At 35.9% G+C, this 72,089-nt stretch overlaps 1 protein-coding gene, 1 non-coding gene and 1 pseudogene across 4 annotated transcripts; 1 reads left to right on the top strand and 2 right to left on the bottom strand.

Moving 5' to 3' along the window:
* Nucleotides 1–15,470: 15,470 nt before the first annotated feature.
* Nucleotides 15,471–58,686, bottom strand: LOC132306575 (F-box protein At5g07610-like). 3 transcript variants are annotated; one of them, XM_059804009.1, is made up of 2 exons: nt 58,000–58,686; nt 15,471–17,125 (listed from the first exon to the last, which is right to left on the bottom strand). In XM_059804009.1, exons 1-2 carry the CDS (start codon nt 58,644–58,646, stop codon nt 15,943–15,945), a joined length of 1,830 nt encoding a protein of 609 aa, XP_059659992.1. In that variant the 5' UTR covers nt 58,647–58,686; the 3' UTR covers nt 15,471–15,942. The 3 variants fall into 3 exon arrangements, with proteins under 3 accessions (XP_059659992.1, XP_059659994.1, XP_059659993.1); XM_059804011.1 differs by lacking the exon at nt 58,000–58,686 and adding an exon at nt 17,373–18,051; XM_059804010.1 differs by lacking the exon at nt 15,471–17,125 and adding an exon at nt 56,481–57,787 and having other exon boundaries at nt 58,000–58,681.
* LOC132310666 (small nucleolar RNA R71) lies at nt 51,078–51,181 on the top strand. The gene has a single exon (XR_009482669.1). It is a non-coding gene; the product is annotated as a small nucleolar RNA R71 (small nucleolar RNA).
* Nucleotides 58,687–70,737: 12,051 nt separating the features above from the next.
* LOC132310859 (small nucleolar RNA R71) lies at nt 70,738–70,835 on the bottom strand (annotated as a pseudogene).
* Between the last annotated feature and the right edge of the window lie 1,254 nt (nt 70,836–72,089).

The raw sequence follows: 72,089 nt of genomic DNA, 5'->3' as shown, positions 1-72,089 counted from the left end.
AGATGAAACTCAATCCGAACTAAGGATGTTGTGAATCCTAGAAAAGTACCTCCTTACCTGAAAAACCCACAATCAACTAGGGGTGAGTAATTTAAAATTACTCGTAGGATGATGCTCATGCGTATAATCTAAAGTTTTAAAAGTCTTTACAAGTATAATATAAACGGCACAACATGTGGATCATGCTCCCTAACGTCTAATTTTAAGGGAAATCTAAGGGATCATCCTAAAGCTATCATGGAAACATGTTAAGCACAATCCGCAATACGTGAAGAACTTAAATAATAGCAGAACCTCAATGCCAAACAACAATTTACAACTACCTAGTATTGTCAACTTGAAATAGAATGCGAAAACAATAATGGGAAGCATATGTAGAAGAACAACTACCACAAGCTAATAGGATAACAAAGTGTACACCACTCCAAGAACTACAAAATAACTTGCACATAGACTCTACTATGATGCAACTCACACATGCGACTTTATGATGCAATGTAATGCATGCCAACATCGTACACTATGATAACAACGGTGCACTTCCACACCTGATTAGCCAATGTTATATGGGACCTTCCACCCACTAGACTCGATTTCCACTTTTTCAATGTTCGGATGGCGTCTATCCTTCAATCATGTTATGTATGCCGTACACACACAACTTATACTCAAATGCACTTTATGAACCAAATAATGACCACCATGCTCCTAAGGTCAAGGTGGCACACACCCAAACTATGATTTACTCACAAGTAAATATATCAAAGATGTCACAACACTAAAACAATATAAACAATTCAAGAGTCATTCAAAACTACAATGGCATTCGAAATTACAATTTCACAATGTAAATGAGAATTCACTAATACAATTTTGTTAATTAAAGGAATCCATTCATGCTAAGATAAAGTCAGTTTCAAACCCTTGATTGCACAAAAATATAGTATAAATTTTGATTTTATCAATCACAAGAGAGTATATCTCCTTATAATCAATACATGGTCTCTGTGAGAAAGTTTGAGCAACCAGTTGGTCTTTCAATCTTATAATTTCATTATTTTCATTTCATCTTTGTACAAATACCCAGTTGTACCTAACAGGCTTTACACCCTCAAGTGTCTGGACCACTGTGATACCCCTCAATTCTAGAGCCACGGGTGATCAAGTCCGATCACAGATCTAAGGGATACTAGACAATTAATATTTAAACAAGTAGGAAAACAAAGGGAATTTAAGAATAAAATAATAAAGCTGAAAAGAATTATAAATATTAAAAATCCTCAAAAGTTAAAACTAATAAAATCCAAACTTTCCAATATCCGTATAACTTGGGAATCCATCTAGTGGACCCCTAATCAAAACCCAATGGAAAGTAAAGTACGGAAACAAAATCCAAAACTAAAACATGAAAAGTAATCCTACGTAGTCGGTGTTGGAACCGATATATTAAAATGGTGAGTATCGAGGCTTAGAGGCGCGTAATCGCTTCTTGGAGACAAGTTGAAGCCTCTCCTACGTGCAACGGAAGATAAATGGTAGCACTACCTCTGGGATTCAACTAAGCCCAGATATCAAAACTTTGTGTCCATGAAGGTTGCACTTCTTCTTTATGACCCTGTGTATTTATCTCCGTCTGATCAACTGAAAGTATGAAACTCACATACTCAAAGTCAATAGTTTGAAAACACTTTTATAAAATCTATTTTTCTCTCTTACTTGTATTGAGAGTGTGTGTATTTCATAGGCTTCATATGCCATAGTATTTATAGTAATATATTTAAAAGACATTAACTAAGTATTTAATGTAACTTTAAACTTAACTCATAAATGACATATTAATATAGTGGATTAAATGCATCAGGTGAAAAACCTTTGAGTAAGAGTTTGTAAAAAAACTTTATGTCTTTGTAAGTAATGCCAAGAATTGAAATCTTCATAAATATAGAGTTACTAAAAATTATTTTGAAACATAACTCCAACAATCCCCTACTTATTTCAAATTCCTTTTTGTTGATCGGTACAGTCATGTGCATCAATAATGGTGTCTTTTGGACTTGAACCATTACCTAGTAGTGTAAGTACCCTTGATTTCATCTAGGAACTTGGTGAACGATGTCTTGAACCAAGAACCACGTTGGTGAATAGGAAATACTACACACACACTTTTGTTCGGAGATAAATTACTAAAGCTTGACATGTTTCGGCCATGTGTCCAGAATCCATACATCTGAGTGTCGTTAAGGATCAAGCTTGTCTGGATCCTATAGAAGCGACCCTACTTCCATACTCAGATCGGTGTGTCTATCAAGAGTGACCTTGCACACTCCAACCGAATACCGGTTATAGACTCATTAAGAGAATTTAATCTCATCCTCCTCATTGTAAGATAAATCGATGAATCTATCAAGAGTGATTGTGTACACCCCAATCAAAAATCCGATCTATAGAATTCATTAAGAGATACAAGTCTCAGCTTCCTCAAAGGTTAGTCGGTGAATCTATCAGAAGTGATCCAGTACACTCCAATCAAAAATTGATCTATAGATTTATTAAGAGATCTAAATCTGAACCTCCTCGGTTATAGGATTGAGCACCCATATCATATCATAGGGAAAGGAACATTGATGTGCTCACACAAGTTGTTATGTTACTTGTTTTTCCCATTGAACCAAAGAGAAATATCACTAGGCTGGGTTCCCATAACAATACAACTTATTCAATTACAGGCTTTAGTTTCATCCCTTTCGATGTCTTGGACACAAGGTCTCTTCACATGTCTTTCGACAGTACATATGCTAAATGAGATATGGCCTTGGACATTAGGTCCCTTCACATGTCTTTCGACAGTGGATATACCAAATTAGATTCGGCCTTGGACATTAGGTCCCTTCAACTGCTCATGTATGGACTTTTCATTATAACACTCGTTATGAGCTTGAAGCATCACAACCTTATTGTCATGAAAATATTTCAAAGGTGGTATAGGCTTACTTTGTATTGGAATACCCTCCAGTAAAATCCTTACCCAGCCAACTTCCTCTCCAGTAGAGAAAGTGCAATAAAACTCATATTCCATCGAGGAATGAGTTATACAAGTCCACCCTTTTGATTTCCAAGAAATCATAACTCCACCCATGGTGAAGATCCAAGTTGGTACGAACATTGAGCATCTATAGCAAAGAATAGCTAGGTATTTGCAATAATGCGACCCATGATCCATAGTACTCTACAAGTACCTCTATATTCTCATTAGAGAAATTCAATTATCTCTTCCCAGATTATTTTTGTACTTGATAACAAGTTATGTTTGACCTGGTGCAGTTCATCGCGTCTTAAAGACCACCAATAATTTAAGAATTCAACTTGATTCTCTGCACTGCCTTGATTGCAAACTGGCTCCGATCTGGGATCAATAAGAACAAAGACTGCAGCATCTGATAAGATTTTGAACCTTTCAAGATTAATTGATAAAATTGGATTGCGTGAGAGTAAATCCACATTGAGAGCCCACACTTTGATTTACACAATCACACCAGCCTCCCTAAGATCCATCATGTCAAAAGTTCAAATTAAGAACTTTATATGCAAATAATAATTGCCAGAATTTCCTTGGAATCTCTTTTTATCAATCTGAAATTCAGCTGCAATCATTGCTTTCTTAAACATTTATTCCTCTATTTAGGAGCTTTCAAAAATAAGCTTTCAATGATAAAAATTAGTATCATCAATAAAATGATAACATATCACTTTCCTTCATTAATATAATTAGCTCATTTCAAACATGTCAATATGGATCAAATTTCTAGTATTAGTGTCTTTTCAACACATTAATAAAAGCTTACATACTACATGTAATGCTTTGATCCACATGAACCTTACCATTGGTTGTCCTTTTGATTAATGAATTTAAACTTATGTAATCAAGTATATGACATGCCATAAATTAAGAAATTTATAGTAACCAAAAATCAGTTTTATAACTGGAAAGCATACCGTTAATGAAGTGGCTCATTTCGACAATCATACCAATTTTGGATGAAAATTTGATGAATTTAGAACTCACTTCGAAGCCATTATTTGCAAATCTGAAGACCTTTTTCAGATGCATCACTTACTAAAAATTATGCTTATGCATGTCACTGTAGAAGTTGAAGAGTTCTCCTCTTATATTGTCATCTGATCCCCCACTAGTCGTAGATCTTGCATGATTTTAACTAATTGTAATGTAGAGAGATGATCTAGTTTCAATTAACTGATGGCAAACGTCTCGAAAGACAATAAACTTATTTTGTGATCTTCTCATTCATCGTAGAATATGATTTAATCAGGCGAAAAGTAAGCTACTAGAGCTTTAAGCTTTTAAGAAATAAATATAAGTATATTCAAAATGAGTATGAATAATGTGATCGATGGAGATCAGTTCTATAGTACCATATTTCTGTCAACATATATGGAAGACCACTAAATTTTCATATTCTACCTATAATGCGTTGATCCATATAGGTTTTACCATAACCTTTTGATCAATCCCTGACAAATCCTTTGATAAAAGGATTCAGTTCATTGATTAAGTTTAAAATATGCTATTAATCAATAAACTTGATAACATAAACATAAAGTATTTATAAGTTCAGACATACCTTTAATGAAAAGATTATTTCAAGGAACATTCTAGAATCAAAGATAACCTTGAAGCCACATCAGAAGTGCAATTTCATTCAATTGCCCTTGTACCCACCAACATAGGATATTGAGTTACACTATTCCCCCACTAATTAATAGGTATGGAAGAATTTTGATTACCTTTATTGGGACGAGATGACAATTCAATCCACCTTGTGATCTTCTCATTGATTAAATTAAAACTTGATCAGATGATGTTTTATCCCAGAATAGCTGGACATGGCATAGTCCATAAGCGATTTTTCAATTGTCGAAGGAAAATAAAAATTTTTCTTTCCACCGTTAGTATTTTTTAACTATTAAAAGCCTCGATATTCGGTTGAGAACCGAATAAATAGCGTTGGACAACAACAAAAATGAATCCATTAGAGAGAAAACTATCTTCAAATTGTTGGAACCGATATATTAAAACGGTGAGTATCGAGGCTTAGAGGCGCGTAATCGCTTCTTGAAGATAGTTGAAGCCTCTCCTACGTGCAACGGAAGACAAATGGCAGCACTATCTCCAGGATTCAACTAAGCCCAGATATCAAAACTGTGTGTCTATGAAGGTTGCACTTCTTCTTCATGAACCTGTGTATTTATCTCCGTCCGATCAACTGAAAGTATGAAACTCACACACTAAAAGTCAATAGTTTGAAAACACTTTTATAAAATCTTTTTTTCTCTCTTACTTGTATTGAGAGTGTGTGTATTTCATAGGCTTCATATGCCATACTATTTATAGTAATATATTTAGAAGACATTAATTAAGTATTTAATATGACTTTAAACTTAACTCATAAATAACATATTAATATAGTGGATTAAATGCATCAGGTGAAAAACCTTTGAGTAAGAGTTTGTAAAAAACTTTATGTCTTCGTAAGTAATGCCAAGACTTGAAATCTTCATAAATATAGTTATTAAAAATTGATTTGAAACATAACTCCAACAGTCGGAGGAGTGAGTGACTGTATCTGCTCAGCACGATAAGCTATAAGCTTGGAACTAACGAACACCTGAAAAATAAGAGTGGGTCAGGCCCACTAGCAAGTTCTATCCTACTATAATTCACACAAAAACCCGATACGCAGATACATCCTAGATAGCTCTGCAATAACTAAAGTAGTCCATATATGTATAAGTACACACTATAGGATGCTCACTAGCCCACAGGTCTGTCTCAGCCTGAGTAGAAGGTAACATGCAAATTGCACATAACGTGGGCATGTATACCTAGACCTACTAGGGAATAGCAACGAGGTCCAGTTATCCATCCTAGGCAATATACGCACCCTAACCATGATCCTGAGACTCAAGCTCATATCACGATACCATAAGTATATATATAAATAATTTATCAAAAAATAAGGTATGTCATTTAACTGTTTATTGACCTGACATAAATATAAGAAGGGTTTAACTTTTATAGTTAATCTATCTTATTTCAAAATAGGTAGGACTTAGTATTTTGAACTAATCCATCCCCAGAATAGGTAGGTCTTAGTGTTTTGAACTAAGCCATCCCTAATATGCCACCGTCCCATACCGGTGCATATACATATATATAAGTAAGACTTAACTTTTATAGTTAATCCAACTTATTTCAGAATAGGTAGGACTTAGTATTTTGAACTAATCCGCCCCTAGTATGCCACCGTCCCATACCGGTGCATACAATTCACAAATCAAATAATTGACCAAACAAGAATAAGTTACTCATCAACCATACTCCATAATAAGCATTAACAAAATCTAATATGTATATGACCATATTATGCATCCAATACAAGATTTAAAAATCATGTTCCAGTCCTTTAAATTGCTAGATTAAGACTAAGCATTTAAATCCTCCAGATAGTCCAATAATTGATGCAATTTACAATAAATTAAAACATCAATTAATCCAATCTAAGCATAATTATTTTCAGATAATCAACTATACTTATAGCACTGCTAAAACATGATTAAATGTTATTAAATCATGTATAGAAGAATTGCTAAATTTCAGTATACAATTAAATCAACTAATCGATATTCAACATGTAAGCTCACTCTTTAACTTCATGTTGTTCCATTCCTTAACACATTAATGTAATAATGCTTTCAAGTATTTTTATATGTCTGAAACAATTATTCAGACCATTAGTCGAGATTTAAACAACTTCATAATACCCCCCAACGGCCAAACAGAACCTTAAAAACCAACTTCTGCACGTTCCAGCGCAAGAGCAGGCTTTCAACCTTTGAGAACCAGCTCTGTTTTCATGGGAGCCGGCTCTGTGACGGCCCAATTTTTGTAAACCCGGTGCGTCAGTGATGACCAAAAGATGATCCGATAATGGATCCGAAATATGGAAGCGAAAGGTGAAACAACGGTCTCTAGAGATATAATGCGTCTCTAAGACACCAATGTGACCCTCAATGAGGTCACGGAACCCAAAGGAAACAAATGCAGAAGTGTCGTTTCAAAAACGGACAAAAAGAACCTAGGGGCAAAATGGTTATTTTACAAAAAGTGGATTCAGGTGCTATCGAGCACACCGCTAGAAAGACAATGACAAATTAGCCAAGTTCAAAAAAATTTTTACTCAATTTGGAGTCCGGACGGGGAAGAAAGGTCAAAAACAAAAATGATGTCGTGGCGGCCCAACGAGGACAACCCACCACTGCTGCAATTGAGAGTAAAAACGGGCATCTAAACGGACATTTTTGGAAAAACTCAAAGAAGAAACCCCCCCCTAATATCAAGTTTCCTACCCCTATCGTGGACGGAAACAAAAAAAAAAATGCATTGTAAAATGCCCAGAATGCCCCCAAGGAAATCAGGTCAAAAGGAAAAAAAATAATCCAAACTACTGCCCAAGTTTTGGAAATAGGGCTTCGGGAGGTTTTTAAATTGCCTAAATTGAAAATGCAATCTTAAAATACACCCACAAAACCTCCGGAAGTTTCGGATCGGTCGTTAAGATTTTCAAAAAAAAGTCGATGAATAGTACCAACTACATTTGTCGTGAAGATTTTCGGATCGGAGAACTCATACCTCCCGCACTAAAGCCGAACTTTAGCCATATCACAGTAACAATGTCCCAAGACTCCAAAATAAATAAGTTAACAACTTATATACGTATTAAACAGTACACGAAACTACCTTCATGCACAAGTAGGTTGTAACCACACAACACATGCTCTAAATCCACAACTACTATAGGATGACAATGTCGAATCTTCAAAGCGCGATTCATTACGCACTATAATAACATCACATGTCGAATCTTCAGTGTGCAATTCGTTACACGCTATAACAATATAATTCAATATTGGAATATAAACTCATAATTCCATTATAAACCTAAAATCATGCCTTAAACATATTAGGAATGTCAATTACATGATTCAATAAACGGTGCAACACGGTAGAATTTAATTACATCATGATAATTAAATCTCTCAATTCTAAAACAACTCTAAATGGTCCCAAATTAACATATGCTAGTACATAAGTCATAGTTATCACAAATATCAAGCTAAACACTCAATTAGGCCAACGGAACCCTTAATTGGATTTTAATTAATCATTTTAATTAAAATCTCTAGATTTTCATACTTGTCCAAATGCTCTCAAATTAAAGTATGTTAAACAACATGCCAAAACCTAATTTAGAAGCATACTACAACTTAATTTCATGCAAGGTACGGCCATGCACTTTAATCTTTCACAAAAGATAAATATTAATTAAAAAGAGCAATTCTTATTTAATTAATCCTAATTTAATATATGTTAACAAATATATTAAAACTAGATTTTCTAGCATGCAACAATTTAAATCAAAGTTATATATCATCATAAATTTTAAATCTTATACAAAGAAATAAAAATTAATAACTTTCAAGATTTGATACAAGGCATATATATAAGTTGTATAATCATACTAAACACTCAATACAACACACATAAAAGCCTAAAACATTCCCTACCTCAATTTGAGATGAAAATCTCAAAAGCCATCAAAATGGAACGGCTCCGAATCCGACGAAACTACTAGGTTTTGTCGGGGACAACGCCGTGAACATAACACCCATGAAATCCCCATCAAAATCATAACTTGACCTCAAAACCAAACTCAAGAAATGGTCAAAACTGAATTCTAATAAGGGGGAAAGGTAGAGCACGGCGAGGGGAACAACAAACGTTAAGGCCGAAGACTTTCCATCAAGGAAAAGTGAACCAAAAGATGAGAGAGAAGATGGCAGCACCCCTTGGGCTGCCATGGAAGCTCCAGGTCGTGCATGAAGAGGGGAGAAGATGAAAAATGAAATATCTCACCCTCCTTTTATAGAAATCTCAAAAAGTGCCGCGAACGGACCCCACCGGGTCCGAAAAAGTAAAATTTGAGCAGACGCACTCAAATGGCAAAACTTTGTGAATGAAAAAGATTCAAAATGATAAAATATGAACAACGGAAGAAACAGCGTCAAAAACTGAGCCCCGAGCAAAAAGTTATACCCAAAACAAGTTCAGCGCAAAATGGGGCCTGAAACCCTGAAACTGGAAAACATCGACCAGGAGGAAATTCAAAGAGTACACAACTCGACGAAATGTGAAAATGAATCCCGTACGAGGATCCAGGCTCAAAACAAGACATTTTGTAATAACTTTCATTAATTGCACAATGGCCCCTCCGAAAAGTGAAAACTGCACTTCTGGCCCAGAATGAAAATATCTTCCAAAAATATTTTCTTAAAACCACTGAAATAAAATATCTTCAAAAGATATTTACGAAAAACACCCAAGAAAATAAAATAATTTTAAAAAACTTTGCATCCATGCCCCTATAGACACTAGGAGCAACCAGAGTACTTTCTTGCAAAAGTAAAGATATGTATTTCGTGGAAACCACTCAAGATGGAGATACATGAAGTCAAAAACCAACTCCGAACACAAGAACTGTGGTTACGCCAACAAAGTGTCAAATAGGGAAAAGACAAAATAGGGAAAAGGACGAAATAGGGAAAATGACGAAAAGTGAATAGTGTCGAAAAATGAAAAATGTGAAAACGACTCGGTCCTCAAAGGAAGTTGTCAATCCACATAAAAGAGTCTTAGAAATCACTCCAGAGCACTCGAGACGACTCTAAGCGAAGAGGAACTGAACTCATAAAGGAAAGACAACGGAAAAAAAATATCCGTGAAAATCCGGATCATTACAGGCTCCCTACATGTGGGAGCTGGCTCTGTAAGGCTGGGAGCCAGCTCCCTCCATGTGGGAGCCGGCTCTGTCCAGGAGGGAGCCGGCTCTCTCCCTCAAAGAGCTAGCTCTCTTTCCCTGAGAGCCGTATCCTTCCTCCTGTTCATCTTCTTCGCCTCCGGCGATGTTCAGAGCCCTCTATATTGATTTTATTAAAAATTTTAAGGTTCAAACTAAGTCCCAAAGGTTCCAGAAACTCATTGGATTCCAGTACAAATTTCTAATAAGAATTTAAACATAATCGGTAACAGTTTATGCAATAAGACAATTTCAGTTAAGCAAAACATAAAATAGTTTACAGTCTGAATTAATATGCATAACACATCCATTTTAAAGTCTGATTTAATTCCTGGAGACTATATAGCATGCACAGAACACAGGTCTAAGGGAAGGAGTTAGAATAGGAACTTGCCTTCGGTTTCAGTTTTGAAACCTTAAACCACCGTCTCTGAGTTTTCCGACAAATTCCTAGACTGCCGTTCACACCTCCGTTGCTCTTGGTTCAATTCAGAAGCAATCCCTTCCTTCCTCCTTAAGCCTCCCTGGTTTTCTCTCAAGTTTCTTTCTGTTTTTTTCTCAAGTCCTCTCTATTTTCCTCTTAAGTTTCAATGTACGTGAATAAGGTTTTCCAACCCTAGACAGACGTATACGGTTATATTTATAGGCTTAGGAAAACACAAACCCTAATATGAATTATATTGAGAGAAGGAGAAAGAAAACAACTAAGTCTATACCTAAGTCGGCTATACAAACCGTGACTACCTAAACGAAAACAAAACCCTAATTAAACACTTAATGAAAACAAACAATTAAATTTCAACATAAGCATACATTAATGAAAAACAAAATAATTAAAAACACGTAACTCAATTAAATATAACAATTAATCAAAGAATTTAATTAAATAAAAACAATTAACAAATAGGCAAATAAACAAATAAACAAAGAAAAATGCAATAAAATAATTAATTAAAATGTCGAAACTATCCTTTTAAAATTATGGGTATTACAACCACAGATCCAAAGACTTCTCGTCTAGCTAATACAATTAGCTCTGCTTGTATTTTTCTTTTCCATGATGGCCAATCATGTCTTCGTCGACTTTCTTCGACATTCTAAGCACAATTGTATAAAAGAATAGAGTGTCCATGGCAATTTCATTTATGTTCTATTTCTTTTCATAATTTACTGTAATCTCATTATTTTCAGATACCTTTGAAATATTATCATAGTTAGCTAACTTGACCTCGTCAAGTCCTTGGGCCTCGTCAGGTCCCTTGGGCCTCGTTAGGTCCCTTTGCCAGTTGGTCTTTTCAAGAGTACCCTTTTCATCATTCATCTTGCTCTTTGGCAGGTGGCTCATTTTATCATTTTTAGCTAACTGGGTCTCTACAGGAGCACCCATTTCATCATGCTCCTTTACATGTACCACATTAAGTGCCTCTGCCTCATCAAGGGCTACTTTATCATTGTTAGCTAATTGGGCCTTATCAGGAGTGCCCATGTTATTATGCACTTATTCTAGTGCTTACATCTTTCATGGAACATAATTTTTTGCACCGACTGGTCTGTCACGCATGAAACGTGCTTTAGATGCATTTGCAACACTAACAAACTATCCCATCGGGATGTCAACTCATGGTGACATTGTTTTTTCAATTGGCACATATAATATTATTACTTTCTTTGTGTCATTGAATGCATCTGATAATTGATTTGCGATAATTTGCAAATGAATGATCCTTTGATCTTCTTATTCATATTTTCCTTTAAACTTTTTGCGTATATAGATAATATCAAAGCATTCTAGTAATATCATTTTGCATTTCTGATCTTACCTTTTCTCCTCCTCAAAATGGGATTACACTCTTATTCAAATGATAATCAGCACATCGTGCTATAAAGACATCGCATATCAGGAGTTCAACTTATTTCATAAACAAATAGGAGAATAATTTTAGCAAATGAAATACTGTGAGTATAAAATAAGAAAACATGCTTTTGGCGGTATAATAATACTCATAAGATAATAAAATTTTTCTAGTATATATTTATTATATTAGGTAATGGAAGTGAGATAGGTATATTCCATATAACCTTCATCTTGTTGGAGAAAATAATTTCGATAGCGAAGGATTGCGTATGATGGTCTTACTATTCACAAGACATATATCCTTACCTTAAGCTATAGTTTAGGTCCCTGCCTACTTAAATATGCAAACTTCATATTTTGATAACTTAAAATAAACTTTGACATATAAAATAAAACATGCTTAATAACAAAGATGAGAAAAGGAAGTATAAATAAGATGTGTGTATATTACTAATTAATATATTAGTTTACATCTTAAAAATTGAAATATTCACAAGAATCATATAAAATTCATTTCTATCTTTGTCTCCTTTTATTGGATTGTGACTTGGTAAAGATCAGTTAAATGCTTTGAAACATACGGTAAGAATTAGATAAATGGTTAGAAGCATATTATACAACCTTTTTATCTTCGATGTTACATTGATAATAAGTAATTTCATATTAATCAAATTTATCATTGATACACTGATCAATTTCGCATCAATAACAAGTAACATGTGCCATAGGGGTTGAAGCAAATTCTCCCATTTGCTTGTTCATTTTATTTTGGTTCTACCTTTAGGGATACAATGTGAAATTCAAATTATAACCTCCATGGTGTTGGTAGTTAATTCTGCCATGATTATACCCACAACCACATCTATGACTGCGAAATGAGTCCATATTCGCTTTAGAGATCGTTTTCGATCTGATTAGACTGAAAATTTCACAATAAAAGCTATTTATGTTGTTCTGACATAAGCAGGCATGATATCAATTTTAAATATTTCATAAATCTACACACTTAACGTGATTAGTAGAGTATCACTTGTTCAATATATATTTTTTTACATAAAAGATTTCATCAATCTACGCCCTTAACGTGAAAAGTGAAGTATCTCTTTATTAATATATACCCTTCAATAATATTTTTCTCCACATCAAATATTTCATAAATATACACACTCGACGTGATAAGTAAATGATGTTCTTTTCAACATATATTCATGAGTAATTATTTATTCACATTATCTTAATATAGCTAATTATAAACAAGGCCGAATTATATTCGCTAATAATTGCATAATCTTGCAACCGTAGTTGCATTTCTTATATATTGCACTTTTGGGATGATCACGATACATTAGATGATCGTATCTCTTCTTCAAATTTTGGCACAAAATAAGTAGGTTTCTTACCGTGAGGTATTCAATTTCAATTTCTCATTGATATAGTGGCAAAGGAAAATCATTACTTTTGTATGGTCCTTCAGGGACACTTGATTTTCTCTTTTTATATTTTCAAAAATTGATCTGTTCAAGAATCAATGACAAATAATTCTTCAATGACAACAAATTCAAGTTTTGTATAGTTCGACAAAAACATATAGAGTAATTAAATAAACATATATTCATTGTCGAATTTAGTAATACATAAAACGCAATCACTATGAAATTATTGTAGCACCACAATCATTAAATTATAAAGGCGGTAAACCAAACTATAAATAATAAAGATGGTAAATTTAAGAATTCATTAAATAATAAAGGCGGTAAAACCGACTATAGTTAATAAATAATAAAGGCGATAAAACCGTCCATAGTTAATAAATCATTAAATAATAATAGATCATTAAATAATAAAGGCGGTAGAACTGATCATAGTTAGTAGATCATTAAATAATAAAGGCAGTAGAACCGACCATAGTTTGAGCACATATATCATTTAAGTGGACAAATTAATTTCATGAACAATAATCAATAATTAAAATTTTTTTCAGTAAATCAAGCAAATCCAACAATCTATCAAAATTAATATCACAAGAGAGATATAGAATTGAGATAGAAAGAGGGATAACATCTTATGAATATATATATATATATATATATATATATATATATATATATATATTAAGAGAGAGAAAGTAAAAGAGCTTTCAACATATTAAGAGAGAAAAAGTATAAAAGGGAGAAAGTAATAGAGCTTTTTATTGATTTGCTTTTCACAAGTGTATATTAAAGCAATAGTTAAATACATATATACTCCCTCTGTCCCACAATACATGTTCTGCATGGAGAATCCAATTTTTTATAATAGCGGTGGGGAATCCAACTTTTTATAATAGTTGAGTTTTAATAGTTTTTTATTGTATTGATAAGAATGAAGTTTTAAATATGTCTTTATTAAAAGACAAAATAATGCTCTGTAATTAGTGCAATGCAGTTATTTAGTTAAAATGATAATTTAAAAATATTATAAAAAATAGTACATTTAATTTTAAAATGAGACATTTTTTGAGACATTCCAAAATAGAAAGATGAATAACTAGGACGGAGGGAGGAGAGAGTATATATATAAACATAGGCATAAAAGAGGCTTTCAATGTAAGCCATTAATGGACTTTCTCCCCACGCCAAGTATATATCTTTGAAGTCTTTGTATGTGGATCTCACTTAATATAACACAAAAACTTTTTTCCCTGAATTGTTTTTTGTAATTTATTTTTGTACTGGCAATGTTTAACACTATACTAATTATTCTTATGCTATAATATAAGATTAACCGGCTTATAATTTTTTTTTTTTTATATATATATATATATAAACTGCTAAATAATGAAGCTTCTTAGAAGCTTGATCCTTTATGTCATAATATTGAGTCTTGCCTTTTAAATTTTCATAGTTAGTGAGCAGTGTTGTTTTCGAACGATTGGGGCACAAGGCAATTGATTCCCAACTTTATTGTGAATTCCGTTTCATGATAATAAAATGTCCTCTGTTAATTTCAATATTTACTTTGAGTTATGCATGCATTATACAAAATTTGAACACAAGTCACAATAAAAAGTAAATAGTAGAACAGATTATTAATGTAAAATAAATAGATTTCGAGATTGAAGTTAGGCTATGTTTGGTGTGAGTGAATGAAATCAAATGAAGGTAAAATAGAATGCATTTGTTTTCATTCTGTTGTTTGGTGTGTCACATTAAAAGTGAAATTGCCATTCCTAGGGAATGCACATTCCATCAAAAAGGTAAAATGCCCATTCTTATTCTTTTTCTTGAGAGGTGAAATGACCATTCCACTCCTACAAAAAATTAATAAAGTAATAAAATAATTTAAAGAGATAATTCACGCATACACACACACTATATATATATATATATATATATACCGTTTGTTTTCTCTCTCCGATTTACACAAACAAGGATGAAACAAAAATAGTGTAATTGAACTTTTATGAACTTTTGTGCTTTGTTATGCAATTTTCTCATTCATTATCTAGCCCTTTTTCTTTTTTCTCGCCGAAAAAGATGATCGAAAAATTATCTTTCATTTTTTTTTTTACAGTCTGTCAAAAAACCGTCTGTTTCTCTCTATCTCGTCTATTTTCTCTCTCTATTATCTATTTCCCTCCCTCTGTTTCTCTCTATCTCGTCTATTTTCTCTCTCTATTATCTATTTCCCTTTTACTTTTGCAAATTAAGTTTTTTAATTAATTTTTTTTACTAATAATAAAATATAATTTAAAGAAACAATATAAATTCATTCTATTCCAACTTTTTTACCAAACATAAGAAGTGAGAATGAGATTATATTTTTACACCTTCCATGTTTGCAATCAAACGGTATAATGAAAATCATTATTCCCATTTCATTCTCATTCCATTCCCCCCTTCGTTCTCATTCCATTCCAATTCATTCCACCACACATATAAATTCATTCTATTCCAACTTTTTTACCAAAAATAAGAAGTGAGAATGAGATTATATTTTTACACCTTCCATGTTTGCAATCAAACGGTATAATGAAAATCATTATTCCCATTTCATTCTCATTCCATTCCCCCCTTCGTTCTCATTCCATTCCAATTCATTCCACCACACCAAACATGCCCTTAAAGTTACAAAACACTGAAACAAACACCCAATCAAAGTAAAATGTACTGTTGGTCAAACTGAGAGGACTGTCTCAATGTATCGATAGACCCTGCAGCTTTTGAACTGCCTAAGCTGCTGCGAAGAAGAACCAGGATGGTGTACTACATCATGAAACTTCTTAAATGTGTCATCCTTAATGTTATAGGAGATGATCATATTCGTGCCCACAAATAACACCAAAAACACATCTGGTTCATCTTTTCCATGAATTAAGCCAAGCACAGACATTGTTCGCAGTGCGATCATCTCCTGTGATACAAAATTAAGCATCATGTTAAAGTTAAGTCGATACTTCAATGACCACTTGGAGTAATCTCTTTCCATCTCTAAGACTTCAATATCAAATATGGTGCCAAAAACACTGCGCCCAGTAAGATACAAATGACCTCTGGACTCCCCGAAATGCCAGAATCCATCAATTTCCGGAAATGGTGAAGATGGCATTGGAAACACTCTTTCTTGTTCAACATCAAAGTATTTGGAAGGTTCATCTGTCCAGAAGGAAATCCAATGTATTGAACCATTGCAATAGACTCCATTATCCAAGTCCACTGAGGAGAAAGAATAATGATCACCAGAGGGTCTACGCCATGCATTGGTTTCTGACGAATAAACATGAATTTGATACAAACGATGGCCCTTGTGTAATTTCTTGAGCAAAACAACTTTGTAATGAATTGATTTGGAAGGATCAAAGGCCAAATATAGAGGGTCAGCAGGATATGTAGCAAGGGAAAAGGGCCAGGGAAGTGTTTGGGATTGCTTGGTGGTAGGATTGTAAACTTGGTAAGATCGGGACAGGGAAGTGTTTGGATTTAAACACAAGAGTAGAAAACCATTGCAGGAGTGTATGATTCTAATATCCACAGTATACATATTGGGAAAGCGAGCTAAAGACTTGCTTTTTCCAACATCATCTGTGTCTTTGAGAGGAATGTATTTGATTTGCTTTCGGGATACAGAGGTGAAGAAAAGACCGGAGATTTTGGGATCATGGGAATGTCGTTGACGCTGTTGCCAGAGGAGAGGGAAAGTAGGACCGGAGATTAGAGAGAACCATGCTTTCGAGACGGACTTGAATCGAACCACAGATTTCAGCGGCAGAAGCACAAGGATCTCCACCACCAGGTCCTCGTTACTGCCAATGATTTCAGCAGCGGCAGACCGTCTCTGTGCATTCCGGCACCTTTTAATCCTAAAACCCATCAACAAAGTTAAATCACTCCAGACTTGTTCCTCTCTTTGGATGGTTCTAATTAAACACTTATATAGGCAAAATAACAAATCCTAATACAATTCGGTAAAGTGTGAAATCCTAATAGAACACTGACAACCTAAAAATAAAAATAAAAATAAAAATAAATTTATTTAAACTATAACACAATAAATAATTATTTGTATTTGAATAACAAAGACAAGATTTAGCCTATTAGAATGCAAACCTCATCAAACAGAGACACCGACTGCCAAGACGATCGGAAGCAGATCTGATCAGAACACCAGGCAGGTAGAAAGCTGTCGTCTTTGCTCGCGTCTGGGGAGAAACGGAGACACCGCCGGCGAATCTGATCGGAATAGACAATCGGTATGTATAAAAAACCGGCACCGGCAGATCTGATCAGAACATATTTGAAACGGCGAGACAGGTAGAACACAATTGAAACGGCGAGACAGATAGAAAGTTGTGATCTTTGCTCTCGAGTCTGTGGAGAAACAGAGAGAACCCCGGCGAAGCTGATCGGAATGAACAATCGGTAAGTATAAAACCGGCAGATCTGTTCAGAACAGCGAACGGCGAGAAAGGTAGAAAGTTGTGGTCTTTGCTCGTGTCTGTGGAGAAACAGAGAGAACGCCAGCGAAGATGATCGGAACAGACAATACAGCAACCGGCAGATCTGACCAGAACAGAAGAGCGTGGGGTCGGTGGTGGCTGAGATATTGTCAAGGATTACAATTTGAAAACCTATATGAATTGGTACTTATTGATATGGAATATATATTATACACATCAGTTGCGAATCAAAGGGATACACCAGTTGCGAATCACAAGGGAGGGAGCCACTGGATTCGATCCAACGGCCCAAAAACAAAACCATCTCAAATTAATTAGATTCCAGTTTTGGCAAGTACAAAACACAACTGTCCTCAGTCTCAATTTAATTAGGCAAAAATATAAAGAAAATTCCGAGCTATTTTAAAATTATAGTAAACCCCCTTGGATTATTGCTTATTACATATCACACCCTAAACTATCATAAAGTTACAATGTGACCCATTTGGTGACCGGACGTCAATTTGTGGTTATCATATAGTCAAAATTACTTATTTATCCTCACCAATTTATTTATTGTAAAAGTTATAAGATATCATAATTGTAAAACACCAATAATGTACTTCGGGAGGGCGTCTTGCAATTAACCTATAATTTATATTATTTATTTTTTAAACTTTTGCCTAATAATAATTGTTGGAGAAAAAATTCACGCGGCCCGATACGACACCGTTTTCTTACAAAGAAGAAAGTAAAAGATCGATGAATCTTGATGGTACCGGTGTAGTGCCTACCAAGAGCTCTCCGACGATCAAGTCAGTCACCGGAGGTCTAAAAGAAAGGCAGAAATTTAATAATCGTTTTTTGTTATACCTGATTGACTGGTAGGATCCCATTCTTATAGCCGCTCTCCCTCAATTCGTTTGTGAGATCAGAGAAGATTCGTTTGTTGCCAGATTTGTTAGGGATATGATCTACCCCTTTGAACTTTAAATTGTGCCAATGTTATCCTTACCCTGTTGAACCACATCATTTTATCTCTTGTTTAAATTCTTTTTATCAGTTGCCCCTCATTCCCAAGCTTGCTCGTCTGGCTTTGGGAATGTAAAATTTATTTATTTATTTATTTACCTTCGAGTACTGTTCCCGCGGGTATATTTTATTATTTTTTTAATTTTTTTTTTTACCCTTGGGCACTCTTCCCTTGGGTAATGTTCCCTTGGGTACTTTTCCCGCGAGTAAGATTTTATTTTTATTTCTATTTTTATTTTTTTGTACCTATACACACAAATTTTGTAAGTCTGCAAATACGAAACAAAATAGGGGCAAATATAATATTTTATTAATTGATAATGATGGAGTAAAATCCTTTGTAATATTCTTTACAAAAAGAAAGGTCATTTGATTCGATCTCCTTTTTGATTGGTTTGATCCAAGGGCTGCACGAACTTGATTTTGAATTACCGTGGAATTTGGATGAAGAACGACACGTCTTTTGATGTGTTTGATGTTCTTCACTTTTGGGTTTGGATTATGAATTTGTGTCTCTGACTTCTTAGTCTCTGGATTTCTGGACTTCTGAATTCTAAATTTGTGTACCTCTTTCTTTTTCCTCCATACCTCTATTTATAGGTTTCTTGGATTAATAGGATGATGACACGTGTCATCTCCTGATAAAGATAAAATCATAACTGGACCGGGCCGGTTATATTATGATAATTATCCTTAAAAATAATTATTCCAAATATATTTTATTAGGAATAATTATCTTTCCATTTAATCATTTGGGCTGAGCTAATTAAATAATTTAAGTGGACCAAGCTTGGACTAATTAAATAATTTAATTAAACATTAGGCCCATATTTAATAGGTCCATTTGTCAAAACCAAAGCCCATTAAAATTTTAGTATCTATATGCCCTAAGTTTGACAGGACTTGTTTCTTTTTTCAAGTGGGACTTGAAGTATCCAACTTTCTTTTATTGTTTCCTTTCCTCTCCAACTTTGGATTGTAAGATTTCTTCTTTTCCTTTTTTATCCAACTTTGGATTGGAATTTTCACTTTCCTATTTGAACTAAATTATACAAATCCTAATACAAATAGGATGTATTTTGATGTCTATATATACCCCCAATATTATAGGGTTTGACATCAATTCCAATAATCTCTTAAGACTTGTCAGATTATAAATTCTGAAGACTGTGTTGGATTGCGGCCTCTGCTTGAACACACACAAATAATTGGGATGTCATTTTTTTTTTTTTTTTTTTTTTTTTTAGGGCTTGATTGGGTGGCCAACTGGAGCAGAAATTGAAATCTTCTTTCTAGACAACACCAATCGAGCTTCAAAATTTGTTTGTTGTTCCATCATGGTGGTATTCAAGTGTTTTATGAAGCAAAAGATGACTATCTTAGAGAGTTAAAATAGTTAACGAGTCTAAGGAACGACATTAAGTGTATATAACTCAGTTCTTGGTCGCAAATGCCATTCAAGTGCCTGATCCTGACAACAAATATTGTTCACCTCATTGGACATGCATGGCCACATGTGAACTCACTAACTTTGGTCTTGATCAGATTAATAAAAAATCTATTGTCTCTGAAGCCTTGATATTAAATTCTTCACTTCATGAGAGAGTTGTTGAGGAAAACCGATTTTCACTCTTGGGTCTCAACGTTCAGACGAAGGAAATATCATGGAGTATTCCCTGTAAACTTTCTGTTGAATTACAATACACCGAACTATATTAGGAGTGGTTAGAAGATATCTTGGCGCATTTCCACGACTTTCTATCAAAACAACAACTATATGGTGCTCTATTCGCCTCCCTATTTTCCTATGATCGCCATGAAGATGTATTCAAAGCATTCCTTGAATGTTGGTGCCCAGCCACTAATACTCTTCATTGTTCTATTGGCGAGCTATCAATTTTCCTTCGAGATCTATATATGCTAGGTAGTCTCCCTCATCAAGGAACAATTTATGATGAAGTTATTCCTTACGCAGACGAACTCTCAAGAGCTAGCAACAACAAAAATTCTCTCCCCTTGAGTTGTCAATACCTATTTTTGGCCTTCCACAGACTTTCCAAGAAGTATAAAAAAGATCAGAATGTGAAGATATCTGACTGGATTAATTTCTGGTTTCAAGGTACATCAAGACATGTCAAACCTTCAAAGAGATCAACAAAAAATAAAATTCAATGTCCTATGAGGACTTAAAACCCGTCTGGTGTGATCCCTCCTCTCCAGCCGATGTCCACCAAAGAAAAGGAAGTATTTATCAACCTTGGTGTAGATGAAGCATTGAGAGGCACCACTTATCTAGCTGTTTTTTTAGCATGTTGGCTCTGCAAATTTACCTTGCCTGCACACCCTAGCAACATGATTCATCCCGGGACTTTCAAGGTTGCAAGCATGTTAGCAGATGGATGGAACATTTATCTTTCCATCTCGGTTTTGGCCAGTATTTACAGAGGCTTGAACAAGATTGTTTCCTCACCAAATTCTGGAAGCTGCTCTGCGATATTTCCTATACACTATGTATTCGGATGGTTGAGTGAATATTTTAGAACTAATTTCACCGTTCCTAATATCAACTATTGGCCTAGAATGACATTATATGCAGGCAAAGGAGGAGTAAGATACTTTAACGATTTTGCAGCACAAAATTTATTCAGATCATGTAAAGGAATAAATTTAACTCATATGGCTAAATGATCTGCAAAACAGCGACTCATTGTGGATAATGGCAATATGATAAAGGCCGACTCTGACACCCTAAAGGTGGATAACAAACCCTTTTCATTGAGTAGCCAAGATTTTAGCCTTATTAAGCACTGAATTTCTCGCGCCGAAAGGTGGAGGGCCCAAACTCTAAGTTAATAATTGAACTTGCTTACAAAAAAAAAAAAAAAAAAAAAGTTGCAAAAGCAAAAAAAAAAAAAAAAAAGTGAGGACTTCTCCCAAAAGGTGAGAAGTGGGAAATGATTAGATGGATGTTGTTTTGATTTGTACCCCAGTTGATTTGAGCTTGTAAGTCCTTAGGGGTGTTTTAACACCTAATGCCCTAAAGCCGTCTAGTTTGAGAGTCATTGACCTAACGCTCGACCTCATGGATCGCTAGAAAGCTTAATAGATCAACACATTGCACTATGCTTCCATCTTTGATTCTTAGGGATAAAAAAAAGAAAAAAGAAAAAAAAAAAAAAAAAAAAAACACCAAATGAAAAGAATAAGCACACCTAGAACAATAAAGCTTTAATAAAAGGTCCACTCTTTGTCTTGATAATCGGTACTAGATTTGTGTGTTAGTTTGAGGGTAAGGATGTGATTATTTCTCTAGTTGGCTTAGATAGCAACATATTTGATACCGATCCACTCAAAAAGGATTCTAGAGTTGTTTTGATTTGCATAATCATTTTCTTGATGTGTGGAGGACCATGCTTGCTTGATGTTGAAATTTTGGGAGATTGCTTGGAAATGGTTGAAAAATTGCATACTTGAGGTAGTTTTCTCCCAATACTTGTTTGCAATATTGGTACCTCTTTTATGAGAATGAGCTTAATGTTTATGGGTATCATTTCTGGAAACCCTCACGAGACTTCACTCGTCCATTAGGGGTAACCTAGGGGTTTAAAAAGCTTATTGCATCGCTAAATGTAATAGTGTTCCCTACGAAAGTGGTATTATCCATTTATTGTTTTCTAATTCATAGTTGTATAGTTGTTCATTTCATTCCTTTACTTTGTAGTTCATTGCTAAGGACTAGCAATATTTAAGTTTGGGGGTGTGATAAGCGCTGAAAAATGTGCATTTAAACCCCTTAAACTCAGGTATTCTAAGACCTTTATTTATTTTACTTTCCCGTTTTAGACTAATTTCGTGTTATTGCCTTTTTTAGGTGCTTATCTCCAAAATAAGCTAATTCAGCCAAATAAGAGCTTAAAAGAAGCTAACTCAAGCTAGATTGAAGAAAGGAGTAAAGTGGAAGCAAATTGAAGCAAAGTATGGAATTCAGCAGGTTCGATCGATCACAAGTATATTTCGATCGATCGAAAGTTCATCGATCTAGACATTTCAAGATGGATCTAAGCTCTTTTGTCCTTATCCAAAGATCCCACAAAGTTCGATCGATCCAACAATTCTTAGATCGATCGAAAAGATTCCATCTTATCTTGTTATACCACCCCACCTACCACTTTTGTCTCTTTCCCCAAAATATCTCAAATTTGGCCTTATCTAAAAAGGCGCCACCATGGGAGGATCGATCCAGCCAAAGTTTGATAGATCTCAGCTATATTCGATCGATCACAGCATAAGTTCGATCGATCGAATCCTTTCAAATCTGAAAAAAATATATTTCCAGCTCATTAAAAGTTGTCTCAGTGTGCAATCATTGGAGGAGCCCTTGTGTACGAGCCTAGACCATTGGGTATGACATTTGAGCTATCTATATAAGGAATATGAGCCACTTTTACACATATGCTTAGACACATGCTTTTAGGTAGATAGTTTTGAGAGACAATTCTTAGAGAGGAAGAAAAGAGAAGAAGAGGCTAGAGACATTCTTAAGAGGTTTTCCATCTACTTTGAGAAGATGAGCATTTCTACCATGGAGATAGTCCTTGAGGGTTGGAGGACACCATCCATGAGTGGCTAGACATTCTCTTGGGGCTAGAGTTATCCCTAAGCATGCTTTCTTTATCTTGATTCATGTATTTTTTAGGGAATTTGTGTTGTAATACATGTTTTGACATATTTATATACATAGATCTTATTTATTCAATGATTTGTGTAGTTTAATTCTTCCAAGTGACCATTTTATTCTATCCATATGTCTATGTATGCTAGAATAGATGTTCATGTGTTTATCTTTATTTCTTGTGTTGTTGATGCATGTCTATGTGTATTAATGATATAGATCTAGAGATTGTCAAGACATAGTGCTTAATAAAATACTCTTGTAGTTTATTTGATGGTTCATACTCATTACTTGATGGATTGTGCCTTTCTCTTAGTTTAATTAGTTTAATTTTCATGTCATTAGCTTAGATGTAGTGTAGTACCTTAGTTGTTAAATGGGAGGACAATCCATGCTTGTTGTTTGATGTTCCATACTTATGAATGTAAGTAGTATATTTCTCTAATTTTGTAATATGTTTGGATTGTGAGCTTAAAGAAGGATTAATGGCTTGCTTTGATATATTGTGCTATTCATTGTGTTGTCTAGACAATATACACTTAATTGGTCATCCATGCTTGTTGAAACAACCACACACACTCACTCTTGTTGCAACATATGTCTTCCCCTCATTAATCGTGAATTGAGTGTAGAGAAAAGTGATGCTTAGTGGTGATGTCTAAGTTCCAAGACCTTTCTCTCTTGTTTTCTCTATCCTTTAATTACTTACTTGATATTGATCTTGTTTAGTTTTAATTGTAGTTTAATCAACCAAACAACCTACCTTTGATCACTCGACCTACTAACCCTAAGTCTTGTTTCCACTACTAGTGCACCCTTAATCCCTTGGAACGATCCCTACTCACCCTTGCTATATTTTTAGTTAGTGGTAGTAGTGACATTTATAAATGTAAAACTTGGCCACACTATTTTGCACAAATTTGGTTGCACACCACGACGGTCACACCAAACATATTATGGAAATGAGAGATATAGCTGCCCAAATGAACTCATTGGAGTTCACTTTTTCAGAGACATTCCTTGTCCAATTTATACTCAACTCCCTGTCTGCTGAATATGGGCCTTTTAAGATTTCTTATAACACACATAAGAAAAAATGGTCAGTTGATGAATTGCTTACCATGTGTGTTCAAGCGAAGGGGAGATTGAATCAGGAGAAGCTAGAAAGTGCTCACCTAGCGACTCATGGAAAAAGGGACATATTAAAAAGGGTGTGCAATTTAAGAAGAAGGGGAATGCATCAACTAGCAAAGTTGACGATAAGGGTACCATCAAGTGCTTCTTCTGCAAAAAGAAAGGGCACATGAAAAAGGAATGCCCTAAGTATAAGGCTTGGTTGCTTAAAAAGGGTAATCTCTTTTCCTTTGTGTGTTATGAATCAAATGTAGTTAATACATTTAATGATGCTTGGTGGATTGATTCTGGTTCTACAATTCACATTGCCAATACCATGCAAGGTTTAATCAACCTAAGGAGACCGACGAAAAGTGAACGTTTCATTTATTCGGGAAATAAGATGAGTTCACATGTGAAGTCGATTGGAACCTACAGACTCACCTTACCATGTGGCTCTACATTAGAACTTGAAAGAACATTTTATATTCCAATTTTTTCTAAAAATTTGATTTCTATTTCGAAACTTGTTGGATTTGGTTTTAGTTTTAATTTCTTTAATACTTCTTTAGGTATTGTAAAAGATTCTGTTGTTATTAGTAATGGTATTTTGGTTGATGGTTTATATAAATTAGATTTAAACCCTGATATTAATCATAACCACTTAACCTTGCATGGAAATATTGGCATCAAGCGTAAGGCTAAAACAGAGAAATCTTCTTCATTATGGTACAGGAGATTATGACATATCTCCTTACAAAGAATTAAAAGATTAGTTTATATGGAGTACTTGATATTCTTGATTTTTCTGATTTTGGTATTTGTGTGGACTGCATAAAGGGTAAGCAAACTAACAAAACCAATAAATGTGCCAGAAGGAGTTCTCAAGTTTTAGAGATCATACACACTAATATATGTGGACCTTTTCAAATTTCATGTTTCAATGGTCAAAAATATTTTGTCACTTTTATTAACGATTGCGCACGTTTTATGTATCTTTACCTTCTAAATGATAAAACTGAAGTACTTGATGCTTTTAAATCATATAAGGTGGAGGTAGAGAAACAAAGGGAAAAACAAATCAAGATAGTGCGATCAGATAGAGGAGGAGAATATTATGGTAGATATACAGAATAAGGACAAAGACCAGGTCCATTTGCAAAATTCCTTATGGAAAATGACATTATAGCGCAATATTCGATGCTAGGTACACCAGAACAAAATGGTGTGGCAGAAAGAAGGAATCAAACGCTAATGGACATGGTAAGAAGTATGATTAGTAATTCTTCTCTCCCTTTATCTCTATGGAGTGAGGCCTTAAAAACCGCTGTGTATATCTTAAACAGGGTTCCAACCAAATCGGTTCCAAAAACACCCTTTGAGTTATAGAATGGTTGGAAACTAAGTTTAGGACACTTACACATATAGGGTTGTCCAGTTGAGGTCAGGGTGTACAATCCTATAGAGAAAAAGTTGGACTTAAAGACAATAAGTGGATTTTTTATTGGCTATACAGAAAAATCCAAGGGGTCCAAGTTTTATTGTCCTTCGCATAAACCCACTATTATTGAGGCGAGAAATGCTATGTTTCTTCAGGATGTTGACATTAGTGGGAGTGAACAATCTCAAAATTTAATTTTTGAGGAAACACGGGTTTTGGTTGTTAGACCTGTGACTAAAGAACCTTTACCTATACTTCAAGACATTTCTCAAGATGTTATTATGGAAGAATAGGTAAATCAAGAAGTTCCTACCTAGGAGAATCCTATTGTCAATGAACCTGTTCTAAATGAACAAATAGAGTTAAGAAGGTCCTCAAGAGTAAGAAAACCTACAATCCCTTCTGATTATGTTGTATATCTATAAGAAATTGACCATGATATTGGAATTGATAAAGACCCAATTACGTTTTCACAAGCCATGAGTGGAGAAAATTCAAAGTTATGGTATGATGTCATGTTAGAGGAACTAGACTCTATGGCTAAAAATCAAGTTTGGGATTTGGTTCAATTGCCAGAAGGGGCTAATGCAGTTGGCTATAAATGGGTTTATAAGACTAAAAGAGACCCAAAAGGCAAAATTGAATGATATAAGACCAGACTTGTAGCCAAAAGGCATACCCAAAGGGTAGGCATTGATTACCATGACACATTTTCTCCCGTTTCTACAAAGGATTCCCTTCGTATTATCATGGCATTAGTAACTCATTTTGATTTAGAGTTACATCAAATGGATGTGAAAACGACCTTTCTTAATGGGGACTTGAATGAGGAGGTATACATGAAACAACTTGAAGGTTTTCATTCAGATAAAGAGAACAAATTGGTTTGCAAACTCAAGAAATCTATATATGGGTTGAAACAAGCCTCATGTCAGTGGTATTACAAATTTCATGATGTTATATCTTCTTTTGGGTTTAAAGAGAACATCGTTGATCAATGTATATACCTTAAGGTTAGTGGGAGTAAGTTAATTCTTTTGATCCTATACGTGGATGATATTTTGCTTGCTAGTAGTGACATAGGGTTGCTACATGAAGTTAAAGAGTTTCTCTCTAGAAATTTTGATATGAAAGATATGGGTGAAGCATCCTATGCCATTGGCATATAAATTTATAGGGATAGATCACAAGATTGATTGGATTATCCCAAAAGGCCTATATCAATAAAGTTTTAGAGAGATTTCGAATGTTGGGTTGTGCTTCAAATGTTGCTCCTGTTGTCAGGGGTAACAAATTCAGTCTAAATCAGTACCCAAGAAAAAATTTGGAAAGGGAAGAGATGGAAGTCATTCCTTATGCATCTGTAGTAGGATGTCTAATGTATGTACAAGTATGCACAAGACCAGACATTGCATTTGCAGTAGGAATGTTAGGTAGATACCAAAGTAATCCAGGAATGGATCATTGGCGAGCTGCAAAGAAAGTGATGCGATATCTACAAGGGACAAAAGATTACATGCTGACATACAAAAGATTAAATCTTTTAGAAGTGGTTGGATATTCTGATTATGACTTTGGAGGATGCATTGACTCTAGAAAGTCAACATCAAGATATGTATTCCTCTTTGTAGGAGGAGCTATCTCGTGGAAAAGCTTAAAACAGAAATCAATCATTTCCTCTACTATGGAGGCGGAGTACGTAGCATGTCATGAGGCTACAGGAGATGCCTTATGGTTACGGAATTTTATCACAAATCTTAAAGTTGTGGATTCCATCTCTAGGCCATTGAGAATCTATTGTGATAATTCCGCCGCGGTTCGTTTCTGTAACAACAATGCAAATGGGAGTTCAAATAGGTGGATTGACATAAAGTTCCTTGTTATTAAATAAAAAGTTCAGAATCATCAAGTGTTAGTAGATTACATAGGAACAAGGTCAATGGTCGCAGATCCTATGACAAAGGGTTTGCCACCCAAATTGTATAAGGAACATGTAGGACATATGTGACTTATTGATATGTTTTGTGTTTAATTTACTGAGACGCTTTAAAGTTTGCAATTGCATTTATGTTCTGATGATTCTTAGTTTTTTATTTGTCATTTTTAAGGAAGTATACATAAATTTTATAAATGACAAATTATCCTTTTGGATAATAAAGTAGGACCTTAGAATGGGCTTATCGGAGCTTATTCATACAGATAGTCCATTGGGACAATAAAGTTGACTTTCTTGAATAATTTTTGAAATAACTATTTATAAAGTACTACCACATAAAGATGTTTATCTAAAGAAAGACAGTGATATAATGATATATGGAAGGTAGTACTAATTTATGTAGTGTAATTTCCGCCATGATTTTATACACTGAAATTCAATAAATAATTTTTTTTTAGTTCTCAAACCCATAAGGGTAATGAATGTGTTAATATTGGCCAAGTGGGAGAATGTTGGACACGTTTATTCATTAAACGTGGTGTGGCCTATATTCTCACACTATTCTAACCACTTACATTGACATAACGTTATTGGGAAGTTATAACTACGTGGTTTTTGGGAAGTTATGGTGGTTTAATAATAACTGCCATTTTGAATCAAAATAGAAAAGAGGGCTTGTATGATGGATTACTTGCTTCTCGATTTTATTTTTTATAGAATCCTATAGAGGTTCCATGCTAACAAGTACAGTCTGTGTTGTCTCCATCAAGTACACACATCAAGACTTGTATAGGCATGAACATTATTAGGATTTCTCACTTTGTTTTGCAGGCATTAATCAATCTGATTTCAAGGCTGGAGGTAATACGATCTCTTTGGACTTGATGGTTTCTTTCATGTTATTGCTTATCGGTTTGTTAATATATGTTTACTTACCCAAAAAAAAAAAATACATGATACCATCTTATGGATATTTCTTGGAAAATATTTCTTCCAATTTTTATTTTGTTAAACATTGAGAAGAGCTCATTAGGTTACCTATGTTGGAGGAACATTTTTCTAGCCAATTTTTATTCCCAATGGAATCTTTAGTCTAATATATAAAGATGTTGGCTGAATATTTTAAAGTGAAAGCATTCGCGCAAACTAATTATTTGCATAACTTTATTCAGTCAACATTCAATGCTCTCTCAGTCGACAAAGTCAGAGGTAAGAATGATGTTTCTTTTCTTTTCTTTCTTTTTTTATTATTATCATTTTTTTTTTTTTGGTCATTATGTGGCTTTCCTAAATGTTTGAAAAGACACTAGTTTTACATGGTATGCAATGAATGAGTTCAAGGTGTAGTTAAAGTATTTGATTCAAAGTAAAAAATTATACAATTTCCTACTTAAATAAAAATAATAATAATAATAATAAAGAAAAGGTTATTCAAGTTGCTTTAAAACTATTATTCCTTAAACAATGTGTATCATGTGTTATCATTGCTTCTCATTGGATAACTGCCTTTTCATCAATGCAGGTTCCACACTAGTTGTTTCTAGTGACGATCACAAGTTCTCAAAGGATGCCATCCAAGTACCTTATATAGTACTCCTCCCCCCTCTTAATTGGGAGTATTATAGTTTTGTCTTGTTATATGCTTTCCTAAATTACAAATATGATTTTTTTATGCTCTTACATGAATCACTCCTAATGTGATACTCCCTCTATTCCACTTTAGATGTTTATTTTTTAAATTCCAACTTTATAAAAGAATGACTTTTAAGAATTTTTGCTTGCACTTTGAGTGAACATTCCCGAAATCATGTGACTAAGGCTTTCTGGCGGTTAAAAATATGGGTCTCTATTACAAAATGTCCTCAAGCTCCTATCTGAAGTTGCAACTCCAAAGGATGTTACAAAAATCCCTCCCATGTTGAAAGAGGAATAGTAGTAGCATCTATTCAAAGCAATTGCAGGTTCAACTTATATAAATAGAACTTTAAGAAATTACAGGTTTTATACAGAACACGGATTTCATATAGAGAAAGTGGAATTTTTTCGCGTTGACCATGTTTGACTTTTCTCTCTTCTCTCTCTACTTTTGTTGACGTCGAAGTCTTTCACTCCAGCGTCTGTCGTCTATGTTAGTGTTTTTCGCTGTTGGATTTTTGACTTTTTGGCAGGGATTTGTGATATGCATCGATCATATCTCAGTGTCGCGACCTTACCATGCCTCAACTTTCATAGAGAAATCGAAAGTTGTACTATAGGCAATGATCTGATTTTTAGGGTTGATCATGAAAGCATTAAGGAATGAGAATCTACCTTGCGATCATGTCTGGTAGGCCGCTTTGATCAAGAAGTGGGGCATATTGAAGGGATTGAGGCGTGGGCGACAAAAGCTTGGAAGGTTTCAAGTGGGGTGAAAGTTTCTCCCCTACCCAACGAATTATTCCTGTTTAGGTTTCCATTGGAGATTGAGGCTTTAAGGGTTTTGGAAGAAAGGCAGAAGAGATGGGGCAATGCCTTATTGTCCATCGACAGTTGGTACTTCGCTGTTGGCTATTCTGCAGTGAAAAATCGAGAAATACGAAGAGTAATGTTGTTTGGTTTGCCTCTCCATCTATGGTGCCAAAAGTTATTTGAAGAAGTTGGAAACTTATGTGGTGGTTTCCGAGGTGTCGAGGCAGACGTTTTGGTGAGTGGGGAGATAATTCTCCTTTATGTATCTGCAAGAAAAGTGATGTCGGAGTATATTTTCGTGGAGGATCAAAGAGTGGCCTTCAAAGTCAATTTGATAGAGGAAATCACACCCCGCATTCTTCTGAAGTCATATTATGGCGTTGGGGAGAGTCCTCACTTTCCATTTGCTGCAATGATCATGGAAGGAAGTCGCCGGAGTTTACAGACCCATCAGGGCTTCAAAGGAAAAAGACGATTGCCTGCCTACGCGCTATAAGCGAGTGGAGAATGCAGATCTAAGAGCCGTGTCAATCACGCCCTCAATCAATGCCCATCTTCATCTCGTTTTGACCGCTTCAATGGTTACCAACCACGTAGCCGAGATAGTGGCATCAAATGAGCCATTTATGCAATGTCCTCTACTGGGCTAAAGCGTGGGCCTAAAGCGCGCTCTGGGTCTTTTAAAACAATTGGGTTGTTAGATCATCACGGCCCACGGGAGTTTAAAAGGGCTGTTAAGTGGGGGCCTGACAACCAATTATCAGTTTCTTTCCCAAATGAGAAGTCCAGCCCACATACTTTGCCCAAGCCCAACAATGAAGTTGACAAGTTAGGATTCGGGCCACAAGTGAGCAATCCAAAGAGAGAGGTTATACGAGGGCCTACTAACAAGATTTCAGTCTCTTTTCTTAATTATAAGCCCAGCCCACCTATCTCTACAGAGTGTAACAACTCACAGAGTCATAGTCTCAATGGCATCTTTGTAAATTTTTGGAACTCTCCGGAGAAGAAGAGATGGATGGATCTTTCTGCTGCTGCGGCAGGTATAAAACCTGTTAAGAATGAGTTTCGCCACTCTCAGTGCTGTGTCAGCATTTCATCTTCATCCTTTTCTGATACTATATAGCAAAAGGGACGAACTTCCAGACTTGCGTCTTGGGACTCTCACAAAAATCGTCATGGAGTTAGATGGTCCAGAAAAGAAAAGCAGAAGTGGACACTTTCTAATACTCTAGGTATGTCCTCAGTTTCACACTCTCAGAGCCTTTCTGCTCCATCCTCTTCTTCCATCCCTTCTTGTGAGGTGTTGAGGAGTGTTACTGTTGTGACGAAAATAGAGAGGATGTCTGGGCTGTCAATTTAGAATTCTGGGTATGAAATGATGCATGGGTTGTTTACGGAAGGAAAGGAAGTTTGTGAGCCTGTTTCTTCTGGGTAGATAGATCTCGCTGGTTATGCAGTTAAGGATTTGTCTGAAAGGATTACGGTCTGTGTGGGGAGAGACCTGTATTTTCAGTTATCCAATGATGAAGCAGTGGCTTTGTTCAAAGAGCTTCGTTTAAGTGTAGCATTGAAAGCCCTCAACTGCTTTCCTTTTATAGGGAATGAGGAGAATGAGTCTGGTAGTTTCGTTGGGTTGGGCTAATTTGCTACAAAATCAGACTCCACATATGAAAATGAAAGAGAGTTTGTTGAGGAGACGGTTGATGAATTGGGGTCTATCCAATAGGTTTGCTCTAATGAGCTTGCACCTTGGTTGGAGGATGATTCTGACATTTTAGTAGAGGACCACTGACTGTGGTGCGACATGGTGAAGAGGTTGTTAATTTAGGGAAAGATTGGGTAGTTGACAATATTGGAGCCACTAGTGAGTTGTTGGGAGTCTCATCAGAGGGTAATGACGATCAAACATTATTTATCCTTCAAGCAATTGTGGAAGGAAGATAGGTCATAGTGTCCAATGAAGTCATGAATACGAGATCCTTATCGTCCTGGAAAAGGGCACAGGAGATTAAGAATCTCATCTCTGATGTTAATTACGAAGGGAAGCGGGGGGTGGTAAAGGAACGGAGGAGGACCAAGAGTAGGAGCTTAAGGAAGGGAGGAGGGGAGATAATTTTATCTGGTTTTTAATGAAGCTATGAATCATTACATAGAATGTTCATGGTCTCAACGATCCGAACAAGAGAATGGTGGTAAAGGTAGCTTTAAAGAAGTAGGGGGCCCATGTTGTTTGCTTGCAAGAAACAAAGCTGGCATCCATTTCTGACGGGGTGGTAAAGAGTTTATGGGGAGGTACATTTGTGGAATGGGAAGCCTTGAATGCAATAGGCATTTCGGGTGGGATAATAGTCATGTAGGATAGTAGACGGATGTCTAGAATGGACGTGTGGATGGGGAGATTTTCCGTGTCTTGTGTATTTAAGATAGAAGAGGACAATTTTAGATGGGTTTTTTTTTGTGTCTAAGGACCGGTTGTTGATAATGAGCGACCTATTTTTTGGGAGGAGCTATGCCATGCCAAAGGATTGTGGTGTCTCCCTTGGTGTTTGAGTGGGGATTTCAATTCTGTTAAGTCCCCGTCAGAGAGGTCTACAGGGGGAAGGAGATCTTTAGATATGGATCAATTTTCTGATTTTATTGATGAGCATATTCTTGCTGATCTATCGATGGAAGGTGCAACCTATACGCGGTCAAATGGTAGGGATCCCATCACTCTTTCAAGACTGGATATATATTTAATTTCTGGGGAGTGGGAAGAGAAATTCCCGGATGTCATCCAGGCGGTGTTAGCAAGGGTCACTTCTGATTATGTTCCCTTGGTATTGGATTATGGGGGTTTGTGTTCTCGAAGATCCTCGTTTAGATTTGAGAATATATGGTTGCGAGCGGAAGATTTCCAAGGGAAAGTTAGATCTTGGTGGGAGGGGGCAATTGTTTCAGGTTCGCCTAGTTTCATGATAACAAAGAAGTTAAGAGCTCTCAAATATGCTCTTAAGCAATGGAACAAGGATGTTTTCAGGAATCTGGAATGGAGGAAGAACAAAGTCATTGCTGAATTTTCAGAGATTGATTATCTTGAGGAGACATGAAGGGATGTGGAGTCTCTACATTGTAGGAGAGCTTCCTGTTAGGCTGTTCTTGCTGAGATTACTAGCATGGAGGAGATTTCGTGGTGACAAAATTCCCAGGCTCTTTAGCTAAAAGAAGGAAACCGTAAGACAAAGTTCTTTCACAGATTAGCTAATGCTCACAGAAGGAGTAATCATATATGACTAATCTGGGTGGAAGGTGTGGAGTTGTGGAAGGAGGAAGAGGTGCGTAATGGGATTGCTTCTCTTTTATCAGATGCTTTATACCGAGCCTTTAGCTTGGAGGCCCAAACTTGGCGGTCACCCTTTTGAGGCTATTTCTGAGTTGGATAGAGATAGGCTTGAGAGTCCTTTTACTGAAGATGAAGTTCTAAAGGCCTAATCAAGTTGTAATGGGGACAAAGCTCTTGGGCCTAATGGGTTTACTATGTGTTTCCTAGTGGAAATTTGGGCGGTAGTAAGAAATGAGGTAATGGGTACTTTTCAGGAGTTCTATTTTACTAGCATCTTTAAGAAGTCGTTAAATGCTTCATTTATTGCCCTTATCCCTAAGAAGTGAGGCACTTCTAACATTAAGGATTTCCGTCCAAATAGCTTGGTGGGCTGTATTTACAAACTTATAGCTAAGGTGCTTGCTCTAAGGATGAGGGAAGTAATGGATGGGATTATCTTGGATTCCCTTAATGCTTTTGTTGGAGGACAACAAATTCTTGATTCTGTTTTTATTGCAGGCGAATGTGTGCACTCCAATTGCGGAGTGGTTTTCCTGGAGTTTTATGCAAACTTGATATTGAGAAAGTGTATGATCATGTGAACTGGAATTTCTTACTGTATTTACTACAAAGAATGGGGTTTAGAGGTAGATGGCGGAAGTGGATTAAGACATGTCTTTCGTTTGTCAAGTTTTCAATTCTTGTGAATGGCTCTCCCTTTCTTTGGCTGCACTCAGGGTATAAGACAAAGTGATCCTTTGTCATCTTTCCTTTCTTTTTTTTTTTTTATTGTTATGGAGGGCTTAAGCAAACTTATGCGCAGGGTAGAGGATCGTGGTCTTGTTAAGGGTTTCAGGGTGTGTAGAGATCTAGCTCATCAGATGGAAATCTCTCACTTATTTTTTGCAGATGATACCATGGTTTTCTGTGATGCTGATGTGTCTTAACTTCGATATTTGAGGTGTATCCTGGCTTGTTTTCAGGCAATTTTCGGACTAAAGGTAAACGTGGCTAAGAGTGTGCTTGTCCCAATAGGAAATGTTCAGGATATTTCTTCTTTAGCTGTAGTTCTTGAATACAGGGTGAGTTCTTTTCCTATCCTTTATTTGGGTTTGCCCTTAGGGGTCTCTTCAAGAATAGTGGGGAGTTGGGATCTAGTGATTGACAGGTATGCGAAATGATTAGCAGGATGGAAGAAGCAATATTTGTCTAAGGGGGGTAAAGTTACTCTTATTAAGAGTACATTATCGAGCCACCCTACTTATTTTCTATCTATGTTCCAAATCCCGTGCTCCGTTGCGGATAGGATTGAAAAAATTCAAAAGGACTTCCTATGAGGAGAAAGGGGTGATGAGTTTAAGTATCACCATGTTAGATCGGAGCAAGTTTGCAAGCCTATGAAGTTGGGTGGTCTTGGCATTAGATGATTAGTTCCTTTTAATCAAGCTCTCCTGGGTAAATGGTTATGGAGATATGGGAGGGAAAGACATCGTCCTTGGCTCAAGTTAGTCTCTTGTCGATTTAGGGAAGAGGTTGGTGGCTGGTCTACACGTCTGGTTTCTCTTATGGGAGGAGTTGGGATGTGGAAATCCATTTGGAAGGGATGGAATGCCTTTTATGCTCATATCAGACTCAAAGTTCGTGATGGAAGTCGTGTTTGTTTTTGGGAAGATCTTTGGTGTGGTGATCGGCCATTATCTCGTACTTTTCCTAGATTATTTAGTATTGCAGTTGATAAATACGCCTATATAGCTGACTGCTATCGGCTTGATAGTAGTGGGATTACGTGGGATGTGCACTTTCGGCGTTATTTTCAGGACTGGAAATTGGACGAGGTATGTGTTTTTTTGGATCATTTGTATCGGTAGGAGGGAGTTGGCAGAGGTCACGATGATTTGACATAGGTTCCTTCTTCCCACAGTCATTTTGAGTCAAGTCTTTGTTCTTATGTCTATCTAATTTTGATAATCGTGAATTCCCATGGAAGACCATATGGCGATCCATTCTTTGTCTGGATCACTAGTTGGGGTAAAATCCTGACAATTGATAATCTGAGGAAAAGGAGCAATTGTTTTGTTAATTGGTGTTGCCTATGCAAGAAGGATGGGGAGTCAATTGATCACCTCCTTATGCATTGCCCTGTGGCGCACGACTGTTGGAATCTTATTTTTGGGTTGTTTGGCATGCATTGGGTAATGCCACGATCTACTAAGGATTTGATTCATGTTTGAAGAAGATGTCGTGTGAGAAGGGAAGTACGAGATTTTTGGAGAATTGTCCCACATTGCGTATGGTGGTGCATCTAGAAGAGAGAAATAGTAAAATTTTTGAAAGGAATGAGTCGTCTACAGCAATGTTGAAACTTTACATTCTTCGTTCCTTTTCCAATTACATGAAGAGGAGTTCTTGCTCCTCTTCTGATGATTTTATTATTTTCTTGGATTCTTTGGGGCCTTAACCTTGGTCCCACTTTTTGTATAAGGGACGAATTCCCCTCTTGAACGCCTTTTTATTTTATTATTACTTATCAAAAAAAAAAAAAAAAAAAAAAAAAAAACAACTTCAATATTACTTTATTGCATTGGCATGAATGGAATTCCATGTTTACCTTTTATTTTGACTTGGTGGGGCCCACAATGATTTTATTCGTACTTTTATCCTTTCAATGCAAAAAAAGGGTAAATTAGGAAGGTCAGCAAATAAAGTGAAATATTTTTGGAATAGGACAACTATTATGGGACAGTTCAAAATGAAAAATTGGACTATTAATATAGGACGGGGGAGGGAGTACAAACTAACCGTACATCCCATGAAATGATAAGATTCTGAAAACAACGGGTATAATAAGTTGGGCACCTACCAAGTGCTTAACCTGACCCAAACACTCTAGAACATAATGGGCACTTGTAAACTTTATGATCCGCATTATAGGCATTATCATTTCTGGGTTGTTTCAACTCATCTTCATGGCCTTTAAAGCTGTTCATGATCTTTTGACTAGTTCTGTGACCACCCAATGCTTGAAAATTGAAATGATCTGAATACTTTGTTGCAGTTCTCACATTGGTACTTTCCCCGAGTCTGACCAAGTTTGAACCCGTCTAATTCATACGAAGTACTCCAAGTATCTCTTGACAGCATCATGAGACACAAAGCAACATCTTCTTCTGGACAGAGACCGAACTTGCCGGTTCAAGCTCAACCATTGACTCAGTTGAACTGGGTTTCAACCTTGTGGTTTCCTCACTTTAAACATTTGAACGTATTATTGAAGTATATTATTGGCTGCATTTTCTACATTCTCTATCGTCTCCTACCATGTGGGTAGGGTAGGAATTATAGGAAGACCCATTTTTCTTATAATCTTTGTTAGAAGACTTTGGCTAATGACTAGAGAGAGAAGTCGATCTTAAATGCAATAAGTTTGGTCTTTATTTGGAATTATTTATTCTCATTTCTGGTTCGTTGAATCCCTCTCCTCTTTTCTCTTTTCCTTACTCTGCTGAAGCAATATAATAAAGTTAAAGAGTGTTTTTAGTTAGAGAGAGAGAGAGAGAGAGAGAACTGATATTACCATGTCTGAGATTGTCAAAGAAGGTTGGAGAAAGTCTGTGTTACAACTGCAACTCCACTCTCTCAGAATAAAGGTCCCTCTTACACTAATATAAATACATATATATACATGTAAAATCTTTTTCTTCATTGCATATGGTGTTAATTATAATTTCAAAACAATGTTTATCTTGATCACGCCCTTCAGTTACATTTTAATAGATGTTTCCTTGAATAATGGTTGCCTTTGGTTACTGACCTGACCTTTTCATATGATCTACTTAATTCTGTTTCGAAAAAAATGGTAGATTATAATTAAGATGGCAGCTGCTAATGGAGTGAGGCATGTTTGGGGGGTTGGTCATAATGGGTTACTCTCCATTCCTGCTGCATCAACTGTTATACGTGAAAGAATTGGTTCAAATGTAAGATTATTGGATTTGAATCTTGTAACTTTAAAAAGTCAGTCACAACCTATGAACTTCTGTAAATTTCAATACAGGGATCTAAGCCAACAGGAGCTTTCATTTTGACAGCAACTCATAACCCAGGTGGTCCCAAGGTACCAGCCAAATTTGCTTCATTCATTAATTTTTATATTGCGATACTGATCCACAATTTACCTTTCATATAACAATAAAAGATGTGGTTCTTTTATTTTATTTTATTTTATTTTTGAAGGCATTCTATCATTGGTGGTAGATATTGGTGGAATGCATCTCGCATTTAGCACATTCTGTCACATTATGTTCTGGATTAGGGGATGCAAAGATTGTCTATTCAAAATCTTGAAGGGTGCAGTAATTGAAAACAATTGCTCCATGTTTGTCCCATTTCACAGCTGGGAGAACAATGTCTTTTATTTAATTTTCTGGTCCCTATAGTTTAATTTGTTTTCCACGTTATCTGCAAGTCAAATAACATGTTAATGGACTAATTTTTATTCCCTAAAGTAGACTTCTTAACATCAGCATGCAACTTACATACATTCTTTGTTTGCTGAGTTATGTCATTGCCAATATGCAGTGAAGTTGTCCAAATGTTCTGCTCAATATTCTGATTGGTTGAATTGATTTGCCTCAAAAATATGATGATCTTGCTTTTGTAGAACACTGAAACCCTAGATTTTTAGTAAACAAAGATATTCTCTTTCTCAAGTATTTACCCTTTTTAGATGATCGAAAGCTTGTGTCATACCATAGACTCATTATAAATTTTTAGGTATTATATGTAGCTTACATGTTTTGGTAAGTTGAATTTTTATAGAAATATGTTTTGAAACATATTGGAAACCTTTCGATCAATCGAGGCTTACTGAAGTTCAAAGAAAATTCTTGATAAAAATTTGATGGATTTATCAATCAATCGAAATCTACTGGAGGGCCCTTTGAGCTATTGATTGACCCATCAGTTCATGCTCATTGTTCTTAATAAATACTTTTAGTTTAGAACCTCCTGTTCAGATTTCAATACTTTGAAAAGTCATTTTTCAAAAACAAGTTTGAACCAACACTTTGGGCCTCACCAATATCAAAGCTAGGTTATCTAAGGTCATGACTCTTTTGACACAATTCAACCAAGGTTTTGAGTAGGAAATTGCCAATACATGACTCATATACCTAACATAAATCCATATGATAAAATGCCATATCGTTTGGTTATATTATGTTTTTTTGTTTATTTGTGGATTGTATTTATTTATATATTCTTTACTTTATGTCTATTCATCTATCTATATTTGACACACATTTGATGTTGAAAGATAGAATGTCTATCCTAAGAGCATCCGCACCAGCCTCTCCTAATTTTGACTCTCTAAAAACACCATATCAGTTTTTTCAAGAACCACATCAGCAATTCCAAGAGCCACGTCAGCAGTTTTCGCTCTCCAAAAACATGCACTCCATCAGGCTCTCCGAATTTTCGCTCTCCGAAAAAAATAATAATAAATAAATAAATTTTTTTTTTTTTTTTTTTTTAACTTTTCCTAAACGGCTATATTTTTAAAATTAAAATAATGAATTGGAATAAGAAAATAAGTATTAAAAAATTCTATGGGAATAAGTAGATGAATTTGTAATTTTAATTTTTTTTTTTTCACAAAAAGTGTAAAAAAGTTTTTTTTTATTTAATTTTGTCCCAAATAAATAAGGATTACAAAATAAGGATTAAAAATAATGAATTGGAATAAGAAAATAAGGATTACAATTTAAAGCAAAAATAATAATAATAAAAAAGAAAACAAATTTTAAGGAAAATAAACCAATAAAACAAAAGCTTTTTGAATTTTTTTTGGCCCAAATAATTTTTTTTTTTTCGATAAATAGTGCCTAAACAATATATTTTTTATTTAATATATTTTTTTTTTATTTTTTTTCCAAAAAAAAGAGCTCATTTGAACCTATTTTTAGGTTTTTTTAAAAAAAAAATATCTGCCAAACAGCGCCTTAAGGCGCTGTTTGGAAACTGCCTTGCATTTGGACAAAAAAAAGGCAGCCCAAGCGGCGCCGTTTCAAACCAGAAAAAACGAAAAAAAAATTATCACGATCGCGGGCCGGCTCACGGTATTCCGCGAGCCTAATCTACGCACCTCGAGCCGGCCCGCGATCCTAATCTGGGCCCTACCATTTTCACGAGCCCGCTGGAGTTGCCAAAGTTGGTTTGGCTCGCGCAAAGGGCCTTCCGCGAGCCCACTGCGGATGGCCTAAGAAGAAAACAATGATGTTTGATCTGCCATTTAAGCAGTGAAATAGCAAAAAAAATTTCAATTAGAGTTTTCAGATAGCTAATCTCTGATATGTATGACCTGCTTCTTAAGCTTTATAAATATTCTTAGATTGCATCATGCTGCTTTACTGATTGCAATTGCTTGATATATCTATATTCCAGGTGGATATCTCTGCAATAGGCATAACAAACATTGAAGGACCAGAGGGGCAATTCGATGTTGATGTTTTTGATTCAGCCAGTGATCAAGTGAAATAGATGAAGTATGCTTATCTTCTGTAGCCAATAAGTAATGGGCCATTCATTTTCCAAGACCCGATCAGTATGAAGTGCAGAACAATTGCCAAAAACTAATTAGAAAATATATCTACACTACAGACGATTGAAGTGACTTAGTTTCGCGTTTATGCTGTAAACTCTAAAACATACTACCTCCGTCACATAATAGTTGTCTATTTCGAAAACTTTAACTCACTACCACCTTTTATTTTTGAATCTCAATCATTTGATGTCATTTTTAATCATATTCCTTTTATATACTTATATACTACCTATATCCCATATTAGAGGTCTATTTCAATAATTTTTTAAGTAGACAACTAATATGGAACGTACCGAAGGAGTGTGAAATTAGTCTCTTTTTGCATACTAATAGTAAATGTTTTTGACTGGCAGCCCAAAAGTTACTATCAAGTCTCTGCTGATTGTTGCTAGACTTTTATTTCATCAAGAACATAAACTCAGCGACGTACACTCAATTATAGTTTATTTGTTTGGACACTTGATCTGTTGAAGAATTTAGGAAAATAATTGTATAGAAAATAGTTGAACTGTTACATAATTATATCCAATATTATTTCGACCAGTGTATTTTTGTGTGGTAAGCATGGATTGTAATTCGATATTAATTAAAAAAAAAAAAAACTCAAAAACTTGGGTCAAGTATTATACAGTACATATTTTAGATAATCAAGATTGGAGAGAAGTCAAAAAAAAAAAAAAAAAGAATAAAAAGGGAAAATCACAAAACCCCCTTGTGTTTTCAAATTTATGCATAAACCCCCATTACAATTAAAAAAAAAACCCACCACTAATAAAAGTGATTTACTCCATTAAGTCAGTTCGAATTTTCTACATCAAAACCCACTTCTATAACTCATGCCTTGGAAGTAAATTAACGTGGCAGTTTCAAATAGCAAACCTAACCATAACCATGGCAACTTAAACGTAGAAAACATGTGTTGATTCAAAACATTCATACCTCTTTAGAATGATTCAATTAAGTAACTCATGCCTCGGAAGTAAATTAACATGGCAATTTTCAAATAGCAAACATAACCATTTTTTTTTGCACAAAATCAGCATCACAACCATGGCAACTTAAACATAGAAAACATGTATTGATTCAAAACATTCATACCTCTTTACAATTATTCAATTAAACATGTAAATTGCACTTTAACCACCTAAAGCACAATCATCATGTTACTACATTCAAACCCTAACAACTGGAAGAGGAATTCAAAGAACAAAAGAATTGAGGTTTAGAAAACTCCTTACCTCAAATCAAGCAAAACCCCCAAAAACAGCCCTCAAATTCGAAAGTCCAAGGTTGCCCAATTGAGAATCAGCTCCAATCAAAATGAAGCTCTCAATGAGCTCATCAATTTTGCCTTACATGGCAAAATAAAAAATTAAAGGAAAAAGGGCTTGAAAATGGAGTTCTAGAGAGAGAAAGAGAATTGAAGAGAGGAGGAGGAGCTGCGGCTAGAAGGATGTAGAAATTTGCAGAATATGGACTCCTTTGATCCTATATGAAGTGGGCTTGGTTAAGGGTGGGACCCACCTTGACCACCAAATGACTAAAATGCCCCTTTAGGCCTAATAATGCACTAAACATGCTGTCTAGAGAAAAGGAGCTTGTGGCTGGGAGAAGAAGAATTTATGCAGAAAATGGACTCTCAGTCCTCTTTGTGATGGCCTTGGTCAATGGTGGACCCACCTTGATCACCAAATGATTAAAAATGCCCTTTAAGCCAAAATATGCACTAAATATGTTAAAATGATACCATTCAGGACATAGTCACATAAATACATTTCAAATAATATAAAAAAAATTTAAATAAGTTTAAAAAAAAAAAATTTGAAACACGTAAATCCGGGCATGGGACCTACTCAAGACATTCCAGACCAAAAATTCAAAAAATAAAAAAATGACCCAAAATGTATTTCTAAGAGTCCTAAACTCAAAGAAATACTCAAAACAACTATCGGAACTCTCGTGGTACGCTAACCGATGCATGACATGCAAACCGAGGCACAAAAATAAAATAATTCGAAAAATCAAAAAAAAACTAGAAATATGGAAAAAAAAAAAAAAAAAAAGTGAAACAAACATATAAATATATCTATATATATATATCTTTGGTCACCTTCTTCTTCCTCTTCTTCCCTCTCTCTTTAGATCTCTGCCCCTTTTGTAACTCACGTATATGTAAAAAGCTTCTTCTTTTGACTATTACATATATATATATACATATATACTAACTAACAAAACCTAACCTAAGACTAACAAAAATAATAATAAAAAAAAATAATATCCCCATACATATTATTTTACCAAATCAATATCCACATGATATATATATATATATATATATATATATATATATATATATATATATATACACACACACACATATAAATATATTTATATATTTATTAATATATACACCTTCTCATGCGCCATAATTCTAAATAACTTATCTAGAATTTCTTCAATTAGCCCAAACCATGATTACTTAAAATAAAATAAACCAATTAATTAAATAAACAAATTGCACATAAACAAATAATGACAAGTAATGCACATTAAATAATTTAATTAACCAAATTAATCAAATAGCCACTTAATCATTTAATAAGAACAATTAGCCAACTAAAATAATTAAAATATAATTAAAATAATAAATTAAATGCTCCAAAAATTAGGGGTATTACAAAATCATACTCACAACTTTATTAAACTTCAACTTGGTCTTCCCTGCAGAGCTACTGGTCGCTGTAACTGTGCCACTCTAACTTTCGGGTAACTGCCCTAGAATTAGCAGTGCTCGAACCTCGTATTTGAAGTTGTTGTCTTCTCATTTTTGATGTTGAGGCTTCTGACTTTGACAACGTCAATCTGACGGTGCCAAGAGTCTTCCTATCAATTAGTTCCCAATCCATATCATTTGTATAATCTGGCTTCTTTCCCAAAAGTTGATATTGTGATGGCCCAAGTTTTACAAAACCCGGTGATCTAACAAGTGACCCGAAATTGACCCAACAAAGTATCCCAAATACGGAAGGGAAAGAAAAGTGAAGTGGTCTCTAGTTATGAATATCATCTCTAAGATCCAAAAGTGACTTCCCGAGAAGCCACGAGACTTAAAAGAAAACAAAAGCGGAAACTAAGTTTTAAAACGGATAAGGCACTTGACTAGGGTAACATGGTCTTTTTAAACAAAATTGGATGCAACCGTGCATACCAATGGATAGACAACGAAAAATTAACAAAGTTAGACTCAAAAATCGCTTGATTCGGAGTCCGGATGAAGAAGATATGGAATCTCGAAGTTTTAAAAAAAACGACCAACCTGTGCTCAGTTGCGATCGATCGCCAAATCCACGGGCAGTAGCCAAATCCAAATTTTAGAAATGAAATGTGCCAAATGCGATCGATTGCAAAGTTTTGCGAACGATGAAAAAGAACCAAAAAGGTGCCCTACGAACGATCGCAATAATCAATGATCGATCGCCGAATCTGCGATCAATCATGACTGGGCTTGCTGCGACCGTGAAGTTTTTGAAAACGTCTATTTTTTGAAGCAAAAATTATTTATTTTGAAAAAAAGTTATGAAGCAACCACCCACCCAAAAAAAAAATAAAAAAAATGAGCTTTCAAATCACCTATGGTTCGAACCAAAAATAGTATGCAACCTAAAACGCCCCTGACAATGAATGGGTTACTAGAGTATAACATGCTAAAATTTCATCATACATTCCATTAATCAAAAGAGATTGGCCCTTAGCCTCATTACATATATGTTAAAGCAACATCAAAATCAAATACTTACGGACATTTAATACATATCAAAGGAAACCAAACAAGCTTCTAAAGACCATACATCCATGGTTTGCAAAAAAGAATCAAAAGAGAACATGTCATACATTTGCATGCTTACAAAACCAAAAGTGTCAACAACAACCAAGCTACATAAGAGTTTAAGATTGATGTCCATCCATGAAGAGAACTTCTTTACTTGAAAATACAATGTCAACTAGTGTTGGTAATTAAAATTACTCAATAGGAAAATGAACATGCGTATAACCTAAAGTTTCAATATTCTTGCAAGTTCAACATAGACAAATACAATGGAATCATTCCACCTAATGTCTAAATTCAAGGTGCACTAAGGGATCATCCTAACCTAACTTGAACTATGTAATGAAATTCACAATGCAAGAATATACTAAACAACATTAAAACCACAAATTACCAAAATCACAAGTCACAATTAAACATTGGTTGTTAACTTGAAATTGAATGCAAAATCAAATAGTGGAAAGCTTGGACATTAAATCCCGGAGTTTAACTAAAACCTAAGCGGTTATTTCAGGCACTAACCCGCTGGGAGACCACCTGAGTGCGTACTTTAAATTGGGGAGAACTCGTACCTCCCGCATTGAAGCCGGACTCTAGCCATGTCAAAGGTAACAATGTCCCAAGTGTTTCCAAGATCAACAATAAGTTCATAACTTATACACAAGTAATTAATGCATGAGGCCACTTTCCATGCACAAGTAGGGTTAAAGCCATACAAACCATGTCTTAGGATTTCAAGTCTAAAATGGCATACAAAATGTCAAGTCCTCAATATGTGATATAATACACAATACAACATTGTCAACTTATCCAACTAAATCATATCTCCAAATACTAAATTAACAACAACATAGTATTAAATTTACAAGGTAATCATTAGTAATAATCTACAAGAGTTTCATATCACAAAAACACTAAGAGGATAAACATATTACAACCCCTACCTCACTAGAGATGTGATTCTCTAGAATCCAAAAAAAGTTGTGCAGAGGGAAAATCCAAGAATAAGGCCTCCAAAATGATGATCCAAGGAAGCTAAATGCTTTTAATGGTGAGGTGAGATGGTGAGGATGGTGAGGGGAAGGTGGTCAAAATGAAGGTAGAAGTCTAGGGTTTTTAAGCTCAACAATGGTGGTTAGTGGGGAAGATGAAAAATCACATCTTTTCCCACTAACTCAAAAGCTCAGTTAGCCAAACACAAACACACCAACACTACCACTCTCACACACAAACATATCCACTCCCTTTACTTGTCACAATCTTAGGCCATCTCACAAGAGTTAATCATAAACCTACACTTATCAAAATCTTAGGCCTCCTCACAAGGCTTAATCCTAAGCTTACACTTGTCACAATCTTAAGCCAACAAGTGTACCAACCAAAGACCAACAAATAGGTGAATCCTCACCCTACACTTGTCACCAAACAAGGCTTCCAAGTGTCTTCACCACAAAGCCAACAAGTGGTCCAATGAGAGTGTGATACTTGTCACACTTTCCAAAACTTGTAAAATGGTCCTTCCCCAAAATATCTCACAAAATAAATTACAAAAATATCCCTAGAGAAAAATATCTCAAAACCTTAAATATATAAAGCACTCCAAAGTGCAAAAATGTTTCCGAAGAAACTATGCATCCATACCTCTCAAAATGAAAGACTAAGCTAACATGTTTTTTTACAAAAGTGAAACTACACATTTCATGAAAATAAAATAAGGTGAATGCATGCGATGCCGAAAATCAAATCCGAACTCAAAACCCTACCTCGGGTCTTCAAAACCCTAAGGTTACGCGAAAAAAAAATTAAATAATTAAATAAATAAAACAAAATAATAAGAAAAAAAAAATGAATGCCGAAAAACTGGGAAAAGAAAAAGAAGACACGGTTTTCACAACCTCCCCTCCTTAAAAGGATTTCGTTCTCGAAATCAAGTCATGCCTGAGATCACGAACAAACCTAGATACTGAGAACGAACCTCCTACTCGAGCTCCCAAGTAGCCTCCTCAGCTCCGTGATGTCTCCATAAAACCTTGACTAATGGAATGGTCTTGGTCCGTAAGACCTGCTGCTCCTTGGTGTCGAGAATCTAGACTGGACCCTCCTCATAGGTCACATCATCATCAACAACAACATCTATCCACCTCAAAACATGTGATGGATTCGGCTCGTACTTCCTCAACATAAAAACGTGGAAAACATCGTGAACCCTATCCAGATCTGGCGGTAACTCCAAACGATAAACAACTTCACTAATGTGATCCAAAATCTGAAATGGTCTAATGAACCTAAGAGACAACTTGCCTGTTTGTCGAAATCTCATAAGCCCCTTGCGTGGAGAAATTTAAGAAAAACATGGTCTCCTACCTCAAAAGACAAGGATCTCCTCCTCCTGTCAGCGTAATTCTTCTCTTTACTCTAAGCTGTAGTCAATCCCTGTCGAATCAACTTAATTTTCTATATAGTCTCAAAGACAATGTCGAGACCCAAGGCGACTGTATCACTTACCTCGGTCTAACAAACTGGAGATTTGCAATCGGCCGTCGTTGGGTTTTGTGCTCAGATATATATACATTTCGGTACAAGACCGAATCAAAGAACCACATGCGGTCGAGCAGGTAGGTCCGGGTAACATAAGTATCAGTGGCGGTAGTAGTGCCATGTAGAGCTGTGGCTATGTCTACAAAGGATGGCCTCTGTAGAATCGGGTAATCAACCCTTGAAGGACAGGTATACGGGCAGTGAGAGGCTGTCACTAATGTCTCGACAGTGATAATGATAGTATGCCCATCAATAGTAGTTTGCAGCTCAGCCAAGTTACTCGGACTCAGCCTCAAGTTCTGGTAGAAGAGCCTAACCAATCTTGGATAGACAGGGTTGGCTACTGGAGCAAAATTGGGTGAGAGATGCCAACAGTAGATCTCGTTGTACGACCACTTTGTCGTGGCCGCATGTGCGAAGGCGTCCTCGTCAACTTTGGACTCATGCACCACACTCAGGCGCGCAAACTTACTGGTAACCCTGTCTCGGACCGACAGCGGGCCCAGCTGGATGTAGTGGTGGTAGTACAGGAGTAGGTGCTAGAGGTGGCTCGGAAGGAGCACTCTCAGAAGAAGAATCAGAAGGCTTAGACTGGGCCTGAACTGGTTCCTTAGTCCTAAGTCTAACTCGACGACCATAGGTTCGGTTAGTTGTGGTCTTGAACCTAATCATGGCCTGTAAAAAGAGAAAATACTTCCAATTAAAGTCAGTAACAGAAAGTGGTATATAAGATGTAGAAATGGAAGCATAATGAATAGAAATAGGCTTATCAAGTAAAGATAGACAACACAACTCTGAAATAATGCACAAAACAAATATTACAGCAGGAAACATATGAATCTATTTATGCAAGTGGAGATGCAAGCCATATTTAGACAATGAATGAACAAAGAGGATACTTTGATAACATCAATCAACGTAAAACATGCTAGAAATGATAAGTATAAAATGCAACCAATGTGAAAAACACAGGCATTGGGCATGAATATGATAGCATGGAACACAAAAAAAGGTACAGGGGCATGTATTTGCAAAGCAGTGAATTTCGAATGATCATAAAAAAAATGTGATCGATCCAACTTGGATCGATCATGGCATGTATTGGATCGATCGTGCTCTGATCGATCAGAGCATTGGTGTGATCGATTGAACTTGTTGGAAATTGAAAAATCACCCTTTTATGACGTGGAAGACACGGGGTGAAGGCCAATGGTCACTTGAAGGCTCGTGACCCCCTATACACCACAAAATAACAAGATTGGTCACTTAAAACGGCACGTGACCCCAAATTTAAATTTGGAAATAAAACATAATACACACACACACACACACACACACACACACACCCATATATATATATACACATGCTGAAAATCTAAAAATGGCAACATGGACGCATATATATACAAAAATCTAACATTCTACTATCAAAATCACATCAAAATAAAACACAAATTGAAATGGAATGGGAAGAACCTACCTTGGTCGATGAAAGAAGTGGAGAGAGAGGGAAGATGTGATCGAAAATAGAGATTTAGAGCGTCGGGAACCTCGCCGGAGGCGGAGGAGATGGTGGCTAGCTTCGGGAGGAGAGGAGAAGGGCTTGTTCGATCATTAGAATGATCTAAATGACCATTGGATCTATTTTTAAAAACTGTTCCCGACATGTGTGATCGATCACATAGTCCATTCGATCGATCATGAAAGTGCTCAGATCGATCGAACTGCAAAACGACAATTATATTTTTAAAAATTTTTGAATTTTGAAAATTACAAATCTTTTTGAATTTTTTTTTGAATAAATAAAAGATAAAAATAAAAATGAAAAGTCAACGTCAACAGAAAGTCAAAGGTAGGACTCCGAACGACCAGGCTTGGATTGATCGAACCTTTGGTCGATCCAATGGTTCAAACGATGGGACAGAGGCCTGAAATCTACAGAAAAGTTCGAACGATGGGACAAAGGCTTGAAATTTGCAGAATTTCAAAATTTTTCTAAGTATGGAAGTGAGATCGATCACAGGGACACTTGGATCAATCAAAGTGCACTTGGAATGATCGAACAGAAAGTTCGCACGATGGGACAGAGGATTGAAATATGCAGAATTTCAAATTATTTTCTAAGTGCAGTGATAAGATCGATCACAAAGCACTTCGATCATTCGAAGGCATTGTTGGATCAATTGAACTGGCACTAAATGCCTCATTTTGAGATGAAAGTGCAACAAATCCCATGTAAAGTTTCAAAACAGGAGTGGGTAACCTTGAACCCTATTTAGACGATGCAAGAATGAAGAACAAAAAGAAATGAAAGAGAAATAGGATTTGAAAATCCTACGAATGCTTATGTTTAACGTCTCTAACAAGATGTTGAGCTCTTTTAGCCTAGATCAAAAAATTTGTTGGACATCCCCTTCTCAATGGGGTGAAATGAACTTTGAACCCCACCCAACAAATCATTCCCGAAGGAAATCGTTAGATTCGGTTCAAGTATACTTGATGGTTTTAGGTCAAAAAGATTTTTGGGCTTCCATGCCCTTTTTACATTTCATTTCAAAACAATATCTTTTGAAGATTCATTTGAGAGTAAAACCCTTGGTTTTTCAACAAGAGAAAGCAAGTCAAGTTTTTCAACATTTTCCACAACATAAGCCTCTTCGTGTTTGTCTATTAAATTAGGGGTTGAATTGAATATGTTCAACTTCACCTTCATATTGCCAAAAGAAATCTTCATTATCCCCGTCCTACAATTTATGTTGGCATTGGCGGTAGCCAAGAAACGACAGCCAAGGATAACGGGGATTTGGCATTTCGGATTGGCAACCGGCTCCGTGTCAATGACTACGAAATCAACCGGGAAGAAGAATTTATCAATTTTTATCAAAACATCCTCAATTATAACCCAAGGCTTTTTGATAGATTGGTTGGCTAGTTGCAAAACTACTGATGTTGGCTTTAAATCACCCAAACCCAATTGGATATACACCAAGTATGGAAGAAGATTCACGTTTGCCCCTAAATCTAAAAAAGCCCGATTAATGGCATGGTCACCTATAGTGCAAGATGTAGTAGGTGAACTGGGGTCTTTGAACTTGGGGAGAGTGTTATGTTGCAAAATTGAGCTAACTTACTCGATGAGGACAACTTTCCTTAGTACTTGGCTCTTGTTCTTTCTCTTTAGAGTGCACAAATCTTTTTAAAATTTTGCATAAGCCGGAATTTGTCTAATGGCATCTACGAAAGGAAGATTTATTTTAACTTGCCGAAACACTTCAATTATTTTATTTACTTTGCCTTGTTGTCTTTCAAAAGATGTGGACGCTTTCAAAGCATATGGGAATGGAGCCTTTGGCTCAAAATATTTCTCAAAAACATTTGGTGATGAATTCTCAATAATGGGGTCCTTTTTACTAAGTGAGGAGGAATAGGATGTGAAATGGGAGGGGTGTCAACGCTAGATTGCACCGGTTTACTTTCTTTATTAGAAACATCAACTTGATTATCAATCACCTTTTCATTTCTCAACGTAGTCACCGCATTAACTTGCTAAAGTGAAGGACCTTCCGTTTGGGAAGTTGTCTCCACTACGAATTGTTGCTTAGGTGCGGGATTAAAAGGCATTTTCCCTTTTTCTTTTGCATTCAATGTGCTAGCTATTTGCCCTACTTAGGTTTCTAGCTTGGCAATTAATTGTGAGTGAGAATGAAGCAATTGAGTGTTGGCCTCCAAAATACTTAAAGCAGATAGAACTTTTTCCTCAAAATCAGGACTTCTAGGATGACTTTGAGAATAAGATCGTTGATTGGGACCTTGAGAATTTGAAAATTGATTCACATTGGTAGCTTGATAAAGCGGTTGATAACCTTGAGAATTTTGGCCTTGCAAGTGCGGTGGAATGTAATTCCCTTGAAAACCACCTTGGGGAGGGTTTGAACCTTCCCCTTGGCCTTTCTAAGAGAAATTGGGTTGATTTCTCCACCCGGGATTATAATGATTGCCATAAGGATTATTCCCTTAATTCACAAATACGGCATTGACTTGTTCATGATGTTCATTATGCACATGTCCATCAGGACAATTGGAAGTAGTATGTAGCACACTTGAACATGTTATGCAAGACTCACTAGAATGATGATGATGAGGGGAAGAAGACACTAGATGGGCTGAATTTTGATTGATCAAATATTAATCAAACCTTTGAGCTAAAGACTTTACCTTGGCAACTATGTCATTAGAATTCTCCACTTGATATAAGCTAGAATTTTTTTTCCCTCCTACATTTGCACTCCTACCATTTCTAGAGGACAATGATCGATGCATTGAGTTTTCACTCATGCTTTCATACAATCTCCACACCTCATCATCATGCTTATCCAAATAGGACCCTCCCATTGAAGCATCAACCATACCTTTATGGGTGTCCGACAAACTTTCATAGAAATGTTGGACAATTTGTCACTTAGGAATGTCATGATGAGGACATTTCTTAAATAAGTCATTCAATCGTTCCCATGCTTCATGTAACATCTCCCCATCCCCTTGTGAAAACTCACGAATAGAAATACGCATGGCATTGGTTTTGGAAACGGGATAGTACTTCTTCAAAAACTCTTTTTGCATTTCCGCCCAAAAAGTTATGGAAAGATGTCTCAAATTATTAAACCAATACTTTGCTTTATCTTTTATGGAAAATGGAAATAGTTTAAGCTTTAATACCTCTTCTGGCATGTCCATGTATTGCACAGTGGAACAAATTTCAAGAAACTCATCCAAATGCTTATATGGTTCCTCATTGGTTAGTCCAAAATAGTTTGGGAGCATTTGGATGGTTTGTGACTTAATTTCATAGTGATGTGCTCTAAATGGAGGAAGACGAATGCATGTGGGTGCATTATATTTATTAGGCACATAATGATTTTTTAAAGTAATGGGAGGATTTGCAATTGGTTGCCCTTCATGAGCTTCATTATTACCTTGGATAATGGGTGGTGGAGGTGGCACAAAAAGTGGCCTTGGCATTCCCAATAGAATTTGGTCTTGTGGTTGAGCAGTAAGAGGTCTAGGCATACCGAGAGGAATGTGCATATTATCATGTTGTTGCACATTAGGATGAAGCATGTCTTATTGGTCTACATGAACAAAGTCTTCAATATGATCGTCTATTGATACAATGGATTCACTTGAATTACCCCTATCCCTTGGATTACGCACAATTTAGTCGAGATGAAGATTCAAAAGGACAAGAGGGCGATTAAGTGATCTCCCACCAAGCATGTACAATGCAAGTCAACACAAACAACAAACACAACAAATAGCAAATAAACTTCCCTTCCACAACACAAATCAATTAACACAAAGCCTCTACACATATTGTTCCCATACTCCCATGCTTTTCAACAATGCAAGAAATTAAGTTGCTTCCACACGGGCCAATAATCAACAATAAAATAAAATGCCTCCACACGGGCCGATGATTAATTAAGTTAGAGGAGTTTAAAAATGCTCACAAGGATCCTTAAGCAATTTCAAGAATTTTTAAGCCTTTTTGCTTTGCTTTTGCAATTTAATTTTTTATGTTTTTTATACTTTGATTGCTTTTTAAGCTTTGCTCGAGGCTCCATTGATTTGCTTCCCTTTGCTCCAAGTACCTAGTCAATCAAAAATAACAAAGTGAGAAACACAATAAAAATAAAATAAAAACAAGGATCAAAAGAGTATTAATTCCTATTCAATTCATAATACGGCATTGCTAGTCCCCGGCAACGGCGCCAAAAACGTGGTGTGGCTCGGGCCTTGTGCTCAAAATGATGTAAAAAGTGTGAGTGTGTGAAGTGGCCACCACATTTAAAATTTATAAAAATCACTTAACACTATAATATGTAGTATAAGTGAAAAATGATTGTCCTAAGGGATTTGCAAGGTACTACGGAAACAAATTCGGGTAGTAGGTCGAATGATCAAAGTAAGTGGTTTGTTGGTTAAGTTATACTATGATTTAATTAAAAATAATGCAATAAAAAAATAAGCTCAAGTAAATGAAGAGTAGAGAATGAGAGAGGGGTCTTGGGACATAGAGTTCACCTCTAAGCTTTACCTCACTAAATATCTAATATTTGTCAAATTAGAGGAATTAAATGTTGTGAAACAAGTATGTGTGCCATTAATTGAAATACTAAACATGGATGACAAAATAAGCATAGATTGTTTAATCAATTTAGTGAGTAGCACAACCTATCAAATTAAGCCATTAACTATTCAATGAAACCCACAATTAATGCACACAAGAGTCTAGATAAATATACTACTTGCACTCATAAGCATGGATCATCAAACAATAGGAATAAATTGTCTACCTATCTAGGAAATTAAAGCAACTACATTACAATTATACTGGTGACAAAGAAATTAAACTAATTAAACTAATGAGGTAGCACAAACCATCAAGAAATAAGCATAATCCATCAAATAAAATACAAGAGTGATCAATTAAGCACCATGCATTGACCAACACTTGATCCATTATTTTAATACACATAGACATGCATCAAATGTAAAGAATCAAGTGTAAACTCATAATCATCCATTCCATCACACATAGACATATGGATAGAATTGAAAGATTAATTGGAAACATTAAACCATATAAATCATGTAGAAACAAGATTTATATAAGCACGAGATCAATACAATAATTACCTTACAAATCTCCACTAATTACAAAGTATTAAAGTTTAGGAGGCAAGCCTAGGGCTATCTCTAGTCCCAAGAGAATGGTCTAGTCACTCATGGTTGTTGTCATCCAACTCTCAAGGGCCCTCTTCATGGTCGAGTTCATCTTCCTCCTCTTGGTGTTCTCGATAGAAACCCTAGAATTGGAAAAATCCTCCCCAAAATGTGTATATTCTCTCTCTAATCTCTAACCACTATATCTAACTAACTAACCTCTTTACTAAAAATAGTCAAATCATTTATATAAGTAGCTCAAATGTCACCCCAAATGGTTAGACCTTGTGCACTAGAACCTCCAAATGATTGCACCATGAACACACCTTCAATTGGGCTTTAAATCAGTTTTGCACGATTTTTGAGGCAGTTCGATCGATCATACTGTTGCTTCAATCGATCGAAGTATGGAGGCGCACTTATTTGGATAAGGACAAAGGCTGAGATATTTACGGGGAAAAAAACAAAAGTGGTTATGAGGATAAGATTAAGGGGTTCGATCGATCGAAGAAAAGATTAGATTGATCGAAGAGGAAATTTTTCCTAAGGATAAAGATAAAAGCTCGATCCATTAAGGCATGTTTGGAACGATCACAGCGTGATCAATCATAGCATGGTTCGATCAATTAAACAGGGATAATTTCCATCATTTTGCTTCGACTTTGTTCCTTCTTTTCACTAGACTTTTGATTGCTTCCTCCAATGCTCTAATTCAGCTGATTTGGCTTATTTTAGGACTAAGTACTTAAAAAGGAGAAAAACATAAAATTAGACTAAAGTGAAAAAATAAGATAGAATAATGTCTTAATATTCTCAAGATTAAAAGTTTAAATGTGCACTTTTTTTTAGTGCTTATCAAATCCGCTTCACACTTGTTCCTCTCTTTGGATGGTTCTAATTAAAGACTTCTATAGACAAAATAACAAATCATAATACAATTCGGCAAAGTGTGAAATCCTAATACAACGCTGACGACCTAAAAATAAAATAAATTTATTTAACTTATAAACACAATAAATAATTAGTAAGATAAGAATTAGCCTGTTAAAATAGCGGTTGATGATGCAAATCTCATCACCCACGGCCAAACGATCGGAAGCAAATTTGATCAGAACACAAGGGAAATGGCGAGGCAGGTAGAAAGTTGTCTTTGCTCGCGTCTGTGGAGAAACAGAGACACCGCCGGCGAAGCTGATCAGAATATACAATACAGCTACCGGCAGATCTCACCAGAACAGAAGAGCGTGGGGTACGGTGGCTGAGATATTGTCAAAGATTACAATTTGAAAACCTAGGAATTGGTATTATGATATATACATGCAACATTGACATTATAATATACACACCAGTTGCGAATCAAAGGGATACACCAGTTGCGACTGGATTTGATCCAACGCCCCAAACCAAAACGATCTTACACAGCTTTAGATTCTTACTTTGGCAAGTACAAAACCCATACCACTGTTCCTCTATCGGATGTCTCAAATTAATTAGGCAAAAATATAATGTAAATTCCTGAACTATTTTAAAATTATAGTAAACTCCCTTGGATTATTCTTATTACATATCAAACACTAATCTATCAAAAAGTTACAATATGACCCCATCCAGTGACTAGTTGTCAATTTTTGAGGGTCAAAATTACTTATTTACCCTCACTTATTTATTTATTGTAAAAGCTATTAGATATTAGAATTGAAAAATACCAATAATACCCTTCATGAAGGCATCTTGCAATTAAACAATAGGTTTTTTTTTTTTTTTTTTTTTTTACACTTTTGCCTAATAATAATAATAACAATACTAAAAGAGTAATAATAATAATAATAATAATATCAATAAGAATAGTAGTAATAGTAATAATAATAATAATATCAACGAGCCAATGACCTAGTGGTATCAACTTCTTACTTTTCAAAAATAAGTTAGGAGTTCAAGTCTCAAAAGAGACAAGTGTAGTTGAGTACCAACTAGAAAAATAATAATAATAATACTGTTAGTAGTTGTAACAACAACCAAATGATAATAATAATTTTTTTTTTGGGCACTTTTGCCTAATAATAATAATAATAATAATATAACTAATAGTAATATCAATAATAATAATAATAATAGTTGTAATAACAACAATAAAATAATAGTAGTTGGCGTCTTAGGTATTTTCTACTAAACTTCCGTGATCACCCTTTCCTTTAACATTTTTCAGGTCATGGAAATAATTTTGTTGATGACCGACCCTCACAAATATAATTAAGATTGACAGGAGCATCTTTCAATAATTTTGTAACTAATGCATAGTTAATGATGATCATTTGTATAGTATTATATTTAGGACCTTAAGGATCACAAAAGTGGTATCTATATTCAATTGGGATTGCTTTTGATGTATCTTGGGCATGTAATGATAACTAAACTTATTTATTATCAAAGTTGTAAGTTTGGGAACGAAGCAATGTTTAATAATGCATCCCGACCTTGTAAATCCAACGCATGACTTTGTTAATTGATCATTTATTCATGCTCGTTGGTTAGGACATGGGTACTATGGTCAAAATGACCAAATTGTTGCTCGGGGACAGGATCAGAGTCGAGAAAGGGGCAAAAAGACAATTTCTGGGCTCCTCCGAGGGTAATACTGTCATTTTGAAGGAACAGTATCAGAATACTAATTATTCTTATTCTATAATATAACATCAACTTGCTTATGTTAACATTCGGCCTTGCTTAGTTTATAACTTCAAGAACAGTTTTATGTTATAGAAAACTAAAAATAAAATACTGTACAAAAAAACTCTGTTTGGTTCAATTTTCTGAAAAATCAATTATAAAAGAAATCTATTTTCAAAAAACTATTTTCTGTTCTGAATTCTTGTTTTTAGAATTATAAATCAAACAAGTCCGAAACTTCTTAAAAGCGTGATGTTTGCTGTCGTAGCCAAAACAGTAATCATTTTTACTTTTAAGTTAAATATGTACTGATACTAGTCTTGCCTTCTAAAATTTTCATTGTTAGCGAGCAGTATAATCTTTTCTAACAATTAGGGGCACAAGGCAATTGATTCCCAACTTTATTGTGAATTCTGTTTCATGGTAATAAAATGTCCCGTGTTAATTTCAATATTTACTTCTTATTATGCAAATCCAGTTCCAATAACCATGCATTATACAAACCTTTTTAACAAACATTGCTAATGTAAAGTACTGATTTCGAAATTGAAGTTAAAAGTTACAAAACAATGAAACAAACACCCAATCAAAGTAAAATGTATTGTTGGTCAAACTGAGAGGAGTGTCTCAATGTATCGATGGATCCTACAGCTTTTATACCCCCCAAGCTGCTGCTGCGAAGAACCAGGATGGTGTACTACATCATGAAGCTTCTTAAATGTGTCATCCTTAATGTTATAGGAGATGATCATATTAGTGCCCACCAATAACACCAAAAACACATCTCCTTCATCTTTTCCATGAATTAAACCAAGCACAGACATTGTTTGCGGTGCGATCATCTCCTGTGATACAAAATTAAGCATCATGTTAAAGTTAAGTCGATACTTCAATGACCACTTGGAGTAATCTCTTTCCAGCTCTGAGACTTCAATATCAAATCTGGTGCCCAAAAAACTGCGCCCAGTAAGATACAAATAACCTCTAGACTCCCCGAAATGATCAATTTCCGGAAATGGTGAAGATGGCATTGGAAACAATCTTTCTTGATCAACATCAAAGTATTTGGAAGGTTCATCTGTCCAGAGGGAAATCCAATGTATTGAACCATTGCAATAGACTCCATTATCCAAGTCCACTGAGGGGAAAGAATAATGATCATCAGAGGGCGTCCCCCATGCATTGGTTTCTGACGAATAAACATGAATTTGATACAAACCATTGCCCTTGCGTAATCTCTTGAGTAATCTCTTGAGCAAAACAACTTTGTAATGAATTGATTTGGAAGGATCAAAAGCCAAATATAGAGGGTCGTCACGAGGATATGTAGCAAGGGAAAAGGGCCAGGGAAGTGTTTGGGATTGCTTGGTAGTAGGATTGTAAACTTGGTAAGATCGGGGCATATAGTTTGGTTCTGAACACAAGAGTAGAAAACCATTGCAGGCGTCTATGATTGTAATATCCACAGTATACATATTGGGAAACCGAGCTAAAGACTTGCTTTTCCCAACATCATCTGTGTCTTTGAGAGGAATGTATTTGATTTGCTTCCGGGATACAGAGGTGAAGAAAAGACCGGAGATTTTGGGATCATGGAAATGTCGTTGACGCTTTTGCCAGAGGAGAGGGAAAGTAGGACCGGAGATTAGAGAGAACCATGTTTTCGAGACCGACTTGAATCGAACCACAGATTTCAGCGGCAGAAGCACAAGGATCTCCACCACCAGGTCCTCGTTACTGCCAATGATTTCAGCAGCGGCAGACTGTCTCTGTGCATTCCGGCACCTTTTAATCCCAAAACCCATCAACAAAGTTGAATTCACTTCAGAATTGTTCCTCTCTTTGGATGGTTCTAATTAAAGACTTATATAGGTAAAATAACACAACCTAAAAATAAAAATAAATTTATTTAAAATATCAACACAATAAATAATTATTTGTATTTGAATAACAAAGATAAGATTTAGCCTATTAGAATAGCGGTTGATGATGCAAACCTCATCAAACAGAGACACCGACTGCCAAGACGATCGGAAGCAGATCTGCGGGGAAACGGCGAGACAGGTCGACTAGCGTCTGTGGAGAAACAGAGACACCGCCGGCGAATCTGATCGGAATAGACAATCGGTATGTATAAAAAACCGGCACCGGCAGATTTGATCAGAACACATTTGAAACGGCGAGACAGGTAGAACACAATTGAAACTAGAAAGTTGCGATCTTTGCCCTCAAGTCTGTGGAGAAACAGAGAGAACCCCGGCGAAGCTGATCGGAATAAACAATCGGTAAGTATAAAACCGGCAGATCTGTTCAGAACAGCAAACGGCGAAAAAGGTAGAAAGTTGTGGTCTTTGCTCGTGTCTGTGGAGAAACAGAGAGAACGCCGGCGAAGATGATCGGAACACACAATACAGCAACCGGCAGATTTGACCAGAACAGAACAGCGTGGGGGTGGGTGGTGGCTGAGATGTTGTCGAAGATTACAATTTGAAAACCTATATGAATTGGTGTTATGATATATACACGTCAGCTGCGAATCTAAGGGATACACCAGTTGCGAATCACAAGGGAGGGAGCCACTGGATTCGATCCAACGGCCCAAAAACAAAACCATCTCCGCACAACTTTCCTCGGTTTGTCGCATACCACTGGATTAGTAGATTCCAGTTTTGGCAAGTGCAAAACTCAACTTTCCTCAGTTTATCAACTGTATGTCTCAAATTAATAGGCAAAAATATAAAGAAACGCCCTAAAGTTACAATGTGACCCATTGGGTGACCGGACGTCAATTTGTGTTTATCATATGGTCAAAATTACTTATTTATCCTCACCAATTTATTTATTGTAAAAGTTATAAGATATCATATTTGTAAAATATCAATAATGCACTTCGCGACTGCGTCTTGCAATTAAGCTATAGTTCATATTATTTATTTTTTGTGCAATTTATAGTTCATATTATTTATTTTTTGCACTTTTGCCTAATAATAATAATAACAATACTAAAAATAATAATAATAATAATTATAACAATATATATATATATATATATATATATATATATATATAAGAATAATAGTAGCGGTACTAATAATAATAGGGTCAAGTACAAAAAACACCTTGAAGTATGCTTATAGTGCATATTGCACCATTTTTGTGCAAAAAACACCCCTAAACTATGACATTTATGCAAATAGGTCCTCCTTACACATTTAGGATAAAATTGGACTAAAATGCCCTTAGTGACACATTTTATAAAATATATAAAAAATAATAATATGATGAGAAACGACTAAAAAGGTACCCAAAACCCATCTTCTTCAACTACAATACAGTGAAGAGAAAAAAAAATCCCAGGAATATCCATGTACAGAGCACTGTAAGAATAAGAATCGTTTTCGGTGCTGGTGAATGGGTTGGAGGACCACACGGACTGTTTAAACTCCATCTCTTTATATATATATATATATATATATATATATATATATATATATATATATATATATCAATTGGTTTAATTGAGGAGATGAGGAGATGAGTCCCATTTGGATATATATCAATTGGTTTAATTGAGGAGATGTTTAATTGAGGAGATGAGGAGATAAGTCCCATTTGGATATATATCAATTGGTTTAATTGAGGAGATGAGTCCTATTTGTAAATTAATTGATATATATATGAATTGGTTTAATCATCCTCTTCGCTGCTCTTTGCCGCCGCCACTGCCCTCTGCACCGCTATTCTCTGCCACCGCCACTTCCCTCTACCATGCCGTTGTTCTCTACCGCCGCCGCTGCCCTCTACCACGTCGTTATTCTCTGCCGCTGCCGTTGCCCTCTATCGCGTCATTGTTCTCTGTTTTCTCTACGTTGTCAACACCACCAAGGCACACAGACACCGCTTGTGATACCCCTCGATTCTAGAGCCACGGGTGATCAACACAGATCCGAGGGATACCAAACAATTAAGTATATAAACAAGCATAGAATACAAGAAAAATTAAAGAATAAATAATAATTAAGCTGAAAGAAACTAAATAATAAATTCATAACTTAGTAAATAAATCATCCTCTAAATAGAATAATTCAAAACCTCCGATATCATTACAACTGGGGAATCCATCTAGTGGACCCCTAATAATATCGCAACTGGACAAAAAACTAAACTGTAATGAAAACCCAAACTAAAACATAAAGAAGAGTCTTACGTAGTCGGAAAAGTGAATAACTGTCTCTGCTCAACACGAATAATCTCTAAGATTGGAACTGTCGAACACCTAAAAAAAAATAGTGGGTCAGGCCCACGAACAAGTTCTACTCTACTACAATCCAAATAGAGACCCGATACACGTATACATCCTAGTTAACTCAACAATAGCTAAATCGTCCATACATATATATACACACTATAGGATGCTCACTGGACTATAAGTCTGCCTCAACTTGAATAGAAGGTAACATGCAAATCGCACATGAAGTGGGTATGAGTACCTAGACCTACTAGGGCACATAGATGTCTACTATATCCAATTATCCAACTTAGGCAATATATACACCTAAACCATGATCCTGAGACTCAAGCTCATATCATGACACCATAATCATATATAATAAGTCCGTATAAGCATAAGATAAAAATGTCATCCATCTGATACAGTAGCCTAACATAAATAAGGAGGACTTAACTCTATGGTTAATCCATTCCCTTATATATCCAAGTAGGTAGGACTTAATTTTTATTAGTTAATCCATCCCTAAGATGCCACCATCCCATACTGGTGCATCACATCTATACAGTCCAATAATTAATGAAATAATTAAAATAAAACATCAATTAATTCCAGAAACAAGCATAATAAAAATAAGATAAGAACATGATCTTATTATACTGTCAATGCATGATTAAAATCATATATCATCAATTTAAATTGCTAGAATAATACTAGGCAATTAAACCATCCATTAATAACATGTAAATTTAATTAAAATTTCACATTGTTCATCGTTCCATAGCATATAATTATTAATTATGCTTTCTAGTTATTTAACATGCTCATTGTAATCATTTAAATTACCCATACCTACATAGCCCTGGAATATCCTAAACTTCAAAACAGTAGCTAAAAATCCCAAAATATTAAAGTAACAGCTATGGAGCAAGCTCTTAAATCAGGGAGCAAGCTCTGTCCTCTTGGGAGCAAGCTCTCGACCTGAGGGAGCAGGCTCCCAACTCCATGGAGCCGGCTCTCTTCCTGAGAGTCGTCAAATTTCAGTAGGGAGCAGGCTCTCACCCCTTGGGAGCCAGCTCTCGACCTGCTCTGCACCTTCTTCCTCGCTTCCGACGAGTTTCAACCATTCTGTTCTCTATTGATAATGATTCTAAGAGTCTAAACTATATCCTGAATCATTCCAGTAATTTATATAAATCAATTATGCATTATTAACAATAATCAAAACAATTAAATCATGCCATATACTTCAAGATCAATCAACTGTAAACAAATTCACATAACCTTGTTTTAGATTAGAATAAGCATGAATAAAAGATTAAATTTAAAGTCTGATTAATTCCTGGAATTAAACTAGGCCTGTATAGAAACACGAAGTTTAAGGGAAGGAGTAAGAGAAGAACTTGCCTCAAGTTTCAGATTGAAACTTAATCTTCTTTTTCCTAGATTTTTCGGCGAACTCTGATTGCTGTTAAGCCTCCTACTGCTCTGGTTCTAACCCATAAACAAACCCACTTCCTTCCTCCTTGGTCCAGCCCCTTCTTGGTCGAAACTCTCTCCATCTTCTTTCTGTTAATTCTCTCTCCTTTATATAATACGTGATATGCTTATATCCTCCTACAGACCTTAAGGATTATATATCGGCTTTGCTACTACCATAATCCTAGTCATGCCTTTTGTCTGCTAACTTAAGGGAAAAAAAAGAAGAAGAATAAATTAAAAATAAAAGAATAAATAGATATAAGTCTGTACGTGATGAAAAAACATATATATATATATATAAAATTAACGTATAACTATATATACATATATACACACACATAACTAACTATAATTATTAATATTAATCATTTAAAATATTAATAAATATAATATCCATAAATATGCATATATACCCATATATATGTGTACTACATCCCATGGGTAATTATCCATACCTAATAATAATCCTATCCAAATAGTCCATGCGACCCATTGGATGGTCCATTACTACTAACCATAGCCCAACTCCTTTTTATATAAAACATAAAATAAAACATTTAAATCCTAACAATTAAGCTACACATAATAAACATCATCAAATAATAAATAATTCAATTAAAGCATTTAAATTCAAATTAATCAAATAAGCCTACAAATTATATTTAACCACTTAATTAAATTAAATAAATAAACAATTAATCAATTAATCAATTAAATAATTAAAAAATACAAATAAAACAAATAAATAAATGCTGAGACTATCCTTTTAAAATTAGGGGTATTACATTCTTCCCCCCTAACAAAAGGAATTCCATCCTCGGAATTCGCCCTTATTTTCATCCATTATTTCTGAAAAGTGTGAGCAAATGACATCTTCACGTTCCCACGTGGACTTAGCCTCATTGTGGTGACTCCACTGGACACGTATTAATGGTATGACCTTGTTGCGAAGAATTTGATCCCTACGGTCTACAATACGATACGGTGGCTCCATATATATTGCATCCGACTACAATTGAATCTCACCAACATCAATATGTTGATAATGATCAGTATCTCGCAAAAATTTCCGTAACATGGAAACATGAAACACATTATGGATACGATCCAAATTGTCCAGAAGTGCTAAACGATAAGCTACTGCTCCAATTCGATCTGTAATCATAAAAGGACTGACAAAACATGGTGACAACTTCCATTTCTTCCCAAAGCGCATTACTCCTTTCATAGGAAATACTTTGACTAAAACTTGATTTCCTACTTGAAACTACAAAGTACGAGTACGACAATCTGCAGAGCTCTTCTGCCTACTCCGGGCAGTGCGCATGTGATCTTTAATAAGAGCAATCTTTTTTGAGGTATCCTTAATGAATTCAGGACCCAAAAGTTTACCCTCTCTAACCTCTATCCAACAAACAGGATATCGATACGGTCGGCCATATAATGCCTCAAACGGTGCCACACCAATAGTCTTCTGAAAACTATTGTTATATGCAAACTCTACAAGTAGTAAATAATCCTCCCAGTGACCTTTAAAGTCAAGGACACACGAACGAAGTATATCCTCCATGATCTGATTAACCATCTCGGTCTGTCCATTTGTCTGAGGATGATAAGCATTGCTAAGATGCAACTCGGTACCCAAAGCCTGCTGAAAACTCTTCCAAAACCCTGACACAAAGCTTGAATCCTTGTCTGATATAATAGATAACGGAATGCCATGCAACTTCACAATCTCTGTAATGTAAGTCTCGCCAGCTGTTCCGAAGTGAAATTAGTGCGAATAGGCAAGAAATAAGCTGATTTAGTCAACCTATCAACGATGACCCAGATGGAATTGTGATCTTTAAATGAATTACGCAATCCCTCCACAAAATCCATAGAAATACTCTCCCATTTCCACTCTGGTATAGGTAGTGACTGTAGAGAACCTGGCGGCTTCTGATGATCAATCTTGACCATCTAACAAGTACTACACTGAGAGACAAAAATAACAATGTCCTTCTTCATACCTACCCACCAAAATTGCTGCTTCATATTATGATACAGTTTGTCTTCTCCTGGATGAACAAAAAACTCAGAATGATGAGTCTCAGTCATCACATCCTTTCTCAAATCATCAGCAGAAGGTACTACTAAATGCCCTTTGTACCTCAAACCTCCATTAGTCCCAACATAGTAAAATGTAACCTCCCAGAGGCTATCTTTGTAACTTTGTCAATGCATTATTGATCCATGAGTTGTACCTTTAGGACCTTATGAATGATAGAAGGTGTAACTACCATACAAGCAATAAAAGCATCAGATAACTTATCAATGGTCTTCAAAGTATTCCACTTAGTGGTGAATAAAGCAGAAAGACTCATATAGGGTCAGTGACTGAGTACATCTGCCATCACATTAGCTTTCCCTAGATGGTACCGTATAGAGAAATGATAGTCTTTCACAAACTCTAACGATCGGTGCTGTCTTATTCAGCTAACAAATACTACAGACTCTTGTGATCACTAAATAATCTGAAGGACTTTCCCAACAGATAATACTTCCAAATGCGTAAGGTAGAGACCACAGCTGCCAACCCCAAATTATGTGTTCGATAATTAAGCTCATGAGGCTTAAGTTTACGAGATCCATACGAAATTAGTCATTCCTACTGCATCAAAACACACCCAAGACCTTGCAAAGAAGCATCTGTGAAAACTAGATATTCTATCCCACCTGGTGGAGTAGACAGAATCACTGCAGAAGTTAACTTATTTTTTAGCTCATCAAAAGCTTTCTGACAGTGTTCATCCCATACGAGCCGTACACCCTTCTTAGTCAAATGAGTGAGCGCTCCCGCTATCTTTGAGAACCCCTGAATGAACCCACAATAATATCTTGCCAATCCAAGGAAACTCCGATTCTCGGTAGGTGAAGTAAGCTGTTCCCACTCTACCAATGTTGAAATCTTGGCTAGATCCACCGATATCCCCCTTTCTGACATTATGTGACCCAGAAGCTTCACTTTCTGCTACCAAAATTCACATTTATGAAACTTGGCATATAACTGATGTTCACGAAGCGTCTGTAACACTGTGCGAAGATGTCTAGCATGATCGTCCTCCGACTTAGAATAGATTAAAATATCATCAATGAAGATGATGACAAATTGATCTAAGTAAGCCTTGAAGATTTTGTTTATTAGATCCATGAAGACTGCTGGTGCGTTAGTCAATCTGAAAGGTATGACACGAAACTCATAAGAACCATATCTAGTGAGAAACGCTATCTTTGGAACATCTTGCTCCCTAACCCGAAGTTGATGATATCCAGAACATAAATTAATTTAAAAGAAGTATGTAGCTCCCTTCAACTGATCAAAAAGATCATCGATCTTGGGCAAATGGTACTTATTACGAATAGTAATCTTGTTCAACTCCCTGTATTTTATATAAAGGCGAAGTGAACCATCATTCTTCTTCACAAACAAAACTGGTTCTCCCTAGGGTAAAGTAGTCCTACGAATAAAACCCTAACTGAGCAATTGCTGAATCTGATCCCTTAGCTCTCACATCTCCACGGGTGCCATCCTGTATAGTGCTCTAGCAATAGGCGTAGTGCCTAGAGATAAGTCAATCAGAAAGTTTATTTCTTGACTTGGTGGTAACCCTAGAATTTCTTGAAACACATCCGAAAATTCCTGTACAATTGGTATGTTATCCAGTGACACAGTAATCTCTTCCTCCACATAGAACAAATAAGTGCTAGTAACCCAATTAGAATGTGGCATAGTGAAAACATACATATCCTTACTAGGTATGGTAAATATAATAGACCTATCATAACAATTAACTTGGGCATGGTAGTGAGATAACCAATCCATCCCAAGTATCACATCATAAGTGTGCATGTCTAGGACCAATAGATTGGCTAGAAATCTGAGTCTACCAATATCTAGTGTCACAGGTCCATCACTCTCATGTAAAATAGCGGTATCGGCGACAGTTGTAGAAATACCATGAGGTCTATTACATACTAGCGTCGTCATCCCCGATAATGTAATAAATGATTTAGACACGAATGAATGTGTAGCACCTGTATCAAATAAAACACGACCGTGTATACCATGAATAGGAAACATACCCTCAACAACCTGAGGTACCTGAACATCCTATGGCATCGGGTTATACACCCTATTATAATGCAACTGTTGCGGTGCCTATCCCTGAGGCTATGGCGGTACTGGTAAAGCCAGATGTCTGTCCCTGAATCCGTGAAATCTTTAGAGTGGGTAAAGGTAATGGTGCCCTCTGTCCCTGCTGCACATGTTGTCCCTATCCTGCTTTAGGACACTACCTAGAAGTGTGACCAAACTCTCCACAAGTATAGCAACTACCCTTGAAAGTGCCAAATTTCCTCCTCTGTTGGTTAACCTGTGGCTGACCCTATCCTACCTGTGGTCCCCCATTCTGCTACCTCTGAATAAGTGCCCCATCTCTGTAAACATCTGAACCACCCCTGTGCTTCTTCCAAGACTACTGTCCCTGGATTCTGCCCTTATCATTATGTCAGTGTCCATTGCCATTCCCTTTCTTAGCTGGCTGATTAGCAGAGTCTCTGTCACCTCGCTTTTCACCCCTAGCCTGTCTGAAACCCACAATCAACTGATACTACTGTAGAGCAGCATCTACCACCTAAGCATAAGTAGTGTAGGCTGGACTACATGTAATAGATCGCTTAATAGATTACATAAGTTCCTTAATGAAGCTATTACATTTCTTCTCCTCTGTATCCACCTTCTTTGGAGCAAAAAGAGATAAGCACGTGAACTGCTGCTCATACTCTACCACTGTCATGTTCCCCTACTTTAGATTAAGGAATTCTGTCTTCATAGCTGTCCTGACTGCATATGAAAAGTTCTTCTCATCGAAGCAAGCACTGAACTGATCATAAGTCAATGAAGTCCTCTCGTCCACGGAAGAAACTGACTCCCACCACTGGAGTTAATCTCTTATAAGTTTGAAAGTAGCAAGCATCTACTTCTGAACCTCTGTGCACTTAACCATACGAAGATGTTGCTTGATATCTGTGATACCCCCTAATTTCGGAACACGGGTTGATCAGGTCCGCGCACAAAATTAGGGAATATTAGCCAATCAATAATAGACAAGCACAAAATACAAGAAGAAAAATAATTAAATAAATAAATAACGCTGAAAGGGAAATCTAAATTAATAATTAAATAACAAATCATCATTCTCAAATAAATTCTCATTATAAGAAGAAAACCTCCAGAGTACAACTTGGGAATCCATACAATGTAGACCTCTGATAAAAAATCCAACTAAAGACGAAATAAATAAATGTTAACTTAAAAATAATAATTAATAACAAAAAACATAGTGGAGGTCCTACGTTTATGAAGCCGGAAGAGTGATGAAGTCTGGCCTCTGCTCTGCATGAACTGACTCTACGTTTGGAATTGTCGAGGACCTGAAAAGATATTAACAAAGGTGGGTCAAAACCCACAAATAAGCCCTTTCTACTACATCCCAAATAGAGACCCGATAAACGATACATCCTAGTCCGACTCATGTAATAACTACATAGATTAATATACATAAGTATACACACTATAGTCTTTCACTGGATTATAAGACAGCCTCAACCGGATAGTAGGTCTCATGCAAGCGCACATAAGGTGGTCACAAGTACCTCTTCTACTAGGGCATACACATCCCTATAACCAGTTACTTATCTCATCTGGCAATATACGCCAACCCTAACCATCGATCTCGAGATCTCAAGCTCGTATCATGGTACACTCTCAAAATATACTTATGTAAGTAATTATAGCCATATCCTAACAATGGCACAATCTAAAGTCATAACTATATCCTAACAATAGTATGACAAAACATATGAGGCTAGGCTAATTTGCCAGCTTACACAGGTATCAGCAAACCATATCCTAACAATGGTCCTCCTATCATACTGATGAGTGCTGAAAAGTGCGCATTTAAACCCCTTAAGCTCGAGTATTCTAGGACCTTTATCTATCTTACTTTCCCATTTTAAACTAATTTCATGTTATTGCCCTTTTTAGGTGTTTATCCCCAAAATAAGTCAATTCAGCTACATTAGAACATAAAAGAAGTAATCTCAATCTGAATGGAAGAATAGAGCAAAGTGGAGGCAAAGTGGTGGAAATCAGCAAACTTCGATCGATCAGGAATATTTTCGATCGATCTCACATTGATCAATCTCACCTCACTAAGATAGATCAGACCCACTGTCCTTATCCTCAAAGAATTTCTATCTTCGATCGATCCAACTTTCTTCAGATCGATCGAACTTCCTTGATCTTATCCTCACCTACCACTTTTGTCTTTTTCCCCAAAATATCCCAAAAATATCTCTAATTTGTCTTATTCCAAAAAGGCATTGGCAAAGATTGATCGATCTGGCATAAATTCGATGGATCTGGCCACAGTTCGATCGATCTCATCTGAACTCGATCGATCGAACCTCCTAAAGTCCGAATTAAAACAGAGTCCAGCTCATTAAAAGATGGGTCATGGTGTAATCATTAAAGGGACCCTAGTGCACAAGACCTGACCGTTGGGTGTCATATTTAAGCTACCTATAAAAGGATTTTGAGCCATTTTTACATAATATCTTCATATCTTGAGAGAACATAACTTAGAATCACATATCTTGGAGAGGAGGCTAGAGCTTAAAGAGACATATACTATTTTGGGAGTTCTTCCACTCTTTTAGGGTTTCCATTAAGAAGAAGAGCATTTCTACCATGGAGATGGCCCTTGAGGGTTAGATGATTACATCAATGAGTGGCTAAACATCTTCCATGCCTTCTAGACCTTAATGCTTTGTATTTTGAGGGGATTTGTGTTGTAATGTTGTCTTGACACTTATTTTATATATGAATCTTATTTTTACAATGATTTGTGTTGATTAATACTTCCAATTGATCATTTCATTCTATTCATGTGTCTATGTATGCTAGAGTAGATGTTCATGTGTTTATCTCTTGGTTTTGTGATATTGATGCATGTTTATGTGTATTGATGCTATGAATCTAGAGATTGTCAAGGCATAGTGCTTAAATAGAATATTCTTGTGGTTTGTTTGATGGTTCATACTCATTTCTTGATGGATTATGCCTCTACCTTAGTTTATTAGTTTAATTTTCATGTCCTTAGCTTAAATGTAGTGTAGTTGCTTTACTTTCTTAGATGTGAGGACAATCCACGCTTGTTATTTGATGTTCCGTACTTATGAATACAAGTAGTATGATTATCTAACTTGTTAGTGTGTTGATTGAGAGCTTAAAGGAAAGAATAATGGCTTAGTTTGATATATTGTGCTATTCACTAGGTTGTCTAGACAATGTATGCTTAATTAGTCAATCCATGCTTGTTGATTCAATTAATCACACCTCATTGTATTGCAACACATGTTTCCCCTCATTTATTATATATTGAGTGTCTAGAATGGTGATATTTAGTGGTGACCTCTAGATCCCAAGACCTCTCTCTCTTGTTCTCTACCCTTTTATTTACTTTAGTTGTTTAGTATTGAATTCATTTACATCATAGTTTAATTAACCAACAAACAATCTTTTGATCATTCGACCTACTAATCTGATCTTGTTTCCATATTAACATAGCCCCTAATCCCTTAGGACGATCCGTACTCACCCTAGCTATATTAGTAGTTAGAGGTAGTAGTGGTACTTTATAAATTTAAACTTGGCCACACTTTTATTGCAACTTTGGTTAGTCGACACGACTAGATGACACACCAAGTATTGGCGCCGTTACTGGGGATTGAATTGGCAACGCCGTGTTTTGGAAACAATTAGGAATTAGTACTCTTTTGATTGTGTCTTTATTTACTTTATTTTTAGTTACTTATTGTGTTTGTTCTTATTTGGCTAGGTGAATTGAGCAAGGAAATCAAGTAAAGGAGAATTGAAAAGCAAGGAGCTAAGCTAAGCATAAAAAGGGCTAAAATCTAAAAATTGCAAAGCGAAGCGGAAAAATTGAAAAATGAATTAAAGTTGCTTAAGGACACTTTGTGAGATCTTTCTTACTCAATCTCTAGTTAAATCGTCGGCCCGTGTGGTAGCAAGTTCTTAAATTCTTAGATAAATTGTGAGTCCGCGTGGAGGCAATTTACTTTTTCTTTGCATAATTATTCAAGCATGGGAGTATGGGATCATTGTATGTGGAGATTTGTTGATTGATTTGTTATGGAGGCGAAATGATTGCTATTTGCTTGTTATTTGTTTTGCTAGTGCATGTATGGTTGTAGGTCATTAAATTCTACTCTTGTCCCTCCTAATTTGCATCTTGAATTGGTTGTTCGTAATCCTAGGGGAAGAGGTAGTTCTCATCACTCCATTTCATCAATGGAGGGGCAACATGACGACCATGTGGAAGACGTTGGTCACATAGACCAACAAGGCATCCTTTACCCTAATGTGCATCATGACAACATCCAAGTACCATTAGGCATGCCTAGACCATTCATTCCACCACAATAATAAGGCCAAAGTCCATTGGGAATGCCTCGGCCAATTTTTGTTCCACAACCTCCTATGGTTCAAGTTAATCACGGTGTTCGTTTAGCACCACCAGTTGGGAATCCTCCCATTGCTTTGCGTGATCATTATGTTCCAAATGAATACAATGCACCGACATGTATTCAATTTCCCCCATTTAGAGCACATCACTATGAGATTAAACCGCAAATCATTCAAATGCTTCCTAACTATCATGGACTTCCAAGTGAAGAACCGTACAAGCATTTGGATGAGTTTCTTGAAGTGTGTTCCACCGTGAAATACACGGACATGCCAGAAGAAGTGTTAAAACTCAAACTTTTTCCTTTTACCTTTAAGGACAAAGCAAAATATTGGTTCAACAATCTTAGGCCTTTTTCGATAACTTCTTGGGTAGAAATGCAACAAGAGTTCTTGAAAAAGTACTACCCGGTATCAAAGACCAATGCCATGAGAACTTCCATTCATGAATTTTCTTAAGGGGAAGGGGAACTGTTTCATGAGGCATGGGAAAGATTTAATGATTTGCTTAGGAAATGTCCACATCATGACATTCCTAAATGGCAATTAGTCCAATACTTCTTCGAAAGTTTGCCGGATAATCAAAAAGGAATAATAGATGCATCTATGGGTGGTTCTTACCTTGATAAACATGAGAATGATGTTTGGCAATTGTATGAAAGTATGAGTGAAAATTCCATGCATAGATCTTTATCATCTAAAAATGGTAGAATTCTAGGTGGAAGGAAGAATGTCGGCTTATATCAAGTTGACAATTCAAATGACATAGTCGCCAAGGTGAAATCTTTAACTCAAAGGTTTGATCAATTTTTGGTCAACCACAGTTTGGCAAATCAAATGTCTTCCTCCCCTAATCATACTCATCATGTATCAACTGAATCTTGTATGACTTGTTCTAGTGTCTTACATACTACTTCCAATTGTCCCCATGGACATGTGCAAAGTGAGCATCATGAACAAGTAGATGCTACATTTGTCAACTAAGGGAATAATCCCTATGGCTCACACTACAATGCCAGATGGAGGAACCATCCAAAATTCTCTTGGAAAAGCCAAGGGGAAGGCTCAAACCCTCCCCAAGGTGGTTTTCAAGGCAAGTATGTTCCGCCTCCAATGCAAAGCCAAGGTTCCCAAGGTTATAGATCTTCGTTTCAATCATCACATGGAAACCAATTTTCTAACTCTCATTTTCCTAATCAATTATCTTATTCCCAAGGAAATTCTAGGAGTTTCGCTTTTGAGGAGAAAGTGTTGATCGTTTTGGACACTCTAGAGGCAAACACTCAATTGCTTCATTCCCATTCTCAATCCATTACTAAGCTAGAGACCCAAGTCGGGCAAATAGCTAGTACCTTGAATGCTAGAGAGAAAGGGAAGACGCCTCTAAGTGCCCCACCAAAGCAATAATTTGTTATAGAAACCAATGAAGGTCACACAATTGAACATGTTAATGCGGTGCGACCTTAAGAAGTGGGAGAATTGTAAATAATTAAATTGGTGTTTCCAATGAAGAGAGTGAACCGGTGCAATCAAAAGTTAACACCCGTCTCGTTTCACATTCTATTCCTCCTTCATTGCATGTGCATGATCATCTTTGTGAGAAAGTAATGAAAAATAATTTGAAAGTGATTTGAAGAATGAGTTGAAAACTTCTTGTGTTGAAAGTGATCCAACAAAAGATTTTGAAAAAGATTTTGAGCCAAAGGCTTCATTTTCGGATGCCTTGAAATGGTCCATTTCTATTGAAAAACAAAAGACCAAGGTGAATGAAATCATCGAAGTGTTTA

This window comes from Cornus florida, unplaced genomic scaffold, assembly GCF_030987335.1.
Source record: "Cornus florida cultivar Cherokee Brave unplaced genomic scaffold, ASM3098733v1 CherokeeBrave_3.0.0_Hap2_Chr05, whole genome shotgun sequence".
Lineage (NCBI taxonomy): Eukaryota > Viridiplantae > Streptophyta > Magnoliopsida > Cornales > Cornaceae > Cornus > Cornus florida.
This window is presented reverse-complemented; position numbering and strand designations above follow the sequence as displayed.

What these genes read in the sequence shown, in the direction of transcription:
- LOC132306575 (XM_059804009.1), bottom strand. Translation starts at nt 58,646, where the DNA reads ATGCGACAAACCGAGGAAAGTTGTGCGGAGATGGTTTTGTTTTTGGGC. An exon ending in CGGTGTCTCTGTTTGATGAG is followed by an intron (nt 17,126 to 57,999) that starts GTTTGCATCATC and finishes GATGGGTTTTAG; the next exon opens with GATTAAAAGGTGCCGGAATG.